General features: G+C 38.9%; 5 protein-coding genes across 11 annotated transcripts; 3 read left to right on the plus strand and 2 right to left on the minus strand.

The window, feature by feature from the left end:
• Positions 1–16,039: 16,039 nt before the first annotated feature.
• LOC110883992 (serine/threonine-protein kinase tricorner) lies at positions 16,040–22,883 on the minus strand. Of its 2 annotated transcripts, none has more exons than XM_022131664.2 (15): positions 22,750–22,883; positions 22,568–22,659; positions 21,435–21,745; positions 21,146–21,320; positions 20,319–20,402; positions 19,997–20,238; positions 19,723–19,924; positions 18,853–18,932; positions 18,686–18,770; positions 18,471–18,602; positions 18,262–18,375; positions 18,122–18,169; positions 17,455–17,539; positions 16,524–16,580; positions 16,040–16,414 (listed from the first exon to the last, which is right to left on the minus strand). In XM_022131664.2, exons 3-15 carry the CDS (start codon positions 21,644–21,646, stop codon positions 16,332–16,334), a joined length of 1,599 nt encoding a protein of 532 aa, XP_021987356.1. In that variant the 5' UTR covers positions 21,647–21,745; positions 22,568–22,659; positions 22,750–22,883; the 3' UTR covers positions 16,040–16,331. The 2 variants fall into 2 exon arrangements, with proteins under 2 accessions (XP_021987356.1, XP_021987355.1); XM_022131663.2 differs by having other exon boundaries at positions 22,553–22,659.
• Positions 22,884–28,905: 6,022 nt separating this feature from the next.
• LOC110883991 (protein CHROMATIN REMODELING 8) lies at positions 28,906–38,080 on the plus strand. Of its 5 annotated transcripts, XR_004870537.1 has the most exons (11): positions 28,906–29,228; positions 30,903–31,050; positions 31,192–31,707; positions 31,781–32,177; positions 32,857–33,718; positions 34,405–35,014; positions 35,139–35,585; positions 36,056–36,745; positions 37,091–37,580; positions 37,663–37,832; positions 37,966–38,080. XR_004870537.1 is itself a non-coding variant. In XM_022131660.2 (9 exons), the coding sequence occupies exons 2-8, from the start codon at positions 30,958–30,960 to the stop codon at positions 36,707–36,709; spliced, it is 3,579 nt and encodes a 1,192-aa protein (XP_021987352.1). In that variant the 5' UTR covers positions 28,906–29,228; positions 30,903–30,957; the 3' UTR covers positions 36,710–36,745; positions 37,091–38,080. The 5 variants fall into 5 exon arrangements, 3 of the variants coding, with proteins under 3 accessions (XP_021987352.1, XP_021987351.1, XP_021987353.1); XR_002560834.2 differs by having other exon boundaries at positions 37,663–38,080; XM_022131660.2 differs by having other exon boundaries at positions 37,091–38,080.
• Positions 38,081–40,376: 2,296 nt separating this feature from the next.
• Positions 40,377–44,245, minus strand: LOC110883990 (uncharacterized protein At1g03900). The gene is made up of 3 exons (XM_022131658.2): positions 43,536–44,245; positions 41,858–42,187; positions 40,377–40,900 (listed from the first exon to the last, which is right to left on the minus strand). The coding sequence occupies exons 1-3, from the start codon at positions 44,025–44,027 to the stop codon at positions 40,826–40,828; spliced, it is 897 nt and encodes a 298-aa protein (XP_021987350.1). The 5' UTR covers positions 44,028–44,245; the 3' UTR covers positions 40,377–40,825.
• A 1,376-nt stretch (positions 44,246–45,621) lies between these two features.
• Positions 45,622–48,456, plus strand: LOC110883989 (H/ACA ribonucleoprotein complex subunit 3-like protein). Its single transcript, XM_022131657.2, has 4 exons — positions 45,622–45,769; positions 46,121–46,188; positions 48,072–48,114; positions 48,211–48,456. Exons 2-4 carry the CDS (start codon positions 46,135–46,137, stop codon positions 48,306–48,308), a joined length of 195 nt encoding a protein of 64 aa, XP_021987349.1. The 5' UTR covers positions 45,622–45,769; positions 46,121–46,134; the 3' UTR covers positions 48,309–48,456.
• Positions 48,457–49,965: 1,509 nt separating this feature from the next.
• Positions 49,966–54,415, plus strand: LOC110883988 (pentatricopeptide repeat-containing protein At2g36980, mitochondrial). 2 transcript variants are annotated; one of them, XM_022131656.2, is made up of 4 exons: positions 49,966–52,544; positions 52,618–52,987; positions 53,644–53,806; positions 53,929–54,415. In XM_022131656.2, the coding sequence occupies exon 1, from the start codon at positions 50,144–50,146 to the stop codon at positions 51,992–51,994; it is 1,851 nt and encodes a 616-aa protein (XP_021987348.1). In that variant the 5' UTR covers positions 49,966–50,143; the 3' UTR covers positions 51,995–52,544; positions 52,618–52,987; positions 53,644–53,806; positions 53,929–54,415. The 2 variants fall into 2 exon arrangements, with proteins under 2 accessions (XP_021987348.1, XP_021987347.1); XM_022131655.2 differs by lacking the exon at positions 53,644–53,806.
• Positions 54,416–71,160: the final 16,745 nt, after the last annotated feature.

The following is a 71,160-nucleotide window of genomic DNA, read 5'->3' on the forward strand; positions in this document are numbered from 1 at the left end:
GATGAGGATAATCACTCCTCTAACCACAACAGTGTGACAACTCGAGTTTCCAAGATTCCATCTTTGCACTATTGCATGTTAATTGTTAGATTGTTTGTTTCACAACTGTACACGTTATAATATGTTAAATCGTACTGTGGTTGATATGTTATATATGTGGTGTGCATTATATTTGAAGTGTAGGTAAATGTTGTATTTAGAATTAATACTTTTGTTGTTTAATTAAATCATGCCAAACACCCCACTCCCGAAATCACCCCAACCCAAATGCCCCACCCCGAAAACACCCTGTGGCAAAAACACTTTGGTGTTTTCGTTCACTGTTAACAGCCGAAAACAACAAATGGGCTTTGGCCCAGTAGCGATTAGATATAAGGTCTTGTTCTTAACCTTTACGCGAATTCGGGAACTGGCAACCCTAAATCATCTCTCGCACTCTCTCTCTCGCTACCCTTGAACCTGACGGCAAACTTGTTGTTGACTCGACTCATCGCGGTTAGTGTTAACCTTTAACCGATTGTTTGATTTAAAGCAATTGTATGAACGATTTCTTGTTTATTATCATAACTATGATTGTGTTGTGAACGTAAGACTGGATTATCGTTATGTGTGTGTATATATGTTCACAAACTGTTATATATATTGGATGGTATGATCGACCGTGTGTGCCTGTCATCGATGATCTGAATGATATTAACGTGATATGTTTGTTGTGAACTGATTAACTTAGGTGATTGCATGAATAGATCAGATTGATCAAAAGGCTGTTATTATCGATGTAAATGTTAGGCGGTGTTAGGGTTGTTGTAGTTTGTAACTGTTGTTTGATGTTGATGCCATGACCACGAAGACACAGACATCACGAAAACACAAGGGTCAGACGAAATCCCCTTTGTGTTTTCGTCACACCTCAAATTCAGCGAAAACCCCAGAGATTTCGCCAAACAGTTTTCGTTCAAAAGTGTTTTCGGCCCAACTGGTTTCTGTTTTGAAGGATAGGTTTCTGTTTTCTGACTACCTCAGTGATTAAGTGCCTAGGTTATGTGCTTCTGTGCTTACGTGTATTTGTGGTTATGTGATTATGTGTTTATGTGATACGTGTTTCGACGTGATTCTAAGCTTTAGATAGTAGTAGACGTGTGAGGTGAGATTCGATTTCGTTGTGTTGAGTCTCGTGACGATGTCTGTTGCAGACCATGTCGTCGTCTGGATCCCGACACCGAACCCCACTCGCCAAGAAAAGAGAGACCGACGCCTCGCTGCTATCATCTCCAAAACCATAGCGAAAGCTGTGAGTGAGGTGTATGAAAACGCTAGCAAGTCGTCTGAAGAATCCCGAGCTGAGAACCCTAAGGATTCAAGCAAGGCTGCTTTCAGCTTCAAGCAGTTCAAGGCATGCGGACCAAAAGAGTTCACTGGCGAAGATGGCCCTATGGCTATGTTTCACTGGTTCGACTCGGTCGAAGTCACTCTGCGCCAGAGCGGATGTCCCAAGCATCTCCGCACTCTCAATGCTACAGGCGTCTTCCAGTCCCGTGCTTTAGACTGGTGGACGGCCGAACGAAACAAGCGCGGAAATGATGCAGCTTACGGGCTAACATGGAAGGAGTTGAAGGCAATCATGATCGAAGAATTCTGCCCTCCTCATGAACGCCAAAAGCTGGAGGACGAGTTCTGGGGAATCAAGCAGAAGGATGGAGACAACGCTGCTCTCACTGCTCGCTTCAAGCAGCTTAGCATTATCTGTCCTGATCAAGTCAAGACCTCAGATCAAGCCATCAAGAAGTACATTCGAGCCCTACCTGACTGTGTAGCCGACTTTGTTCACACCGCCAAGCCAGCCACTATCGAGGAAACCTACCTACTCGCCGCTGAGATCAATGATAAGCGAGTAAAGTCTGGCTTCTAGGATAAGCAAACCAAGTCTCTGCACCAAGCCACTGCAACACCCACTGACTCATCTACTCAATCCTCCAAGTCATCGAGAAGGAAGAAGAAAAACAACAACAACTCCAGCAACAAGAGCTGTGCTGCCGCGACAAACGCCACTCCTCTACAAGCTGTACCAGCTCAGCAGCACCAGCGCTCAGCTCCAGTGATCAATGCACCGCCAGCAAAGCGTGCATACACAGGCCCTCACCCACTCTGCCCGACATGTTCGTATCATCATCCAGTGGGTCTAGCTTGTCGTTTTTGCGCTCACTGCAACCTGTACGGTCATTTCACTGCGAACTGCCGCTATGGTCCCCGTCAAGCCCCAGTTCAAGCCACTGTCAACCAAGCTCTACTCCCTGCCCCTCAAGGCCAACCAGCAGCTCAAGCACCAGCAGTCAATGCTCGAGTCTGCTTTGCATGTGGTGACCCTAACCACTTTGCCAACAGATGCCCGAACAGGGTGGTTAAGCAAGAACCCCAGCAGCAACAACAGCAGCAGCAGCAACAGCAGCCTCAGCAACAGCAGCAAGCAGCCCATGCCCGAACCTTCAACATCAATGCCCGCCAGGCTCAGGCGGATAACAACGTGGTTAATGGTACGTTCCTTGTGAATGGTATTTATGCATCATGTTTGTTTGATACTGGAGCCGATAACTGCTTTGTGTCATTTGAATTCGAGAAGCTCCTTAGTCGTAAGCGTTCCTATCTATCCTCGTCATTCGAAGTCGAAGTTGCTACAGGAAGAACTATTGCCGTTAATTCAGTACTCCGTGATTGTACTCTCGAACTCAACAATCACATCTTCCCAAATGACCTTATTCCGATGCAACTCGGAAGCTTCGACGTCATAATAGGCATGGACTTTCTTCGTGAAAACCATGCTGAAGTTGTGTGCTTCGAAAAGATGATTCGGTTCTCGCTAGCAAATGGTGATCTCCTATGTGTATACGGTGAAACAGCGTCGAAAGGTCTCAAGCTCATGTCGTGTATTCAAGCCAGCAAGTATCTCCGCAAGGAATACCGAGCCTTCCTGGCCAACATTGTAGTAGCGGAGAAGGGAAAGAAAAAGAAAGTTGAAGTCAAAGATGTGCCAGTAGTTCGTGAATTTCCTCATGTGTTCCCTGATGATCTTCCCGGACTACCACCAAGTCGTGATATCGACTTTCGTATCGACCTCATTCCTGGAGCTAACCCCGTTGCCAAAGCCCCTTATCGACTCGCTCCATCCGAAATGCGAGAACTCTCGAACCAACTCCAGGAACTACTCGAAAAAGGCTTCATTCGCCCAAGCACCTCTCCTTGGGGCGCGCCAGTCCTTTTCGTCAAAAAGAAGGACGGGTCGTTTCGGATGTGCATCGACTATCAGGAATTGAATAAGCTAACCATCAAGAACCAATACCCCTTGCCCCGAATTGACGATTTGTTTGATCAGCTACAAGGTGCAGCATGCTTCTCTAAGATCGATCTACATTCAGGATATCATCAACTACGGATACAGGAGGAAGACATTCCTAAAACCGCTTTTCGAACCCGTTATGGCCATTACGAATTTGTTGTTATGCCCTTTGGTTTAACCAATGCACCCGCGGTCTTTATGGACTTGATGAATCGCGTGTGTAAGCCTTACCTTGACCGTTTCGTCATCGTATTCATCGACGATGTCTTGATTTATTCCAAAACGAAAGCCGAACACGCGCAGCATCTACGTTTGGTTCTCGAGTTACTCCAGGGGAACCAACTCTACGCCAAGTTCTCCAAGTGCGAATTCTGGTTGGAGGAGGTTCAGTTTCTAGGTCACATAGTGAATAGTCAGGGTATCCATGTCGATCCTGCGAAGATTGAAACTGTCAAAAGCTGAATTACGCCTAAGAACCCGTCTGAAGTTCGTTCTTTCCTCGGACTAGAGGGCTATTATCGATGATTCATTGAAGGATTCTCCAAGATCGTTGTGCCGCTTACCGCTCTTACTCATAAAGATAAGCCTTTTGTGTGGGGAAACGCACAAGAGACTGCCTTTCAAACCCTCAAGCATATGCTGTGCAACGCTCCAATTCTTACGCTGCCCGACGGAAGCGACAACTTCATTGTCTACTGTGATGCTTCTAACCTTGGTCTCGGCTGTGTTCTCATGCAGCGAGACAAGGTTATAGCCTACGCATCTCGTCAGCTCAAGATCCACGAGAAGAACTATACAACCCATGACCTCGAGCTAGGCGCAGTTGTCTTTGCATTGAAGATTTGGCGACACTACCTGTATGGCACTAAGTGTACGATCTACACTGATCACAGGAGTTTACAACACATCTTTAATCAGAGAGAGCTTAATATGCGTCAACGCCGATGGGTAGAACTTCTCAACGATTACGACTGTGAGATTCGTTATCACCCAGGCAAGGCGAATGTGGTTGCTGACGCGCTCAGCAGAATGAGTTACGTGCTCAGTACCCGAAACATCCAAGCCTAGCACAATCTTGAAACCCTTATCCGCGAAGCCCAACATGCTTGCTTTAACGAGCGTACATTGAAGAAGGAAAGGATCTATCACGATGGAGCTCAGTTGGTAAGCAAATCAGATGGGATATTCTACTATCTGGACCGAACTTGGATCCCGAAGTGGACCGATTTGCGAAAGATTATTATGAACGAAGCCCACAAATCCCGGTATTCTATTCATCCCGGCGCAGACAAGATGTACCAGGACCTGCGTTATAAGTACTGGTGGCCGGGTATGAAACGGGATATCGCTCTTTACGTTGGAAACTGTTTAACTTGCGCAAGAGTCAAGGCTGAACATCAAAGACCTTCTGGCTTACTCGAACAACCGCCGATACCTATATGGAAGTGGGAGAGCATAGCCATGGATTTCATAACAAAACTCCCGCCCACGCCATCAGGACACGACAGTATTTGGGTTATAGTTGATTGTCTAACGAAATCAGCCCACTTTTTGCCGATACGAGAAGACTACAAGGTGGAACGACTAGCCCAAATCTACACCGACGAGATCATTCGTAATCTTGGTACGCCTCATGACATCATTTCAGATCGTGACGCTCGGTTCACTTCGCGATTGTGGGAAACGTTTCAAGCGGCCCTTGGTACGTCGCTTAATCTGAGTACTGCATTCCATCCACAAACCGACGGACAGACTGAAAGAACGATCCGTACTCTTGAAGACATGCTCCGAGCATGTGTCATAGATTTTGGTGGTAGTTGGAACAAACACCTGCCCTTGGTGGAATTCTCGTACAATAATAGCTATCATGCCAGCATCCAAATGACACCTTTCGAGGCTTTGTATGGTAGAAGATGTCGATCGCCTATTGTGTGGCACGAGATCGGTCACTCACAACTAACCGGTCCCGAGATTCTACAAGAAACGACTGACAAAATCCACCAGATTCGAGACAACTTGGTGAAAGCTCGGAACAGACAGAAAAGTTACGCCGATAAAAGACGCAAGCCCCTTGAATTTGAAGTTGGTGACTACGTACTCCTAAAGGTATCGCCTTGGAAGGGTGTAGTCCGATTCGGCAAGAAAGGGAAACTCGCGCCTCGATATGTTGGACCTTTTAGGATTCTGGAAAGAATCGGAAAAGTCACCTACAGACTCGAATTACTGGAGGAACTCAGTAACGTCCACCCGACTTTCCACGTCTCTAACCTCCGAAAATGCCTTGCTGACCATGATCTAATCGTACCACTCGACGATCTTCAGGTCAACGAGATGTTACACTTCGTGGAAAAGCCTGTCGAAATCATGGATCGCCAAACCAAGCAACTCAGGCGCTCTCGCATCCCGATCGTGAAGGTCCGATGGAAAGGACAGCTTCAAATCCTTCATTGAATCTCAGGATGCACGCATGTGGATATGTATTGAAGATGGGTACATAAACCCAGTACATGATTTTGAGGGCAGACCACGTAGAACAGACTACGTGAACATGAAAGAGACTGATAAGAAAGTGTATGAAGCTGAAAAGAGAGCCTTAGCTGCTATCAGGATGTCCTTACCTGATGGCATCAAGCATACTTTTAATAAGTACACTAATTCAAAGGATATGTGGGATGCGTTACAAAGGCGATATCAGGGAAATAAGAGTGCTGCTCAGGCATTCATGGCTGAGATAGTACCAGTTGATGAGGCTGAAACTACTGTGAGTGATGCTGAATCTGAAGTGAAAAATGCTGAAGCAAAAGTGGATGCTGAAGTAGAGAAGGAAAGTGAAGCTGAAAAGGTTGTTGCTAATGAAACTACAGAAGTTCATGAGGAAGAGGTACAATCTAATTCTGTATGTTTAAGATGTCGTGAATTACAGGGTGAGGTTGACAGGTTGAGAACACAAAACCAAAGTTTGGTAAGCGAGATGTCGAGCATAAAGGAGTCAAACTTTTTTGCAAAAAGAAACGAATCTTTATACTTGAAGAAGATAAAGGGCTATGAAAGTGAAATTGAAGCTTTAACATGCAAGTTAAATGAAAAACTTCAAGTAATAGATTTAGCTCACGACATGATGGCTGCGAAAACAAAAGAGATTTCTGAAAAAAACAAAGAGTTGTCAGATGCACAACTCCAAATTGTTGAACTTGAAAAGAAATTAAGTCAATTCAGAGATTCATCTTTTGTAATGAAACACATGATGGGTGGGTTAAAGAAGAGTAATGACAAGACCACTGTGGGCTTCCAGGGCTTTAATGAAGTCCCACCTCCTCTTAGTCATGACTATTCTTTCCTGCCTGATGAAGATGAGCTAGCAGACTTTATGTCAACCGCACCAAGTAGTCTCGCATCCACATCAAGTCAAGGTGAGGTGTAACACCCCGTGTTTTCGAATGTCAAAGTCAAAGTCCAAGTCAACTTTGACTTTCTTTGACTATAGATAGTCTATTTTATGTTTTAGTTGTATTATGTGGAGTAAGTGTTGTAATCAGCAAGAATCGAAGTAATCGAATGTTTAATCAACGCGAACCGATCTACGACTGTGAATGATAGGAAGTAACAATGCGATAAAGTTAACTAATCAACAATCAAACCGATCTAACAATTATCGAACTCGAGACTCGAATTATGCGAATTGTGTTATTTCTATACGTGTGTGTGTGCCTTATGTGTTACTTGTGCGTGTTTATTTTATGTTTGGTGTGGTATTCAAGCAAATCAATCGAAAATCAAATCGAAACTCGAAAAGCAATCGAACTCAAACGAAACCGACATCGAAACGTGACTTATAGAAGATTGTATGTTAGATATAGTGATTGGGACTGAAAGTAATTTGACTAGGAACCCTATCGTATCCGTATCATCGTCCATCGAAATCGAAACGTCGAAAATCGTCACGAAATACTCAAAGTGTGTCGTGGATCGAACAGGAGGCATCCTGATCGAACAGGCCAGTCGATCGGCTAGCATCTTGCCAACCGATCGAGCAGCCCACTCGATCGGAGCTCCTGGCCGATCGGCTGCCACTTTCCTCTTTTGGAAGCCTATAAATAGGGTTGTCCTTGTCTTCATTTCCACTTTTGGAAAGTTCTGACCGGCCAGCTCTTGTTCTTCATCTTTTCTCAGATTTCTCTCAATCCCGGTAAGTTTTCACTCTAACTCTTGTACGTTTTTTATCATTACTTGATTCTACACCTTTCTATCTTTCAAAACTTGGATTCTAACAGTGAAATCACCAAGATCTAAGTGTTCTTGGGTGATGTCATCATGGTGTTCTTGAAGAACATCATGTTTTGGCCTCATTCAACTATGATTAGCTTAGATCTAACCGATTTCCACATAAACAAGCTAAGATCTACCAAAGATCTAAACATACACAAGTTGTGAAGGATTGAAAGAAGGAATCCCAACTTTCTTTCAACTCTTTTACACTCGATGTCTTCAAAACGATAGAAACGGAGCTTGAACCGGCTAGCTAATCATTCAAACAGTTAAAAGGTTCAAGATTCGGGATCTATGAACAAGGTTCATCGATTTCGGGTTAAACTCTAAACCGACATTCCGAACCGTTCACCGGCCGGACTTGGGTGATTCCTGTTCGAGCCAAGGAAACAAGTAGGAACGGAGGTTATCATAGTTCAACACGTTGTCAAGATACCTTGAAAGAATGACAAATAAACAAACAGCCAAGTGTTAGACGAAAGGCCGACCAGGTCAGAAATGCTGGCCGAACGGCTAGGCTGTTCGAACAGCCCAGCCGATCGGACATGACAGCCGATCGACCGGGCCAGCCGATCGGCTAGCACATGGTCCCACACTTTTAAAATTTCATGAAGCATAGATTGAGGAAGAGATGTTCGATCGAACTGTGTTTGGTGAACATTACTCTTCGGATCATGAGATACTACTCTTCAACACATAATCGTTTTCACAACTCGTTTGTAGTAGGGAATGCCAGCCGATCGAACAGACTGTTCGATCGAGTGACATTCAGTTGAGGACTAATTCTGAAGTTCCTAGCCGATCGAGTGAGCTAGCCGATCGAACGAACCGTTCGATCGATCGACTTGAAAGGTAGGAACACTTCAGTGTTCTCAAATGCTACAACGAAAACTTCAAAAGTTCAAATCCTCAAACACAAACACACCAGAGGAAGAAACAATCCACTCGAATGGTCCAGCCGATCGAGCCTACCGGCCGATCGAACGGGACTGTCCAATCGGATATACCAGCCGATCGAACAGGCCGTTCGATCGAACCTGTCGTTCGATCAACCAGCCTATTCGATCCATTCCCACTTGTTTACCTTCCACGTTACTCATTGTTGTGCTATCGAACTATTCAGGCTAACCCTACTCTCAGCGCTCCCTTCAATCCATAATCAATCACTGTGAGTATACTCGAACCCTTTTTGCTTTAGCACTTTTGGGTGTTACATACGTTACTTATCAAAATCACAATCGAACACACTATTCAAACTATTTGAACGCTAACCGATTGCATGTATTACGTGATTAAATGTATGCTTGTTGTTATGTTTACACGTGGAAAGCTGTCTACCTGCCTTAGCAACGTAGTACTATAGTTTGGACTCAGCACCCGTTCACACGGGGGTTGTTAAGGACAATCTACTTGCATGATTTACGGTGGTGATCATGTATTGCGAACTATCTCGGACAGTCAACCCGCAGTCATTGGTATTGATAGGTCCATGTCGATAATTTACATGCATCATTGCCCTCTGTGTACGTGCTGGTTATGCGTAAGCTATTCGAACTCTATATGCTATTATCAAACTTGTATGCTCACCTTTACATTATATGTATTGACTTTATTTTAACGTATGTGATAGGTGTTTAAGCCGCTAGGATGCTTAGGTGCATGGTGATGAAATCAAGGCTAGGGAGTCTAGAAATAATAAACAATTGTCTGTAATAATAGCTGAATCTGAGTTGTCGGGACGGAATTATTTGCCTAGTTGCTTTCTATGATAACTTGTTATTTATTTGGGACACGGTATGGGATGTGTCATTTAAACTGAATTTATATAATAGTTGTTGTGGAAACTTCTGGACAATCTGTTTCGCTCAGTGCCGCGCCCCGATGATTCCGCCATCGGTTGGGGTGTGACATGAGGGGTCTGAGAGTGATGATGCTAAGAAGAACAATAACATGGAACCTTTGAAAAAGAAAAATTCACCTACTAAGAGCAAAAATCAAACTTTTGTTAAAAAGATTAATTTTGTTCAAGGTAGTGATATGAAAAGCGAAAACACTGTTATTGAAAATGAATCAAATGTAGAGTTTGCTAAAAATAAAAACAAAGGACTATCTGAATCCAAGCAAACTGAACAAAATTCTTCGAAGGCATCATCACCATCTGATAAGGGATCTACCTCAGAGACTCCAGCAAAGAAGTCTTTGAAAAGGAGATCGTGCTTCAGGTGTCACATAAAGGGACATGTAGCTAGCTGCTGTCCTAACAAAAATAGTGAAGCACAAATGAGTGACAAACAGAGAGGGAAATTACCAGAGAAGAGTGGTGATAGTGAGGAGAAAGGTTCAAATTCTCCAAAGAAATCTGCTCCTAAGCAACCACAAAATGTTGCTGTTGGTGTAGATAAGGCTGGAACAGGAACTCCATAGGTTCCACGTTTTCAAAGAAATCAACCTAGATTTCAGCCTAGATCTCCACCAGGCAGATATCAGAGACCTAGAAGCAGTTCACCTAGAATGAACAATTATAATTCAATTAATTTCAGAAGACAAGGTCAATATCAAAATCGATACCAAAATAATGGTGGTCGAACTTTTTATAACAATGGCTTTAGAAATTACAACAATAATGCTTCTTGGAATCAAAATTCAAGGTTTCAAAATCAAAGTTTCCAAAGGTCAAATAGTCCAAATGTATATAGGAACCCTCAGGACCAGAGACCTTATGGAAATCAAAATCAAATTCCATCAACAGGTCTGAGATCCAAGACTCCAGTTAGGAGTAATGGATATTGGATGGATGTTCCAGTAGTTGGTGAATTTGGACGACCCAAGACCATTAAGGCTTGGGTCCCCCAATCTAACTAATTTCTTAAGTTAGTGTGTGCAGGAGCTGCTAAGGAGGATTATCAACTTATGTTGATAGTGGCTGCTTCAGGCACAGGACGGGGGATGTGAGATTGTTGATATATATGTATATTCAATGATTTAAATTGAAGTTCCAAGTGCTGAGTCGACACAGAAGATAACCTGGCAGATCTTTATACTAAAGCATTTGACAGGGCTCGCTTTGAACATTTAGTCGAACTCAACGGGATGAGGAATCCTGAATAACTGGTTTTTCATAAGAATTTTGTAAATAGTTTACTGTTTTTCTTAAAAATCAAAAATACAAAAAAAAATTGAAAAATCAAAAACATAAAAAAAAATAGAAAATCAAAAATGAGATATCACTGTGTGAAAAAGAAGAAATGATAGTACATCAGCAAATTAGACTGTCACACTGAAATTGAACCTAATTTGCTTAAGTGTGATAGCAACTTCATCATACGATGTACCAGTAGGCAAAAGCATGAAATAATCAACTTACCAATGTGATATAAACCTAAATGAACTAAATATGGTGGGGAACACATCAGTGGTGTATGGTTTAATGACCTTAAATCTTGCGTTGATAGATTGCCAAAATCTGAGGTTTTGGGTCTTTATACTGTTATATCATCCGGGGATATCAGGGGTGTCCTTCTGCTGCATCCAGATACATGCTGACCTAGACACACCCAGGATATCTTAAAAGAGCTAAAAATGCCAAAACCTTGAAAATGAAGAAGCTCTCATAGAGAGTCATTCAAAAAGTGCAAAAAGCATAAATCGTACCAAAAAATGGTATTTGTCTTAGCCCTCGATAAGATATTTTGGTCTCTCTGTTGTACGGAAGTACTGACCTGTTCACCAATTATCTATCGTTGAAAAATAAAACGGATGCATTCAGTATACTCACCTACTACGATGAATCTTTGTGCATACCTTGATCGCAGGGGTATATCCTGATGTGGGACACGCTAATATTTCAGTAAATAAAATTACCTTAACGTATCATACGGTGTTTAAGTGGACAAACATACTGGTAATCGTCTTGGACTGCTTTTCATGAAAAATTAAATAAAGAATTATCTAATTGTGTGAAACAGTTTGATTGTGCAGATATGATCTTCTTACCAGTGATTCTCACAAAAATAGAGTGTTTATTGCTTTTGTATTTACTTGCTTTCAGAAAAATATAAAAATCCAAAAATAGTGTCTTTTTCTGTTTAAAATTCTTAACGTACGGAAAACTGTTACTCGTGGAGGAATTGTTACTGATAGGGGGAGACGGTGTTAGAAAGTGAGTTCAAATTTTTAAATCATGCAGGTTCTTGTGTCTTGAACAAAAAGTTTAGCGTGTTGGTGATGAAATTGAAAATGCTTAATCTGTGATACAGTTTAACTATCTCTTGAAAAATAATAATTTATTTAACTATGTTGAAAAATTCTTATGGTTTCTCGAGATGTTTGTTTTATAGTATACAGATTGAAGCGGTTTGTTGCTGAGAAGTTGCTGTGAGGTGTGAAGATGAGAGTTTGATTGGATGCATGGTAGAACCTCCTTTCTACATTGCAGACAAAGTTGAAGAGTTTGAAGATTGCTATTCAAATGCTAAACTGGAGTTTACTCAAGTGCTAACGTTTTGAAGATTTGGTGATTGGATGCATCAGCTTAGGGGGAGTCTGTTGCTAACAGAAGCTATTGAAGCTGAAGCTATCCAAAGACCAAAGACAGTGCAAGATTACTTGAAGATTGCAAGAAGACTAAAGACAAAGTTTTGACTGAAGACAAAGTTTTTATGAAGCTATTGTCAAGGGGGAGTTTGTTGGTGCATATTTTGTGACAACAGCTTAGATTTGGTCTTTGGATATCTTGTAATTAGTTAAACGATAAACAGTTAGCGGGTTTAGCTTTGTAATAGTGAAATAATAGAGTTTGGGCTAAACTAAACCCACATTGGGTCATAGGGGACGAATTGGGCTTGCCCATGTAGTAAACCCTAGCCTAATGTTGCAACCTTGTGTTATATAAACAAGGTTAGGCTTTAGGGTTTAGGTTAATCAGCCAAAACAGTTTGTGAGAGAGCAATTTCGTGAGAGTATTAGTGCTTCGACGAAATTGTGAGTGGTTAGGGTTTGATTGATTGTAATTCAGCTTGATTGATAATCAATAGAAACCCAGTTTGAAAGTGATTTCTGTTTCTACTCATTCTGCTATATTCTGATCAAGAGGATTCCGCACTCTTGATCGGATTGACAATTATGTGAAGATCCATACACATCAAGGGGACCTACATAATCAATTTTATTAACCAATCGGTTATTGGTTCGTGTCTTTTTCCTTTTTTTTTTGTTAAATTGTTGTTCGGTTCGGTTCATTTGCTTTTGGTTAATAACCAAACCAAACTTGGGTTAAAAAATTTCCTTAGAATTACATAAAAATGAGGTATAAATACATGAAATGAATGTATATATATACATGAAACTAGGTTATCACCCGGGATTGTTTCCCGGACTCGAGAAAGTTATTTATATTAATACATAATTAAATCATACAAAAAGTATGACATATTAAATGTCTTTGCGATAGAAGAATTATAAACTTTTCATAAACTTAAACACGGGTTGTGAATGTGTAATAAAAGTTGCAAACTTATTGATGGTTATGTTTGTTGTTTATAAATTACTTTGTATGAAAAATGACTTAAAAAACAATAGGTTATTCTACGTGAACTTTACGGGTTGGACCATTTAAATGACGTAAACAACGGTTGAATAATGTACACGGGTTAGACCATTTATTTTTTTCAATACTCTTAAGTATATAAAACAACGGTTGAATAATGTACACGGGTTGGACCACTTATTTTTTTCAATACTCTTAAGTATATAAATGTTACACGGGTTCAAACAACGTAAAATATATAAATGGAGACAAATGAAAATTGCATTGACATCATCAACAAAGCATCGATAAAGCGTTTTTTGATACTAAAGAAGGATGAAGAGTGTGCGAGACTAAGATGAAGAGTGTGCGAGACTGATGTTTCTATCTCGCTTGAATCTGAAGAGAGAACTTGAACTCGATTCACACACTACAGATCCACTTGATTCCTTTACAGATCTACGTCGTTTATTTGAGGTGGGCGGTAGTGGGTTTTGATTTGCGGATGCTGGTGGCGGTGGGTTTTGATTACTTTGTGATGGTGGTGGGGGTGAACGGCGGTGATAGTGGTGGTGGAGCGTTGGTGGTGATGGGTTTTGATCAGGTAAACGGTGAGGATGGTGGTGGCGTTAATGAGATTTTTGGGGGAGGATCTTTGAATTAAAGGGTTTACAACGGGGATGGTGGGGATTTGAAGATGGATAAACCGATTTGGTTAGAGGGAAAGTGATGGTGGCCTGAAAAGGTTGTTGGTGAGTAGCGGTGTACAATGTTGGGTCCAGTAGAGGAGATGGCGGCGCAAATGGTGGGGATGATGATTGATGGCAGAGATGAGTTGGGTGGTTGCTGGTAGTGGTGGTTGCCGGAGACAACTACAAATGGCGTTTGTTGGAGATGAACTGCAATGGTGTTTGAATATATTATGTTATAATATTAATTATCATCATCATCATCATCATCATTATTATTATTATTATTATTATTATTGTTATTATTATTATTATTAAAGAAAAATAGTAATATGTAAAGATGGATGAAAATGACAAAAAAAAAAAAGAAAAACGAAGTATGTAAGGTGACCAAAATGCCTATGACTTAACTGAGACTTTTAGACGAAGTTAAGGTGTTGGATCAAAATGGTAAAAAATGGGAAAACTAAGAGACCCGGAGGAAAAAAAAACTATTTAGACTAAAGTGGTAATTTAAGTCAAAGCTCATAGGCTAAAATGGCAATTTACTCAATAAGGAGATGCCAAATAATCAGGATAATTTTAATTCAAGTGGTGTTAAGCAAGTAGAAGATAATCCCATTAATTGCTAGAATAATTTTGCAAATAATCATACACGAGAAGGTGGGCCGCCATTTAAGTTGGATTTGCGAACTGTGACGTCTGTTGCTTCGGTAGTGGAGGCCCAAGACACTTCATTTGTTGGGCTTGCAAGTAATTTGATTAAAGCATTTAAAGATCCAACAAGGGGCCAGGCCGCCAGGGTATTTATTTTGAAGTGAAGAATGGAATTGGGGATTGATTTAATTCGTGAAATTAGCAATGATTCTTCTTCAAAATTTTAGCCAATTAGTGAACTTCTTTGTAAAAAAACAATTGAATAATATTCTTGATAAGTATGAAAAAGGTGCATTAATTGTTGATGGCTTCCATGCAACTCACGGGGTGAAGTATCAAGATGGTGGTGAAATGGTGTTGGGGAGGGTGGCGGAGTTTGACCAAAAGTTTCATGGGGACGGAAAATGGGATTTTAGACAAAATAATTGGCGGGGGCGGATCTATATAATTTTAAAATTTTCGAACGAAAATCGGAAGTATTACACTTCTAACTGAAACATTGGTGGGGCTGGTGCACGCGAAACTACATCACACCAAGTCTAAACCGAAGGGTTAATCCTCGTGGGAATGGTCTCGTCAAGATGGGTTAATCCCTTATCTTTCCTCGGGTTCTAATCAGAGTATGATCTGCAAAAGAAAAAAACGTGAGACTCGTTACAAGGAGAAGAGGTGGGGGTTCTCCTTGTAACCACTCTCCGGCGTAAGAATAAGTATCGTTTAAGAAGAGGAACAAATGTGTGTTGAGAGTGAGAGCCGACACCTCAACCTTTGGAGAAGGCTTGTATTTATAGCCGGAGGTGGGAGGAGGATTGTGGGCTGATGGGCTTTGGTACAATTGTCGTCGTGGAGGAATATCCCTTTGGTCCCTTCCAACAAGACAAGTAGAATTTGCAGGGTTGGGGGTGACGTGGCACAAAGTAATTGGCCACTCGTCATGACCCGGGTGTACCTTTTGTCAGCCTTGGCACCAACCGTTAGTGGAGACCTTGTGGTAGCACCTAACAACGGCTAATAGGCACCACGTGTTGTCCTTTTGTAATTGTTGTCCCCTCATAATTCCTTTATTATGGAAGAAGCATTAGTCAGGTCTGTCATAGCCTGATTGGTTGCATGGGGCTGCCCGGTGTACTACCTGTCTCTTCCATGGGCAGTTGTTATGTGTATGCGCGAGTGCCCTCATACGGAAACACTCTCATGTTTACCGAGTTTTTTAGCTACTTCTTTGGTCCCATGTGTACATGGTTGTACGCAACCTTCTGGACCATACCCCTCCATAAATTAATACTTGTACTGTAGTATAATAATTCTCTTCTATTATCTTTTTTGATATGTTTATATGTTTTATACATAAATTGCTTTATCTCAACAGTTTAGTTAAATTCTTTTGTTATTATGATTTTTAATTAATAATCTGTGTGATTAAAGAAAGACATGGAAATATTTAAGCATTTGTGAGGATGAATGAACCCCAGAAACATTGCCAAACAACTATGTTTGTGTGAAATAAATCAAACCAAAAAAAAAAAAAAAAAAAAAAAAAAAAAAAAAACTATACTTGTGAGATAAAAAGAGTTGTTTTTAAACACCATTAATATCACTGTATTTCATCTTCATGACCACTTGTTACCATCCTTAACAACAAAATGTCCTTTCATAAAGGAACATGTGAAGTAAACTATAAAGATTATGACATCGACTTAAACTAAAAAAAAAAAAAAAAAAAAAAAAAACCCTCACAGTTTCGATGCTGGTTTGATCAGTTGAGATTTGTGTCTTCATTACGATACTTGCCCAAATAAACTTGTCTTTAAAAAGTACCCGAAACGACTTATTGTGATTCATTCTACTTCCTCTTTTCAAAATCTTATACTTTTGGTGGCAAACGATTCGAAAACGACCCGTTAGCTGGCGGCTCTGATGTCTCTGTGTCGGTTTCTGGTCCTTCCTCTGTAAATGAATTATATCATATAAATATCAAATTTTAAATCCAAATTTTCTTTTGAATTTGTAAAGGAAAAACTATTATCTATGTGTTAAAGGAAAGATAGAAAGATACCGAATAGAGACTTGATAGTTGGTCTCTTTGGTTTGTTACTTTTCTTTTTGAGTTCAGCTGCAACAATGAATATAAAATTGAATATACCTTTAAAACTTACAAATAAGTTCTTTAGTGTATTTTTAATGCATATGACATCATAAACAACCTGACTTGATTTTTTTCTTATTATTGCTAACATAGTTTTTATAGAGACTGGTTAGCGTACAAAACCACCTTATCGTGCGATGCATACATCTTATCTAATCTAGGCTTTCAATTGAACACGGTGGCACAATAGTAATTAACCTTGCATAATTACGCACGTTATTTGCATAATTACGCATGGGTTGGGTTAAACCCTTATTATGCACGGGTTAGGCTAACCCTAATTACGCACATTATATTGGCGGTCGCGTACCGTCGAGCCTTTTGTATTTAAACTTTTCATAGTTTTTAGAGTTAAATGACATTTTAGTCCCTGTGGTTTGGGCCATTTTGCCAGTTTAGTCCAAAGGTTTCATTTTTAACCTGTGGGTCCAAAAAGGTTTCACAGTTGCCATTTTAGTCCACTTGGTTAACTTCATCCATTTTTTCTGTTAACGAGAAGGCCAATTTGGTCATTTTGTATGTAATTCTGTTAACTAAAAGGGCAATTCAGCCATATAAAATGACCGAATTGGCCTTCTCGTTAACCGAAAAAATGGATGAAGTTAACCCAGTGGACTAAAATGGCAACTATGAAACCTTTTTGGACCCACAGGTTAAAAATGAAACCTTTGGACTAAAGTGGCAAAATGACCCAAACCACAGGGACTAAAATGGCATTTAACTCTAGTTTTTATAATCATATTCAACGAGAAAAGAAGTGTTTGTGGGCCAGGCCAGGCCAAGGCTGCCCTATAACATAGCTGCTTATGTGTCTGTTCATGAGAAGGTAAAAGAGAGAGACCCATTCCCGGGACTTGATAGTCATTAACAATCTCAAAGTTCTTGTATGTGTAACCAACAAAGTTGATATCTTTGGATGAAAGCATCTGCAAATGATTTAAACAAACCATTATTGGTTGAGGAAAGCAATAAGAACATAAGAGTAAAATGTCATTTTCGTCCCTGAGGTTCGGCCAATTTTGTGGCTTTCGTCCAAAGGTTTGTTTTTCCGCATCTGGATCCAAAAGGTTTGAAATCTTGCCATTTTCATCCGGCTCGTTAACTCCATCCATTTTTCTCCGTTAAGTCAGGGGTATTTTCGTCTTTTTTGTTAACTCAAAGGGCAATTTAGTCTTTTTCAGGGGTATTCGGTCTTTTTACATAAAGTGAAAAGGACCAAATTGCCCTTTGAGTTAACAAAAATGACGGAAATACCCCTGACTTAACGGAGACAAATGGATGGAGTTAACGAGCCGGATGAAAATGGCAAGATTTCAAACCTTTTGGATCCAGATGCGGAAAAACAAACCTTTGGACGAGAGTCACAAAACCGACCAAACCTCAGGGACCGAAAATGGCATTTTATTCAAAACATAATGTAAACCTAACCATTTACATATACGTGTGTATGCGTGCGCGTGTGTGGTACTATATTATTAGAAACAAACCCATGAGATTATAAACGTTACCCTTCTCCATGGTCCAGATCTTGATGAGCTATGACTTTGGTGTTCCGACTGAAACATGAACACAACAAAAAATAAAAATATAAATTAATATATAAGAGAAGGGTCATTTACATATAATAATTAATAGAGGTTTTACATACCTCTTCGAACTTTTCAAAGTTTTGAGTATCCAATTCATCGTTAACTTCAGGAATGAATGCGGCTTCCATCTGATAAATCCTATCCCAATCGATGCCTCTAAACCAAATATGAGCCTGATATAATGAACACATTAAAGTGAGTCAATGTAATTAAAAACTGATACTCGAAACAGTTCCAAGAAGCTAGAATAGGACACACCATACAACACCTTTATTTCATCTGCGCCTTTCGATCCTAGCCGTTGGTTGACATTACAAAGCAGTTTGCTAATTAGATCTTTTGCCTCTAACGAAAGCCTTGCTTCTTCGGGGAACTTTAAATGCATCTTCCAGTTTACTATCTGCAGGTTCAAGAACATTAGTACCAGTCATACGTATGAAACAAAAAATCAGTGTCGAATAACGAAAGTACGAAATAAGCTACCTTCCTACAAGTTGACATTGGATCATCAGAGTAGAAAGGTGGATAGCCCACAAGCATTTCAAACATAATAGCACCAAGAGACCACCTAAAGAACAAAAGAAGCATCACATAATCGTCGTAAAGCACGTAATCAAGATTCAAAATAAGCATGCTAGTATGCTACATACCAATCACATTCCAGTGCATAACCCTTTTTCAGCAGAACCTCTGGAGCTATATAATCAGGAGTTCCGACAGTAGAATAAGCCTGCAATGTCACAAGAGGTCAAGAATTGCATCAGGTTAAGGTACTTTATGATTTCTTCAGAAATTGAGTAGATAAAAGTAGGCCTGTAAACGAACCAAACGATCATGAACTGTTCGTGAACTTGTTCAGTGGGAAGTTCGTTTATGTTCGTTTATTTAATAAACGATCGAACATGAACACAGGGGTATGTTCATTTAATTAAACGAACGAACATGAACACACGTTTTGTTCGTTCATTTATGTTCGTGAACATCCATTTATGTCCGTTCATTTGTGTTCGTTTGTTTACATTTGTTTATGTTCGTTCGTTTAAGTTTGTTAGTTTATGTTCTTTCAATTTAAGTACATAAGTAGTTATATTTATATATAAATATTAACATAAAACGACTTTTCTAACTACTTATAAAGATAAAATTAATTGGTAGTTGGGCTTTCTAGTAATAACAACGGGTTTTCCAATGGAGTTTATCATGATTAATCACTAATTTATATAAAAAATTATTTTACGTCGGTTTATGTGTAGTAAATTGTTTGTTAAATTAGGTTTGTTTAAGTTTGTTTGTTTGTTTATGTTCGTTTACGTTCATGAACTGTTCGTTTAGGTTTTAAAACGAACGAACACGAACACGAACATGCCTATTTGCTTACGAACATGAACAAAAAAATGTGTTCAATTATATGTTCATGTTCGTGTTCGTGTTCGGTTAAAGTTAAATGAACAAACACGAACATGCCTCTGTTCGTGTTCTTTCAGTTCATTTACAGGCCTAGATAAAAGTAAGATTGTTACGAGTGTCCTCCTATTTTTCTGCCAGTGTTGCAGTTGTTCTTGTTGTGTTCGTCTTTCGCCTGTTGAGCTTCCACTAGCATTATCCCCAGTTGAAAAATCAGTTTCTTCAAGAGTACTGCAATCTAACGGTTTACACAGTCCAAAATCTGATAATCTCAAATGACCGAATTTATCAAGTAACAAATTATCTGGCTTGATGTCTCTGTCACAAAAAAAAACATATAAGAAGTTAAATATACTCTAATTTAGTTTGCAAAACATAATTAAGGCATACCTATGTACATAATTATGTTTGTGGATGGATTCAATGGCTAAAACTGTTTCGGCAACGTAAAATCTAGCTTCATCTTCGTTTAACGTATCTTTTCGCATAAGCAACGTCATCATGTCACCCCCAGGTAGATATTCCATGATGAGATATAGAAATTCGTCATCTTGGAAAGAACAATACAGTTTAACAATGCAATTACTGTCCACCTCAGCAAGCAGATTCCTTTCGGCTCTCACATGTTCAACCTAATAAATGGAGTTCGTAAACTAAATACTAGCATATAAGATTAACAAAACAAAAACATGTAAATCACGAAATTACATACCTGGCCTCTGCGAAGCATTTCTGATTTCTTAAGCTTTTTCATGGCATATACATTGCCTGTTGTTTTTTCCCTGCAGATTCTCACCTAAACCACACAAAGACCATAAAAATATAAAGCCTATAAGAGAAAATATAAAACAAGAAAAATAATTAAATGAGTAAATTGTCATATTAGTCTCTGAGGTTTGACCAAAATTGCCACTTTAGTCCAAATAGTTTTTTTCTTGCCATTTTAGTCCAAATAGTTTTGTTTTCTGCCATTTTAGTCCCTGACTTTTGTCATTTTTTGCCATTTTCATCCAACCCACTAACTCCATTCAAAAAATTTAGTTAACTTAGGTGAATTTTGGTCAAACCACATTTTTCTTCCTTTTTTTTTGCAGATGCGATGGTATGGGGATAGTGTTGTGCCGGTTTACAGTGAAGACGATGGTGGTGGTTGTTGGTTTTACGATGATGGCGGTGGTGTTGGCTGATGTTGGTGGTGGCGGAAAAGTGGCCGGTGGTGGTGGAAATGGTGGGTGGTGATGGTGGTGGGGTGGGTGGGTGGTGACGGTGCAGGCAGGTGATGGCGATGATAGAAGGTTGTGCTGGGGTGGGTGGTGGGAGGTGGACCAGGTGGTGGTGGTGATCGATGAAAATGACAAAAAATGACAAAAGTCAGGGACTAAAATGGCAGAAAACAAAACTATTTGGACTAAAATGGCAGGAAAAAAACTATTTGGACTAAAGTGGCAATTTTGGTCAAACCTCAGGGACTAAAATGGCAATTTACTCTAAATGAGTAAAAAATACTAATCGTAACGATTTAAGATTTGAATTGCATACCTCACCAAAAGCACCCTTTCCTATCATGGTGAGTAGCTCAAAATCATCAACTCCCATTTTGTGCCTTTGAAGGCGCATATATTCGGTTTCTTTTTTCTCTAGAAATTTAATTAAGTTGTTTTGATCTTCCTCTGACACGTCAGCATCAGCCAATTTCTTCTCGAGTAAAATACGCCTGCTCAACAAAATTCAAGTGTTACTTTTCTTCTAACTTTAGGTGTTTACTGGCGTAATGACACTAACTTTCACCGTATTTTGTTATGTTAATCTAAGATTTCTTTCTTACTACCTTTCTCTCCTCTCTTGCAAATTCTTCATCTGCTCCTTGTAATGGTTCTCAATATACTTTTTAGCAGCAGCAACCTTTTGCTTTGTCATATTCGACGCCTCTTCTTCCGAAATCAAGTCATCTTCAGTGCCTTCCATTGAATCCCTCCTGGTATTCGGCCTCAATCGATCTCTCGGTTGGAACTTGTGTAGCCAACTCCTAGCAGAATCCATCAATTTCCCTCACCCCAACGAATTCATCACCAACCACAAACCAATACCTCAGAAACACATAATAAATCACTGACAAATTTTCCACTCCACAACAGATTTCTGCAATCACATTTCATCCAAAATCAATGAAAACAAATCTTCCAGATCACACGATTCAACACAATTATCAAACATTTTGTTTCAAATACAATTAGCCAGCTGCACATAGTTCCTAATAAAAATGCAAAACAACAGACATTACACAAACTTAACACTCCTTTTCGAGATCCGATAGCTTTACATCAACGCTAACAAACCTCCATACGCCTCATAAACACACAAATCACTAAGAATTTTCCACTACACAACAGATTTCTGCAATCACATTCATCCAAAATCAATGAAAACAATCTTCCATATCACACGATTCAACACAATTATCAAACATTTTGTTTCAAATAGAATTAGCCAATTGCACATAGTTCCTAATACAAATGCAAAACAACAAACATTACACAAACTTCACACGCCTTTTCGAGATCCAATAGCTTTACACTAATGCTAACAAACTTCAAGTCATAGACCGAATTCGCACAACAGATTTCTACAATAACATTCATCCGAAAATCGATGAAAACAACCTACCAGATCACGATTCAACACAATTATCAAACACTTTGTTTCAAATAACCTTATGAACCAGCTAATTCCACATACTTCCAAAAACAAACAATATTACACAATTACACAAACTCAACACGCCTTTTCGAGATCCAATAGCTTTAAATCAACGCTAACAAATCTCCAGATTCGCAAACTTCGAAACATACACCAAATTTTAACAAAATAAAGCTCGATACGCAATAAAAAGCTATCAATTCAAAGCACTTTATAAAAAAATGTGCCGCAAACATAAATTCAACTTACTGTAACGAAATAAACCTGATCTGAATCACGAAAACTGAATGAATCTGATTGTATTGATGCAGAATCGGTCGTCAGTTAGAAAAAATAAAAGTATTGATGAATTGTTCCTGTGTTGGAGATATTAAAATGCAAAATTATTATGTTGATAGATGCAGAAAGTTTTGTGTGTGTGGATTAATGGATATAGATATACATACAGAGAAAGAATTGTTCCGCCATTTTCGTTCAAGCTTTCTCTCTCTTAAAGGTGTTGCATCTTTGGTGATGCCCACACGCCCCTTTTTGGTTTTTATATATACCTTCTTCGGTCAAGTTTTCTGTTACCTCTTTTTGTTTTTTTGTTTGTGATTTTTTTAAAATTTTAATATTTTCTCTCTCAACTCCTTTTATTTCTATGTGAATAGAAAATTGTGGAGTGAAGGCATTATGATTGATGAAGATTTGGTTTGATATCATAATTGAATAATAACTAGTGTTATGATCGGTCCATATTGCGGGCACTGCGTCAAATATCTCTCCATCAATTAAAATGAAACACTATCATAGTTTTGTTGGAAAAAAAAAACTAAAACGATGATAATACTGTAATTTTGAGTTGGGAGCAAAATTGTAATTTGTTAGGACCAATGAGCGAGGGCTAGCGAATAAAAATTATATCCAGTGAACCGATTAAAACAAAACAATATCATAGGTTTGCTAAAAAATAAAACGATGGCAAGACTGTAATTTTGAACTGGGGGAAATCGTAATTTGACTGAGGGTAAAATCGTAATTTGTAGGGCTGGCAAATCGTGTCTTAGTAGGTTTAACAGGTATCTGCTAACGCGAACAACAAAAATTTTAAACATGAATACGACTCGTTTAACTACTTTATATCCAATGTCTATAAGACAGGTGTATATTTTATGCACCTAGAAGAAGAAATAATGGATCCTAACTTTTAAATTTTGATTATTTTTAAAAACGTAAAAAATCACATGGTGTACTTTTCTGTTATGGTGTCTTAGCAGGTTACCTACAGGTTACCTATTGCCAGCCCTAGTAATTTGTTAAAAGCTACAACGATGAACTGTGGGCAAAATCACAATTTTGACTGGGGTAAAATCATAATTTGTCAATAGCTACAACGATGTTAAGACTGTAATTTTCAATTAGGACAAAATCATAAATCTGAGCTGGGAGCAAAATCGTAATTATGAACTTGGGGTAAAATCGTAATTTGTAAGGGCAAATACAGTTGCCTGACACTATTCTCTGACATGCTTTTTAAATATACAGGTAATGATTTGATTTTTTTTTTAAATTTGTATATAAATAGATGTAGAAACAAGTTAGTTAGTTTAGTTGTCATGTGTCTTAAGTGTTTTAGGGGCTGTTTGGCAACTTTTGAATGGTTAAGTGCTGAACTAGTAAGAAGAGTTCTAAACCATTAAGTGTTGAACCAGTAAGAGGTCTGAACCATTAAGAGCCAATATAATGTTTAACCGTTCAGAGACAAATGTCTGATCAATTCAGATTAGAGGTCTTAATCATTTAGACTCAGTATAATAGTTAACCATTCAGAGGCAAATGTCTAAACCATTCAGACATCTGCTCGCGAAAAAAACAGTTTGAACCATTAAGTGCTGAATCAGTAAGATGTCTGAACCATTAAGAGTCTCATTAAGAGGTAAACAAACAGCCCCTTAGTCGTTTTAGCAGAGATCTCGTGTTTGAATCTATTTTCTATCTGTATGATCTCTTTAAGCTCATTTGAAGGTTATATGTCCATCTAAAGTTATGTTTTATATGGAATCGTTGCTTAGTGGGTATTAATGGGGTCCTATGAGTTTTTTGACGACATGTCTCGATAACGTTATTCATAAGAAAATGTGCATTATTTTAAGTTATGAGCTTTTGATTTTTATTCGTAAGATTTGTCGTCTAGAAGTAATTCAGTTTTTTTTTTTAACATCAATGTAATCCTACCCTTAATCTATATCATTGACTCATTACATATCAAACAACTTAAACCCTCGATCTCATTGGAAGTGACATCGTTACACACACCATTGATATCGCTACGTTTTTACACACCATGTAAGTAATTAAGTAACATTTAGATAAAAAAAATGTGTTTTTTTCTTAGCAAGTCATATTTTTTCCTTATATATAATTACTTTCCTTTATTTTTTGTTTTTCCTTAGACTAGAGGGTATGGTGAGGCTCATCCTTATGAGGATGGGCCGCCACGTAGGCGCCACATCACCGGCTCATGGGGGATGAGCCTCCTTCACTTTTGAGGGGGTGGAGGATGGGGCCCCACATAATTTATAAAAACAATTAAAATTTTAATTTATTTGATTATTTAAGAGAGAGAGAGACAGAGAGGAGAGAGAAAGAGAGGGAGAGGACAGAGAAGGAAGAGAGAGAGAAAGCCGGGCCGTCGACTTCGGCTGTGGGTTGCTGGATTCGCCGGAACGGATGGGAGGGGGCGGTGTGGAAGACCGGCGCCAGTCCTAGTCGGGCCTCAGCCGGCCCCCATACCTTTTAGTCTTAGCAAGTCATATTTTTTCTTTATATATATTACTTTACTTTATTTTTGGGAATGGCATATAATTACTTTACTTAAAGGTTAAAAAGCTAAGCTACTTATGTAAAAAAATAAAAAAAAAAACTAAAAACAACATAAAAAGAATACTGTCTGATTTGAAATTATTATATATTTTTTAAATAAATCACAATAATTTGCATGCTATGTGACTATGTCTGATCAAATTTGACCATGAGCGACGTGCCTCCACATGGACGTGCATGTTCTTCTGCTTTTGTGTCACATGCCATTGTTTTTCCAAACAAAATTCTTGACACTCGTTCAATGGACAATGAATGCACCATATTCTATTTTTAAATTATTAACTTATTTAATTATTTAACCAATTCTTATTCAATTTAAATCAATCAATCGTTCAGTTAATTAGCTAAATAATAATTGTTTATCAAACAACTTATTTAAATGAATTTATTTTATTGTCGGGTTATCCGGCAAAGAGTACTAGCAGTGGGATGCCATTGCCAACAATTGCCCACACCAACTTTTCTATAATAAATTTTGATGATTTGAAATTGATTTGAAATTTAGAAATTTCAGACAAATAATAAATGAGATAGTTATAATGCTATGGGACCATCATAAAAACTTGGCCACCAAATTTGGGCATTGGGCTTTATAGTTTATACACTTGTTATAGAAGATATCAACCAATTGTGTTTGCTTCTAAGGCTTGAAAAAATCAAGTGATGGGTGAAAGTAGGTGACTAAATTGACAACCAAATCCATGATTGGATGATTGTTGAGACATTTTTTTTCATGAATAAGGTCCACAAATGGCACTAAAATAGTCAATTATTCCACACAATGTACTTAGAACAATATTCAAGCTCAATCTTTTGTTCAAATATGTTTGTGTGTCCAATGACAGGTTGTATGTATATTTGCACTCCACATAACGTATTGTAGCTCAATCAGTTACTCTTTACATGTTATCGAAAATGCCAAGGAGATATCTTGTGGACACAAAAATACCATGTAGAAAATAGTATTAGATAGAATGTCATTTAAAATTCCTTGCCTAGTAGTATCAGATTGGATAGATAGCGGTGCACAAAAAAACCAGGTATGGATCCCTACTTGATCAAAAAAACCGGAACCGGTTTTTTATACCTAGTTATACCATACTTGACCCTTCGTATAGACTATAGAGTAGCATTAAACAGTTCCATACCATATAATATATAACCGGTTTCATACTAGGTGATACCCGACTGGTTATTGCAATACCCAGGTTTTTTGCCCTCTTGACCACAGAACTATTTCATAACTAGAACCGGTTTGAAAATAAAAATCCCGGTTTGTGCACCTCCATGACTATATGGTGCGTGAGTTATTTACCTATATATTAAAAAACCAAATGAATGAACAGTAATCAGTAATAAATAAGTATAAATGTTAAAAAGAGAAATTAATTAATGAAGAAAAATAGAAATGAATGAATAGTATCGGGTACCGGTATCAAATTTATCAAATTGAGTGTATTTTCGGTATCCGTTCGGCACCGGTATTCATCGGGGTTTACCCTCAAATACCGGTGCCGTACCAGTACCGATTGTATCAAGCCGTACTGTACCGGGTATATTCGGTACCAGTACCCACTTTTGGGGATTTCGGTAACGGTATTTTCGGTACCGGTTGGTACCGAGCTCATCAAATCCTGTAGCAACGTAACAATGCAAGTAATTGCACAGTTTGGATTACTTTTCATACACACAGTAAGTAAACTGTATTTCGTTTGAATGAGATTTTATATAAACAACAACTTATTTTGCTTTATTTTTTGTCTTTTTACGTAATGAATGAATTGTAGCATGTAAAATTAATTTGGATATTTAGATTATTGATGAGCAAATCGTATCAAATTCTGTAATCAAACCGGTATCATATCGGTACCAAATTTATTATATCAAATCATTTTCGGTACCAATTTGGTACCCACCTTTTGGCGTTTTCATAATCGTTACTTTCGGTTCGACGCCGGTCTAGCACCATACCTATATTTATTTATTTTTACCTTCAAATACCATACCGTATTGTAGCGAGCATTTTCGGTGCCGGTACCTAATTTGGATGATTTTCCGGATCGGTACTTCTGGTGCCGTTACCGGTACCGAGCTCATCCATATCTTAACGTGTGAGCACCGTAATAACTAAACTGAAAATAACCGAATTTCCAACGTGTAGGACGTGTGGGTCCTATTATTATATATTAGGTTATTTAAAATCGATTTTTTAACGGATTGACTATCCTTTTCACGGCATTTTTATTTATGTTTTGATATTCGGTATCTGCTTGCCGTTACTGACACGCGTTTTGCAGTCATTGGGTTCCCGCCGCAACGCGCGGACGAAAATTTAACTAGTAAAATTAAAATTTGATGTATACGTATATTATGAGACAGGTCCAATGGACTCAGGCCCATTAATAGTAGACCGATAGTGGCATAGACCCCCATTCTAAAGGGATATTTTCCTCAACTTCAGCCCATTCGTAGAAGGCCTTACTCAACTTCAGCCAAGTAGTGTTATATTTTATAAAACACTAGACCAACCAAGATTGGGCCCTTTAGATTTTAATGTAGGCCCATCTAGAGATGGGCATAATAACCGGTTCCAAACCTGACCCGATAGATCTGATCTGGAACCGGTTCCAGTTCCTATCCGCTTTATTGAAGAACCGGTTCAGGGTTAAAAAACCCGTAGGTTCTTAACCGGTTCCACTTTTTATAAAAAAAATTGGTCCATACCCGGTTCCTACTCGGAACCGGTTCCTCCGTAACCAATTCCTACCCGGTGCATTACATGATATTCAACCAAACTTTTCATACAACAACACTAAGTTTTTCATACAACAGCACTAAGTTTTTATTAAAACGGGTTACATTACATGATAACACTAAACATTTATTTAACATAAAACACACTAAATCCTACAAATCCCACATTACATGACACACTAAACATTCGAAGAACCGGTTCCGGATGCTTCACCGGCTTCATTTTTCTTCGCCTTTGTAACCGGACAATGACGATCGGTGTGTTTTTTTAACGTGGAGTTGGCCGTAGCCTTCATGAACTTGTTGCAAGCTTTGCATCGTGCCATCTTGTGTCTTTCGCTCATTAAACACAAATCAAAGTGCTTCCAAACTTGGGGGTTTCTCTTGGTTTCCAAAACCATAACAACCTCATCGTTGCATGCCATAACGAGCTTTGAAGATATAGATTAGAAGGTTTAAGTTAAGTATTTTTGGAGTAGGTGTAAGCTATGTTTGAAGGTGTAAGTTATATATATAGTTGAAACCGGTTTTCATGGCAATTAATCGATTTCTAACGGCATTATAGCCATTGGATTCAATTCCAACAGGTGTTGCAGCTTTTTCGGAGAATTACCCGAAGGAACCGGTTCTTCCGAGGAACCGGTTACAACTCTACCCTGAATCGGTTCCTATCGGTTCCAGTATTCATGGTCTAAAACCGGGTAGGAACTTGAACCGGTTCCGACAGGAAGCGGTTCCATTCATACTCCTTTAAGAGGGTATATAAAAAAAACCCGATATGCCAAAGCCTAGGCCCATCTAGCAAGCCAATTTCATTCCTCCATGTCTTGATCACAGGTTCAGCAAAAATCGAAATCATGTTTTGAACTCGCACATTCAAAACAGTCATTGGTTTTCTTATATTCTTTTTAGCTCGAGCATTTTTTTACACGAGTTTAAAAAAATGTCAAATAATAACTACTGGATGGAACCTCTAATAAATTAATGAACTAGTGGATGGAAGGCGCGAAGCGTAACGAGTCTTCCGTGTCAGACCGACCCAAAGCGGTACCCATCTTCAAATACGACGTCGTCGCGCGTGGCTTCTTCTCCTTCCCTAATAACCCAACCCAAATCGAGTTAGGGTTAGGTTTTTACGAAATCAGAAAACACAAATCACTTCACAATTTACTCTCCATTAATCACTATAATTCGATTAATCCTCTAAACGATCTATATCTCCTCTTTAATTCCTCAATTTCTTCATTCGATTTCATCACCAGCAGATAGAACACGCTTCATCTTCTATATCACAACAATCGTTCAGGTTACACTCACAAAATCCAATTAATCCTGTATTCCTTCTATAATTTTCTTATTTTTTCTTATAATTGTTCTATAGAGACTGTCGATCATTAGAAAACTCGTTGTTAGACTGACAGAATGCCTGTTTGAATTTTGATTACTTGTGTAGTTAGTGTTTGAACAATTTAGGTCTGAAATTGACTGTTGAATGTTATGTTGTAGAAAACAAATTTTGAATTAGATGAAGAACCCATGACACTTAGAGGATGTTAGTTGTATAGTTGTTAAAAGCCATCGCCTCTTGCGCCTAGGCCCATTTTTCAGGCGAGGCGAGGCAGTTGCGCTTTAAGTCGAGGAAATTGCGCTTTAACTCTCCAGATGATGGTTCATGCGCACATTCCGGCAAGATTCCTAGATTCCGGAGAGTTTCCGGCTAAATTCCGACAAGATTCTAGCCAAATTTCTACTTTTAATCAAGGAAAACTACTTTTCTACACTAATAAACTAATATTTTGGTACTAATTAGATGATATTAAGTCATAATAGACTTTGTTTATTTTATTTGAAGAATAGTATTCTTTTTCTAATACATAATATATATATTTTTTTTTTATTTTTTCATTATGCGCTTTATTTTTCTCAGGCCCTCGCTTTTTTTTTGTGCTTTGTGCCCTTGGTTTTAAATTGCGTGATGCGCTCCGATGCGTTTAGTCCAAAAATCTGATGCGCAATGCGTGATGCGAGCGCATCACGTATGTGATGCGTTCTTTATAAAAAAAATAGTTAAAAATTATTTATACATAAAAACTTATAAAAACATACTTAAAGTAAAACAACTGACGTAATTAGAAGGTAAGAGTTGTGTTTTTTGGTTCAAATCAAGCATACTAAGATGTTAATTATGGAAAAAACCGAACACAGTTCATAAAATCTGGAAAAAAGCATAAAAAACAATGTTGCGCGCATCAGAGCGCATTATGCGATGAGCGCATTATGCGAAATGCGCGCAATATTCTCGCATCACGTAAACGCATCGCATCAGCTGTTGCGATGCGCTCTCATTAGCGCATCGGGCGCATCACGCATTATGCGCGCATTTTAAAACCAAGTTTGTGCCTAGGCCCCAGGCGAGGCCTATGCGCCTTGAGTGCGCCTAGTGCCTTTAATAACTATGGTTAGTTGTTAATTTAGTGAGAGAATGATCATATGTGTGTTGGATTGGTGTAGGCGATGAGAAGCTGGATAATGTTAATATATTATACACAAGCTTTGTTGATTACTTGTGTAGCTACTATCTGATCAATTTAGCACTCATAGTTGTATGTTTGTGGCCTAGCCGCCTAGGTATTGTTGTAGAAAGAAAATTTTGATTTAGATGAAGAATACATGAGATTTAGAGGATATTAGTGGTTAATTTAGTGAGATAATGAGTGAAAATGTGTTGAATTGCTGCGAGAAATTGTTAACATTGTGAAATTACTAGACATAGTTTTTGAGTTTTGAGTATCATGCAAGTTATAGCATTTTGTAAGGAATGAGAAGATGGATAATGCTATACGCAAGCTTAGTTATAGTTTTCACTTGCATGCGCCTCAGTTTTAAAATATTGCCTGATTCAAAGTTATATGATTTTGGTGTTACATTAGTTTGTTTTGCTAGTTAGTGATAGGGAGTAACGAATTTGTGGTTGTGGCAGTGGCAGTGGCGGTGGTTCATTGGGATCTTGGTGCTTGTGAATTAGCTGATTCAGAATGAAAGAAGAGGAAGAAGATAGAGCTCTGTTAAGTAGTCTTGGAGTTACATCAGCAAACCCGGACGAACTTGAACATGATATATTAGAACAGGTGTTAATTTCATCTGTTTTATTCATGCATTTTTTACTTATAAGTTGGCGTAACCAAAGAACTATGATTTGAAGCTTTACACATTAACTTGCTGCCAATGTTTAACTGGTTTCTGTAACAATAGTTTTCATCTATTGATAGGCAAGAAACCATGCTGAACAGGGCAGCCAAGTGGGAGTTACCAATGAACCATCATCTGCCAGCCAAACAGATGTTCTCAATAGATTAAGAGCTGTAAACGTTGAAATAGATGCTGTTGCATCCACAATCGAAGATGTGAAAAACATTTCAAGAACCGAAGAACGAGGAAACGATAACGATGATGAGAGTGAACCGTTAGATGGAAAAGAAAGCATTCTGCAGGCTTCTAATGATCTAACCCTTCAACATGCTCTAGCAACCGACCGATTGGAAAGCCTAAAGAGGACAAAGGCTCAACTCGAGAAACAAGTTGCAAGTCTCGGAAATGGATCTAAAGTTGGTAAACAGGAAAGCATCTTGAAATATCTTGTTAAAGAAGAACCAACTCACAAGCGGAAGCAGAAAGAAGTTCCAAAAACAGGTAAGAAATCGAAGCGACATAAAACAGTAGCCTTTAGTGACGATGGTGATTTCGATGCTGTTTTAAACGCAGCCTCTGCTGGATTCGTTGAAACAGTGAGTCCTCCACATTGGTATTATATTTACTTTACTAAACACGAAAAGTAGTTTATTTCGACTTTTTGTTCAGGAAAGAGATGAGTTGGTTAGGAAAGGAATTCTAACTCCGTTTCATAACCTAAAAGGATATGAACGTCGAATTACGGAACCAGGCCCATCTAATGCAACTGAAGAAGTCAATAAAGTCAATGATTTTTCGTCTGCCAGCATATCAAGAACTGCTAAGTTAATATCAGAGGCTGCAAAGGCTCGTCCTACAACAAAGCTATTAGATCCAGATTCCTTACCAAGACTTGAAGCGCCAACACGTCCTTTTCAAAGACTTAGAACCCCTTATAAAAATCCGCAGTCTCAGAAAAACAATGGAGAAAAGTCTAAAGATTCAAATAGGAAAAAAGGGCGGCCTTTGCCTGAGAAGAGATGGATGAAACGAGCATCTCGTGAGCAGAATCTTTCTGAAGAAACGGGTATGTCGTTATGGGTCAGTTGAAAATAGAGGTCCCAATATCGATCCATTTACTTATAAATGGGTTGATTCGGGCTACGATTTATCTCTACGGGTCAAACCTGCAAAACTTAAAAAAAAGTAGCGTTTGTTTTCTGCAAAAAATGTCCTAAATCAGTTAATTAAAAAGTTTTAGAGTAAAATGCCATTTTCGTCCCTGAGGTTTGGCCAGTTTTGAGACTTTTGTCCAAAGGTTTGTTTCTCCGCATCTGGATCCAAAAGGTTTGAAATCTTATCATTTTCATCCGGCTCGTTAACTCCATCCATTTTTCTTCGTTAAGACATGGGTATTTCTGTCTTTTTTGTTAATTTAAAGGGCAATTCAGTCTTTTTCACTTTATGTACAAGCATTTAGCATAATGTATATACAGTGAAAAAGACCGAATATGTACATAAAGTGAAAAAGACCAAATTGCCCTTTAAGTTAACAAAAAGACAGAAATACCCATGACTCAACGAAGAAAAATGGATGGAGTTAATGAGCTGGATGAAAATGGCAAGATTTCAAACCTTTTGGATCTAGATGTGAAAAAACAAACCTTTGGACGAAAGTCGCAAAACTGGCCAAACCTCAAGGACGAAAATGGTATTTTACTCAACAGTTTATTATTGAAAAAACATAACTTTTATCTTGAATGCAGATGACACAAGAGGCTCTAGTATCGAAGATGATAATCAAGAAATCGATGAAGAAGCAGAAGAAGGTGATGAAGCTAGTTTTGTGAAACTAGAAGGTGGATTAAACATTCCAGATTCTATTTTCAGTCAACTATTTGACTATCAAAAGGTTGGTGTACAGTGGTTATGGGAGCTTCATTGTCAAAGAGCCGGTGGAATAATAGGAGACGAAATGGGCCTCGGAAAAACCATTCAAGTTTTATCATTTCTCGGCGCTCTACATTTCAGTAAAATGTATAAACCGAGTATAATCATATGTCCCGTCACACTTTTACGGCAATGGAAACGAGAAGCAAAAAAATGGTATCCAAACTTTCATGTGGAAATACTGCATGATTCCGCTCAAGATTCCTCGTATAAGAAGAAACAAGCAAAATCAGATGAGAGTGATTACGAAACCACCGAGAGTGAAGAAGAAGAAGAAGAAAAAAAAATATATTCAAAAAGCAAGAAATGGGATTCGTTAATAAACCGTGTTTTGAGAAACGAAGCTGGTTTGTTGATTACCACGTATGAGCAGTTACGGATTCTTGGAGAAAAACTGCTTGATATTGAATGGGGATATGCGGTATTAGATGAAGGACATAGAATAAGAAACCCTAATGCGGAAGTTACGTTGGTTTGCAAACAGTTGCAAACCGTTCATCGTATTATAATGACGGGTGCACCTATTCAGAACAAGTTAAGTGAACTTTGGTCGTTGTTTGATTTTGTATTTCCTGGAAAATTGGGTGTTCTGCCCATATTTGAAGCCGAATTTGCGGTTCCGATTTCTGTTGGTGGTTACGCTAATGCGTCACCTTTGCAAGTATCCACTGCTTACAGGTAAGCATGCTTTTTTTACAAGTAATAAATGAGGTGGCACTTTCAAGTTTCAACCTATTTTTGGCTGTTTAACACCTAAAATTCTTTATTAACTCATTTTTATTCCAAAAGTTGAGATTATTTTTAGAGTTAAATGTCATTTTCGTCCCTGAGGTTTGGTCAGTTTTGCGACTTTCGTCCAAAGGTTTGTTTTTCCGCATCTGGATCCAAAAGATTTGAAATCTTGCCATTTTCATCCGGCTCGTTAACTCCATCCATTTTTCCTCGTTAAGTCATGGGTATTTCTGTCTTTTTTGTTAACTTAAAGGGCAATCAGGGGTATTTGGTCTTTTTTATTAACTCTCTGATTGCCCTTTAAGTTAACAAAAAAGATGGAAATATCCATGACTTAATGGAGAAAAATGGATGGGGTTAACGAGCTGGATGAAAATGGCAAGATTTCAAACATTTTGGATCCAGATGCGGAAAAACAAATCGTTGGACGAAGTCGCATAATTGGTCAAACATCAAGGACAAAAATGGCATTTTACTCTTATATATAAAAAGAATAAACATAAAGTGGTCAACCAAATAAAAGACAACCGTTTTGACCCGTTACCCTACCTGCTTGACCCACCCATGTAGCCACCTCTAGTCCTTATATCTATTGTTATAGGTTTATACTTCTGATTCAATAATTTATACAGATGTGCAGTTGTTCTACGTGACTTAATATTGCCGTATCTTCTTAGAAGAATGAAAGCAGATGTAAACGCACAACTTCCATCAAAAACCGAACACGTATTGTTTTGCAGTCTTACATCAGATCAACGATCTCTGTACCAATCATTCCTTGCCAGCTCAGAAGTCGAACAAATTTTCAACGGAGAAAGAAACTCACTTTACGGAATCGACGTAATGCGTAAAATTTGCAATCATCCCGATTTACTTGAAAGAGAACACGCAGCCCAAAATCCAGATTACGGAAACGAAGAACGAAGCGGGAAAATGAAAGTTGTTAAACAGGTACTCAAGGTTTGGAAAGAACAGGGTCATAGGGTTCTTCTTTTTGCACAGACGCAACAGATGCTTGATATTCTTGAGAACTTTTTGATCGGTGAGTGTTATACGTATAGACGGATGGATGGGTTGACACCGGTGAAACAGAGGATGGCTTTGATGGACGAATTTAATAATTCTGATGAGATTTTTATATTTATTTTGACGACTAAAGTTGGTGGGCTCGGGACGAATTTGACCGGTGCCAATAGAGTCATCATCTTTGACCCTGATTGGAATCCGTCCACTGACATGCAGGTTTGACGCTTTGACTCTTGTTTTCTTCTATATTTACCTCGACAACCACTTGTTGGTTTGGATTAAATCCTAAACCATCTGAGCTTGAATGATTTCTTATTATACACTGCATTGTTAATCGCAGGCGAGAGAGCGTGCATGGCGTATTGGTCAAACAAAAGACGTAACAGTTTATAGACTAATAACCCGTGGAACAATAGAGGAAAAAGTGTATCATCGACAAATATACAAACATTTTTTAACCAACAAAATCTTAAAAAATCCACAACAGAAAAGATTCTTCAAGGCCCGAGACATGAAAGATCTCTTCAGATTAAGTGATGATAGAGATAACGGCAGTACCGAAACATCTAATCTTTTCAGTCAGTTATCTGAAGATGTGAATATTGTTGCTTCTAATGCAAGTACTCAAACGTTAAATGGAGCAGCAATTGTCAACAACGAGAATCCTGCAACAGACACTAGTAAGTCATCCCGGAAGAAAGAAAAAGAAAAAATCGATGATTGCAACGAAGGGGCCGGCGAGGAAACAAATATTTTGAAAAGTCTTTTTGATGCTCAGGGGATTCATGTAAGTATTTGCCTTTTAATCAGTTATTGGATGATTTAAAGATAACAGTTCGTTTTTTTACCGTTATTTAGAGTAAAAGTACACGGAGGATGGTCCCTGTGGTTTACCAAAATTTTGGATTTGTTCCCTAACTTTCCAAAAGTACACGGATGGTCCCTGTGGTTTGCACTTTATAACGCATTTAGTCCCTAACTTTTGCGAAAAAATACATGGATGGTCCCTGTGGTTTGCACTTTGTAACGCATTTAGTCCCTAACTGGACATGCTAAAACCCTTAGATTTGTTGGTTGGGGACTAAATGCGTTACAAAGTGCAAACCACACGGACCATCCGTGTACTTTTGGAAAGCTAGGGACCAAATCCTACATTTTGGTAAACCATAGGGACCATCTGTGTACTTTACTCCTGTTATTTTTTTGGGTCTGATTATTTTGAAAAAAAGGTTATATTTTATTTTTGATAATTTTCAGAGTGCGGTGAACCATGATTTAATTATGAATGCTAATGATGAGGAAAAGGTGAGGCTTGACGAACAAGCTTCTCAAATTGCACACCGAGCAGCCGAAGCGTTACGTCAGTCAAGAATGATTAGAAGCCGAGAAAGTATTTCAGTCCCGACATGGACCGGTAAATCTGGAACCGCAGGCGCACCTGGACCGTCTGTAACCAGGAAATTTGGGTCAACCGTGAACACCAAATTGATTACCAGAACCCGAACCGATGAAGGGTCGTCGTCCAACAACAAACGGTTTGTTGCCGGTGCGTCGGGTGGTAAAGCACTATCGTCATCTGAATTACTTGCTAAGATTAGAGGAACCCACGAGCAAGCGGTTGGTGATGCACTTGACCAGCAATTGTGTGCGGGTGCGAGTTCGAGTTCCAATGGTCGGACCCGGTCAACTCGTAACTTGGGCGGGGTGCAACCCGAGGTTTTGATCCGTCAAATTTGTACTTTTTTACAGCAACGAGATGGAATCAGTGATTCTGCTAGTATAGTGAAGCATTTTAAAGAGAGGATTCCAACCGAAGATTTGCCTCTATTTAAGTCTCTTTTGAAAGAGATTGCTACTTTAGAGAAAAACCCGAATGGGTCATCCTGGATATTAAAACCTGAGTATCGTTAACACTGATTAACGATTCCCAACGTTTAATTTTTGGAGGTAACTACTACCATGATTAACGATTTTTACCACGGATTAGGAAAAACTTTGTGAGATTTGTGTTTCTTCTGAATAGGTTAGTGTACATTATATTTTGAAACTTGTTCACGTTACAATCGTTTTATCGATAAAAAATATGAAACCCTGGTAAATATTATAAACAGTAAAACAATGTTAATAAAATATATAAAAAATACAATTTGCTTAGAAATCATAAATGTATTACTTGTAAATAACCTGAAACAAGTGAACTTCGTTTTGTTAAAACGTGTTCTGATAAAAATGAGTTTAGGCAAAAAATGGTTGTTTTTTTTGAGGATATCAATTTGGTTTTGGTCAAAACAGGTACCGGCCAAAATGGGTTTGCCGTTTGCCTTGTATGGGTCGCTTTAGAGAAAAAAGTGAGTGCACCTGCAAGATCGCTTTTACGGTGACTGGTTGCGACAATGGTGGTGTCGGTGACGATGGATATGATAGGCGGCTAGTAGCGATAATGGTGGTATCGGTGACGATGGATATGATTGTGGTGGCGATGGTTATAGAGATGATGAATATGGCCGGGGTGACGATGGTGGAAAATGGGTTACGGGGGACAATGGTATGTGGAGGTGGGGGTTGTGGAGGCGATGTGGTGACAATTAAAGGGGCAATGGCGGTGGGATGGCCGTGGAAGAGGTGGCGGCGGCAAGATGCGATGGTGGTCGTGACAAAATTTCTTTTACCAGATCAACTCACTTAGAAAGAAAAAAAAGCCCAAGTTGAAAGAGTCATAGGCGAAACTCACTTAGAAAGAAAAAAAAGCCCAAGTTGAAAGAGTCATAGGCGAACGAATAAGGTAATTGTCGAACGAATATATTAGCTATTCTTTCCATTAGGAGTCGATACTCTTGACAACAATGATTTAGTTTTGATTTTAGGTTATGGAAACTCTTACTGGCATGCTATTGTCTTTTATAAATGATTATCCGTTGTGGTGGGTTTGGGTTTTGGCGGTGGGTCTTGGTCGCCGGAAGAGAAGAGGAAATGAGACGAGAGGGAAAGAGGAGGTAATTGTGGGGACTCAAAGAAAGAAGAAGAAAATTACAGGGTAAGGTTGTTAATCTTACTAAGAAATTGTACAAAGACTCTTTTGTCCTCATAGAATTGTGAAATTATCGTTTATCCCCCCAATTTGTTATCTTTTAACTAGAAAAGTCAACTGAGTTAGTGTTGCTTTTTAGACAAGGGGAACACAAGCTTCCAAAATCTCACAGGGGGACTTAAGAGGACACCGCCTGATTAGGTCAGGGACGCAAATTTCAGTTTACTCAATAATTTATATCAATTTTTGTTCTCTTTTTCTGGATTATAGTGCGTATCATTCCTTTATTTTTGGAGTGTTAACTAGAAGTCTAAAACTCAAGTGATTGATAAATGTGAATGTGAATATGAACTAGAAATCTAAAACTCAAGTGATCGACAAATGTGAATATATGCATCAAACTTGAATAAGTAAACGCATAGCATATTCTGTTTGATGCATCATTGTAAACATCAGCATCGAAAGCCATTAAAATATTGAATCAAACATGTAAGTTGTACAGGTCATCATGCATATGCACATCAACAAATGTGTTACATGTTAACCTTGTGTTTTACCCGATTCCTTTTCCGTTTTACACACTTATCCTTTATAAATGTTTCAAACAGTCAAGTCTATTAAGTGTTCTACGCGCTGACCTTTAATAAATTCTCAAAACTTGTGGCCGTCGTTGAATAGTTTCGACACAAATACGCATCAAAACCTATTAAAACAACGCCTCAGACTTGCAAACTGCGACTCTCATAATGTTCTCAATACACCCGTTACAAACATGTGAATTGCAAATCATTTGCCACCCATTTGACCCATACGTTTTAATGCGAACACACAATTATCAATGATTTGACGCAGCCTTGTACTAATCAAACGTGCATGAAACGCTACTAAAATCAGGGGCGGATATATATAGGGAGAAGGGGTAGCCTCCGCTACCGCTTGGTCGGAAAATTTTTGACGTTTTTAGTGTAAATTTTTGAAAAATTTGACGTTTTTTCGATTTCGTTACCGCCTATTTATAAAACGTTCCCGCTTGGTCAAAATCCTAGATCCGCCACTGACTAAAATTCCACCTTCTACTGTAACTTTTGTAAACCGAAGTAAATTTAAAATATCGAGGTTAAAATGTTCGATGGAACTTGTTTATAGATTTGATGCACTTGTTTATAATGGTTCAAAAACCTACATTACGACACATGAAAATACACATTATGATGCAGCGTTGTTATGTTGGTTGATTCACATATCTACAAAAGATCAAGAGTAAAATGCACGGATAGTCCCTGTGGTTTGGTAAAATAACACCTATAGTCCCCAACTTTTGGAAATTACACCGGTGGGCCCTGTGGTTTGATAGTTTGTTACTCGGATAGTCCCTGGAGCGGATGTCCGTTAGTTTTCACCGTTAACACCATGTAAAATGACCAAAATGCCCTCGGCATTAAATTAAAACACATTAAAAGACTATTGTTAAATAACAAAACAAATAAATCAATTGACCAAACCAGCCAGCAACCACCAACAGCTACCATTGGAACCACCACAGTCACCACAGCCACCATCTGAACCACCACCATCATCATCTTTCTCCGCCGTCAACGCACCTATCGATGCCACCACCTTCATCAATAACCATCATCAAAACCCAACCAATAAAACCCTAAATCGGTTCTAAATCTACAAATTCAACTCAAAACTCAAAACCCTAAGAGGCGATATGTACCTTAATCGACTGATGTTGATGGAGGAGGGAGTTGCAGTGGCGGAGTTGCAGTGGTGGTGAGTGAGTTACAGTGGCGGAGATGGAGGAGTTGCAGTGGCGGAGTCAAGTGGTGGTCAGTGACCTTTTCTGGGACCATTTCTCTCTCTCTCTCTCTCTCTCTCTCTCTCTCTCTGATCGACCTTTTCTGGGATGGAGGAAGGAGTTACAGTGGCGGAGATGTTGATGCCGGTGGAGGTGGTGAGGGTAAGAGTGGTGGATTGGATGGTGGCGTTGCCGTAGAGGGAGATGGAGGTGGAGTTGAAGGAGTTGAGGAGGAAGGCGACGGCGGAGGACAGTGGGGATAGGAGGAGGTGGTGGTGGTTGATCATGGTGGAGATGCGGTGGTGAACATGAAGGTGGAAATGGTGGATTGGTTGACTTGTAAATGAAGGGTGTAGATTGTTCTGGAGTTGCTTATAAAACATGCTGATGATTATAGTATGCTTACTTGTACGGATATGCACTCCAGTCATTTTTTAGTGTTTTAATTTAATATATTAAGGGTATTTTGGTCATTTTACATGGAGTTAACGGTAAAAACTAAGGGACATCCACTTCAGGGACTATCCGAGTAACAAACTGTCAAACCACAGGGACCACCGGTGTAATTTCCAAAAGTTGGGGACTATAGGCGTTATTTTACCAAACCACAGGGACTATCCATGCATTTTACTCAAAGATCAAAATGGGTAGCTTTAAGACGATTAGGTCAAGAAGATTGTTTGTGTTAGAACAAGTGAGAGATAGACTAGGTGATGTGAGTTGTTGGGTATTTATATAAAAGAAAAGCAGAAGCGTAATTCTCGTCAACTCGAATACAATTTATCAGTGCACAGAAGGCATCTTGATGATACCAAGTCAATACCAACACATACATCTCAAGTTACATCTGTTACATTGTGTATCTATAAATCCACTTACAGAAATGCAAGGCCAGGATGCGTACATCAGACCCAAGTTGGCGCAACACCCACAGGTGCACATTGTATAGATAGTCGTTACACAAATAGCATGATGCTAGTTTGATGTAACGAAACGAGATTGAATTTTTTTGATTTACCCACGACTCTAAGATCTCTTTAACATACATTCCATATTCTACATTTCACGTTTCAGGTCATCAACGCATATGATAAACACATGAACTTGTGAGCATTCCCTTTGTAGTCTGATAGTAATATTATTATTATGGAGACAGAAGAAAAGATTACCGAGTATCATCACACCTGACCCGAGACAGTCAAAATGCTGCCCATCCAGCTGCGGTAGTTTTACTTTGGCTTGATCCTGAACCACTTTTGGAAGGAAGATCCCTCTGCAATAAACGTAGCACGTGTCAAAAACCCTATGAATTTGTTCGCTTCTAACACATAATAACTCAAGATTGGCTCGTTAAAAGCTCAAATCAAGCAAAGTATTAACTTTAAACGAGCTTGAACCTAAATTGAAGCTCTTAATTAATGGGCCAAAGCCCAAGCTTCATATTCAGAGCTTCACTAGGCTTGCAAGCCTGAACGAGTTTAAAATTTACACAAATATAATAGTTTTTATTTAATATAATAAACATAGAATTACATAAAAAAATATTTTTATATATAATTATGATAAAAATTAACTAACAAATATATGTTATGCTATATATAAAACTATAAATATAGATAACTAATCATATAGATATATACGGACAATAATAATTAATAAACGAGTTGAGCCTGAACCGAGCTCGAGCAATATAGAGCTCAAAAACTAGAGTTGTCCAAAAAGCTCGTGGCTCGCTCAAAAACAGCTCGCACGTAATCACCTCTTTATAAACGAGCCGAGCTTGCTCGGTTCAAAAACGACTCGAGCTCGGGCCAAGGTAAGCTCACTCGCTGTCTCGTTTAAGTTAAACCCAAATTTTAATGTTCAAAAATTATAACCCAATTCCATTCATAAATAATCCCACATAATACGGTCATGAGCAAACTAGAAATTAACCTAATATTAGTTTTTACTTAAATATTAAATACTAATTTAATTTAAACAAGCTAGTTCGAGCTTTTTACTGCTTGAGCTCAAATTTCAGCTCGTTAAGAATAGACGAGATGAGCCTAGCTGGCTCGTTTAACTTCGAGCTCGAGCTCGAGCCAGAAACAGAGTTTTAGTTGTATACCTGAAAAATAGATTTTCAGGGACTTTCAAACGATAAAAGATGAAATGTGCGTACAAGTGACACCAAAGCTGAAATTAAGGTTTAAATAACATAGGACAGAAGATTAAAAGATAAAGATACCTCAAGCTGAGAGAGATCACTAAAAGCATCTGTAGAATTCCTTGAAGTTTCCTTATGATTTGCAGCAGTCATCCGAACAGCAGCAGGATCATTGGGAGGTGGTGGGATAAGAGACCTAATCTTTCCGGTGGTGGCAGGTGGAGGAGCAAGGCTTAGCGGCTTAACTTTATCGGCTCCAGAAGGTCTAGTTTTAGCGGGTGGAGGAGCGAGGCTTAATGGCTTGACCTTCTCGGTTCCAGAAGCACCGCCACCAGACAATCCGGCAGTCGAAAGCATCCCAGCTCCACTAGTAGGTTTGTTTTTTACAGTAATCCTAATTGTTTCACCTTCCTATAATTAGTAACACTTAAAATTAGCCATTTATGACATAAGAATAACAAAGCATTATGTGAATTAAACTCAAATCATTGCCCATGTGATCTCAAGAACCTAATTTCTGTAGTGCCACCAAACAGTTATTATCCAACTTCCAGCAAAATTAAGATCAACCACAGATCAGTTATTAACCTCCAACAATGCTCAGCAATCAGCATGGTCAATCAAATCTAAGTGGACCTAATCACTATAACAGAGTAACAGACTATATAATATTCATGCCATACGATTAACTAATCACGATTGCTTAATATTTTGCGTTAAATGAGCTCTGAATCCATTTCAATTGTCACTTTCTGATGTACACTAAATACTACTTCTAAGGCATCAGCAAAATCATCATCATCATCACCATACTCTCAGTAAATCCAACCAATAGCAAAGCTAAAATAGGGTCTGAGGAGGGTAAGATGTAGACAGCCTTACCCCTACCCCGTTGGAATAGAGAGGCTGCTTCCAGTGAGACCCCCAACTCGATAGTAGGTTTGCATCAAGCCTTGGACATAAGGCACATGACACTCAGCAACCGGAACAAAGGCCGATTAGTGCATGTATCACTATGTCTTCCGGCTATCAATGCCACCACATGATGCATGATTAACCGTCCGCCGCTTTTAGAGTGTGTTCCCGAATTAACTTAAAGAGAGAAAAGAAAAGATTCTCTCATTTTCTTTTCTTTTCTTTCAGTTTCTTTCCAAATTGGAAAGCTTAATTTTAGACAAAAAAATCTCTCATTTTCTCTTCTTTTCTCTCCTTTAATGAAACTTTGGAACACAACTAAAAATTATTTCCTTCCAAATCTTTTCTTTTCTCTCATTTAATGAAACTCAGGAACATAGCGTTAACGTTATATTCACAAAATTAGTAAAAAATAACGATAAAATTAGTGCAATTTCACTTTTGCCCTCCGAGCGCCCACACATATACACATCATATACGCACACCGCAAAGGCATCAACAAAGTGCAGTCACTAATTTTAAAAACCTCAACTAGTCAACCTAACGTGCATACAGCGAAAATACTGTAAGCATGATGACTCTCATCGCTCGATTCACCATGATCCTTCTCAATCTCTCTCTTCAATCAAAATCTAAGTGGACCTCTAATCACTATATCAAACTATATAACTTTCATCTATTCAAATAATCACAATTGCTTAACATTTCGACTTAAATGCGCTCTAAATCCATTTCAATTATCACTTTCTAACCTACACTAAACACTACTTTAAGGCATCAGCAAATTATAATCACTAACTTAAAATCTGAGCTAGATAATCTAATGTACTGTAAGCAACAATACCTTCAATCTATGATTAACAGCAGGATGAATATTAATGCAACTCTCATCACTAGCTCCACTATCATCCTTCTCACTCTCTCGTTTCACATACTTCTCATGATCCGACAACGCAACATTGAAATCAAACGCCTCATTCCGTTCCGTAAACCCTAGCCCTACGAACGCGTGTTTTCCGGTTCCATCTTCGATCTTCAACACAAAATATCTGGACGAATCAAGCACCGGTTCAACCGCGGTCTCTCTCTGGCCAGGATTAACGAAACAAGCAGCGAACAAATCGCCGGAATTCGGATCTTCTAACCGGATCTCGCAACGGTTGTTGCAGGAAATGACGCGGAGCCTGCCGGACCAGATCTTGTCCGATTGGAGCCACTCGCCGCACTTGTAACCGCCGCTGGTGGATCGCGGTGGTATTTTGAAGACGGAGACTTCGCGGACTACTAGTAGCGTGTGCTCGAAGGAATCTTCTTCTTCTTCTAGCTCGAATGACATTGTTGTGGTGGTGGTGGTGGTGTGAGTGATTGATGAATGTGATATGGAAATCAAGTAGCCGATTTCTTGAGATTGAAGTGATTGTGATTGATTATGGAGTTGAATCTGTAACTGCAACAGCGTAGGGTTGAAGAATGGGATGGTATGTAATGATCAGTGCGAGTGGGGGAGACGTGGGTTTCAAGTGTCAACTGCGTGTGGTTTTAGTTGGATAAGAATAACCGGCAAGACGAGGCGTTTTTTATTATTATTAATTTTTTTTGGCCCGTGACCTGTTTGGAACAAGGATATAGGGTGTGGTCATAACCCTTGTGACTAGAGCTGTAAATGAGTTGAGTTGAGCTAAACCCAGCTCGAGGTCGGCTCGATCTTAAATTTCAAATCGAGCTAAGATTTGAGGTTCGAGCTCGACTTAATTAGAATTCGAGCTAGCTCGGCTCGGCTCGATCTAGCTGGAACTAACAAGAAAACCGCAATATTTACTACTTAAAAAAATTTCTTGATAGGCTAAGGGCCATAATTGTCATTTAATTTAACCATATGACTAAATATGCAAGTATAAATAGTTAAATCACTTTGTACATTATCTTTACCTTCTTTTATAGAGGAAATACTCTCTTAGTTTTGGTTTTCTAAGCGATGTGAGACAAAAAAAATGATGAATATAAACCTTATCGAGCCAGCTCACGAGCCGAGTCAGACCAAGCTCAAGATCGGCTCGTTAACAACCGAGCCAATTTCGAGCCGAGCTTTCTTCGAACTTTTTTTGAGCGAGTTTGGAACGAGCTGCGAGCCACGAGTTTTTTGAACACCCCTACTCGTGACCCTTATGATCCTCCACGTTAGTGTCACGTCACCCACCTCTAATCCACCATAAAAAACCAGTACCCTAAAGGTGTGGTCATGACCCAAACCACTAGCTCCTTATATATTTTAAGACTTAAATGTCATTTTAGTCCATGTGGTTTGGGTCATTTTGTCGTTTAGTGCAAAAGTTTCATTTTTTGCATGTGGGTCCAAAAAAGTTTCATCGTTGCCATTTTAGTCCACTGGGTTAACTTCATCCATTTTTTCTGTTAATGAGAAGAGCAGTTCGGTCATTTTATATGTAATTCTGTTAACTAGAAGGGTAATTCCGCCATATAAAATGACCGAATTGCCCTTCCCATTAACAAAAATAATGGATGAAGTTAACTCATTGAACTAAAATGGTAATGGTGAAACCTTTTTGGACCCATATTCGAAAAATAAAACATTTAGACTAAACTGGAAAAATGACCCAAACCACAGAGACTAAAATGATAACTCATGTTTTAATTTATCTTTATCTAAAGACAAAGTAAATGATTTTTTGAAAAATGAAAAAGAGGATCATGATTGTCATGGTTTAATCCATGTAAATCATGATGGATCAAACAAGAATGTGACGAATTATGTCCCAACCATAACCCCCAAACCCATTAACCTAATTAAGGGTAATACCATAAAAAAACCATTATAATTTATAACTACTTTATATCAAAAAGTTACGCTTCATCGATATTTTCTAAAGTCCAGGGAACGATAATGCAATTAATACAAACTTTAGGACCCATTGTGCACACAAATATATTATCACATTCTTGCTGCAATTGGATACTATAAAGCCCTAAAACCCTAAAACAAAACCCTAGAATATTATTTGCCGTCTACAACCGGAACCTATTTCTCAGGCTTGTATCCATCTCCTCCGGCCAATCAAGGTTCATTCTCATTCTTTTGATTAAATTTTGCTAGCATTTAACGGCTTGTATTGCTATTTATTAAGTTTTGATTCAGCTTTTCAGTACATAGAGTTGTTTATTTCTAACATAGATGAAAAACCAACAGTTTCTGCATACTCGGTTAAAAAATTTACTCAAATTGGTGTTAAAGTAAGATTCTTGATGTTAACTGTACAAAAGTTAGAAGTTTGGGGCCTTTTCTAGTTTAAAATTGATAAGATTTTTACAGTTTTTGGGGGTTGGGGAGGAATTTGTTGTATTAACTTTTGGGTTTTGTTTGTTTGGATGAAATTTATTGATGTTTTTATTATATGTTTGTGGGTTTTGCAGGAAACTGAACAAAGATGTATCTTCAGTTTTACATAAATGAAAATGGTGACAAGGTTTACACCACCAAGGTTAGTTTTTTAAGGTGTTTTTGTAGATAAAATGTTGCTAATTAACTGATTGCATGTAATAGTTTGTTCTATGTATTGCATTCTTATGCTTCTCATTTAAAGTTGTTATTTTTTGGCTAGAGTTTGGTGGTGATTATAGGATCTTGTTTTATTATTTGGTGACCCTTGTGATTATGCATTTAAACATTGTCTTTCTGTTGATCTGAATCAGTATATGCATCCTTAAACCATACTTGATGGTTCAGACCTCTTACCGGTAGGGCTGCAAACGAACCGAACGAACACGAACAAGGCCTTGTTCGTGTTCGTTTGTTAAGAAATATATGTGTTCGTGAACCGTTCACATAGTTGTTAATTGCGACCATAGCGGTCGCTATAGCGCGGTTTATAGCGACGCGACCTACTGTCGCTATTTGGTTCATAGCGATGACTATCGAATTTAGCGACAGTTATTATTTTTTTTTTAAATTTTTTTAATTTTTTTTAATGTTATAAAGGGTTATAGCTATAAAATAGCTAGATTTATAGGTTTTTGTTAAATATACATGTAAAATAGCATATATACAAGGGTATTTTGATGTAATATACATATAAAAATTTTCAAAATTATTTTTCTAGTGTAATCGCTATTTATAAAATAGCCGTCGCTATTTGTCGCTATTCGCTACGTAGCCTAGCCATGCCTTGTCGCTATTTGTCGCTATTCGCTATCGACAGCTATGACTGTTCACGAACACTTATCGAACGAGATTTTATGTTCGTGTTTGTTTGTTAAGGAAATGAAATTGTTCGTGTTCGTTTGTGTTTGTTTGTTAATTTTAGGCAACGAACAGAAAACGAAAGTTGATGAACACCAATGAGCACAAACTAATGTTCATGAACACAAATGGAAACAAACGAACACAAACAATCGTTCATGATTAGAATATATAATACACTGACACTTATTAGATATTTAATTTGTCGGAATTTTGAAGTATTTAAATAGATATAAAAACTGAAAACACTAATGAACTATTGAACACAAACGAACACGTTACCGAACGTTCACGAACATAAACGAACGAACACGACCTTTGTTCATGTTTGTTCATTAAACTAAATGAACGAAATTTATTGTTTGTGTTCGTTTGTTTGATAAACGAACAGACACAAACGAACTTCCCGCCGAACAGTTCACGAACTGTTCACCGAACGTTTGGTTCGTTTGCAGCCCTACTTACCGGGGCTCTTAATGGTTCAGACCTCTTACTGGTTCAACACTTAATGGTTCAGAATGTTTGTTGCGCGAGCAGATGTCTGAATGATTCAGACATTTGCCTCTGAACGGTTAAGCATTATACTGACTCTTAATGGTGCAGACCTTTTACTGGTTCATCACTTAATGGTTCAGACCTCTTACTGGTTCAGCACTTAACCATTCAGAAGTTGCCAAACAACCCCTTAGTTTAAAAAAACGTGCCTGAGGCGCTCAGGAAAATGCAAAAAAGCCAGGTTTCATGTTGTTTTGGGTCAAATAAGCCAATGTAGGGTTTGTAGGAGGTTTTATGTGAAAACAACCAAATGGAAGAAACCATTATGAAAGTTTTACTTGATAAATAGGTCGATACGTAAAACAGAATAGTAACATCTGATTGTTTTTAAAGCTTGTTTGGTTGTAAATAGACGTGTGAGACGCACACCTTGCGCCTCAGTTTTTGGAACCATAACGCCTTGGAGTGCCTTACACTTTATTAAACCAAAGTCTTCTTGTTTGTACTTTTATATGTCATGTATATTAAAGCCTTGTCACTTTTAGAGACAGCTGTTATTGATCCATGTTTGATTCATAACAGTGATCTAAGCAGTTAATCGATAATATTGTTTACTTTATTGGTGTGCAGAAAGAATCACCACTTGGATTGGCCACACAGTCTGCTCATCCTGGTACGTGTGCATTAAAATACACGTACAACTTTTGATTCGTTTGACACGTTTTCCTTCTAGCTTTTTTTGATTTTGACGTGTTTTGTTATTTTGCAGCTCGTTTTTCACCAGATGATAAGTTCTCGAGGCAAAGAGTTTTGTTGAAGAAGCGTTTCGGCTTACTGCCAACCCAAAAACCGGGTCCTAAATACTGAATTGCTTGTCCTTTGCCTATAGTTTGTGTGTCAGTACGGGTGGTTGATATTAAATGGTTATTTGTGTACCAAGTATTGTGAACTTAGTTTAAATGAGAATGGTTTGTTATCTATCTTTTTCTATTTTATGAACAGTCATTTGTGTTTGTTTGTGCCTAATGATGAATTAATTAGGAAAAATGATAATTTATTTTTATTAATACAATGATGAATCAATGAGCTCTTACAATGCAATATTCAAACTAAAAGTTTAGGCAAAATATAATAATATAGATAAACAAACCAAGTGTCTGATTCGGTATGGATTTAGTTTTTTTAATTAGATGACAACGTTTACTCCTACTTTGTTACACTAATAGTTTTATATTATTGAGATATTTGAAGGTTTATGTTTTATAATCTTCTAAAATTTTGATTCAACCACCGGTCGCTAGTTTAACGTCTAACATCTTGGTGTCATATCCGGCCAGTCTAAACGCTGGTCTAGTTTACTAATTCAACAAGTTATGTAATCAATTGTGTGGATGATATCTAGTTATGAGAAAAGTAGTCACTTGTATAAAATCAATTGTGTGGATGATCTGGTTATGAGAAAAGTAGTCACTTGTATAAAGTTTTATATTGATCAATCAAGTTTGTTTGTTTAGCTTTCATTAAAGATTATTTTAACAATTAATATTTCTGATATATTCTTATATATCATCCTTCTCACTCTCGTTTCACATACTTGTCATGATCCGACAACGCAACATTAAAATCAAACGCCTCATTCCGTTCTGTAAACCCTAGCTCTACAAACATGTGCTTTGTATACCTTTAAGTTTCGTATGTCAACATATGCTAAAAACATTTGGGTTCTAATAATTTTCCTATGTAGCAATTTCCAAATTAGCCAATGTAACATTTTAGAAAATCTCAGATTTATTAGGTTTCCTTTTGAATAGGTGTATAGACATTATTGTCAAGTGGAGATCGATATAATCAGATTGTATACTACATAACCTCACATACATACAAACCTACACTAAATACTAGTACACTACTTCAAGTAGGGCTGTAAACGAACCGAATGAACACAAACAAGGCCTTCTTTGTTAAGGAAATAAATGTGTTCACGAACGGTTCATGAATACTTAACGAACGAGATTTTATGTTCATTAAGGAATTAAGCATGTTCACGAACGGTTCACGAACACAAAGGAACACAAATAAATTTGGCGAACACAACGTGGCTAAAGGTGGATGGCCCAGATAGTAGCACTAGAACTTGAAGCCCTAATTGTGGAACGGATGTCGATCGTATTCGTCGATGTAAATAATGAAAAAGGAAAGGAGGATAGTGCATAAACGAGGTGAAAATAAGGTTTCCTAGTTTAACAGTTAGGGTAATAAAATTAATAAAAAATATAAAAAGTATGGATAAAACATATAAAAGTACAAAAATCTTTAATTAAAACACAAACTAACATAAACAAACGCAAATGAACGAATGTTCACGAACACGTTACTAAACGTTCACGAACACAATTGAACGAACAAGACTCCGTATTCGTTCATTTAACTAATTGAACAGAATTTTCTGTTAATGTTCGTTTGTTCAACGAACATAAACGAACTTTCCGTCAAACGACTAAAGTTTTGGTTCTTTTAAAACCCTAACTTCACTTCAAGGCATCAGCAAATTGAACTCACTCAATTCAAAAATCTCAACGACATAACCTAACATACGCACGAACCGAAAAACCCAAAGCAACAGTACCTTCAATCTATGATTCACATTCAAGATTACATGGGATGTTAATGGGTCTTGATCGATCTTGTAGCATATTTATTACATGGGATCATATTTGGTACATACAACATCCAAGATTGCAGCGCTTGCAAAATCAGGGAGAGTTACACATGCCCGGAAACTGTTCGATGAAATGCCCCACAGAGACACAGTTGTTTGGAACACAATGCTCACTTGTTATACCCATCTAGATCTTTACCAAGATGCTCTGTTACTGTTTCACGAAATGACAGGAGTTAGCAACACCAAACCTGATCATTACTCATTTACCGCAACTTTAAGTGCGTGCGCAGGCTCGTGTAAGCTCCGTTATGGACAAAGTATCCATGCTTTGGTTGTTTCTGCGGGTTACTGCTCTTCAGTTCCGGTGAATAATGCACTGATTGATATGTATGCCAAGTGTTTCAGCCCTTGTAGTGCTCATAAAGTGTTTGAAGAGATTGAGTTCAGAAACCACGTCTCGTGGTGTTCGTTGTTGTTTGCGTATGTTCACACTAATGAGTTTCAGGTTGCGCAAACGGTTTTTGATTCCATGCCAAATAAGGTGAACATTGCGTGGAATACTATGATTGCCGGTCATGCTCGACATGGTAACGTTGATACTTGTGTTGATTTGTTCAAGAAGATGATGGCAGAATCGTGTGACCAAGATCAGTGGACGTACAGTGCACTCATGAACGCTTCTGCTGAATCACAACAATATTGTGTCGGTTGCATGGTTCACGCTTGCATTGTTAAGAACGGCTGGAGTTCTGCAGTTGAGGCTAGCAACTCGATTCTAAGCTTCTATGCACAAATCGGTAGTCCTGCTGATGCAGTGAAGATGTTTGAGTCGATGAAGACGCTAACCCAAGTTTCTTGGAATGCGATAATCGATGCTCAAATGAAAATCGGAGATACCCACAAAGCAGTTATCGCGTTTCAGCAAGCCCCTGAAAAGAATGTTGTTTCATGGACTTCAATGATGACAGGCTATGTTAGAAATGGAAATGCTGAGGAAGCAGTAGGTTATTTTGTAAATATGTCAAAAAGCAGCCTCCGGCCGGATGATTTTTCACTTGGAACAGTTTTACATGCGTGTTCGGTCATGGCAACACTAGGGCATGGTAAGATGATCCACAGTCTTGCAATAGTCCACGGTTTTCATGGTTATGCTTATGTAGGAAACGGGTTGGTTAACATGTACGCAAAATGTGGAGACGTTCGCGGTTCAAAGCAAGCGTTCGATGACATTAGTGAGAAAGATTTGGTTTCATGGAACACGATGTTGATTGCCTACGGTCTTCATGGTTGGGGCGAAAAAGCCCTAAAGATTTATGAAGAAATGTTAGCGTCGGGTTTGAAAGCGGATAAAGTGACCTTTATAAGCCTGCTAATGACTTGTAGCCATTTAGGGCTTATCGACAAAGGCTGGACGCTTTTCAAATCAATGAGTCGGGTTCACGGGATTGTTCCGGAAACAGACCATGTGGCATGCGTGGTGGATATGCTTGCTCGAGGAGGGTACTTGGAAGAAGCGCGGGAGATGGCTAATAGATATAGGACACATGGCATGATTGGGCGGTCGAGTGAAGCTGTTTTTGGAGCGTGTTATGCACATGGTGACGTATTGATGGGGACCGAGTTGGTGGGTGAGTTGAGTATGTTGGAACCTGAATGTGAAATGAGTTATGTGGTTCTTTCAAATTTGTATTGTGCGAGTGAAAAGTGGAAAGAAGCGGAGTTGGTTAGAAAACAGATGGCTGATTATGGGGTGAAGAAGACGCCTGGTTGTAGCTGGATCGAAGTTAAAAACAAGGTGTCGGCTTTTGTTGCTGGTAGTAGTCTATGTGAATACAAGGAAGAAATCTCTTCTATTATATACTTGCTTGAATACCAATTGAAGAATCCATGATCACAGCGCTACAGACTTTTAGGTCCCAAAAGCGAGCTGCGTCTCTACATATCGACCTTTTTATCGTTAAGCCATTGAACCGTCATCCGCCAGCCCAACAGATGTTCTTAATAGATTAAGAGCTGTAAACGTTGAAAGAGATGCTGTTGCATCTACAATCGAAGAAGACGTGAAAAACATTTCAAGAACCGAAGAACGAGCACACAATAACAATGATGAAAGTGAACCGTCAGATGGAAAAGAAAGCATTCTGCAGGCTTCTAATGACTTAACTCTTCAACATGCTCTAGCAACCGACCGATTGGAAAGCCTAAAGAGGACAAAGGCTCAACTCGAGAAACAAGTTGCAAGTCACGGAAATGGATCGAAAGTTGGTAAACAGGAAAGCATCTTGAAGTATCTTGTTAAAGAAGAACCAAATCACAAGCGGAAGCAGAAAGAAGTTCCAAAAACAGGTAAGAAATCGAAGCGACATAAAACAGTAGCCTTTAGTGACGATGGTGATTTCGATGCTGTTTTAAACGCAGCCTCTGCTGGATTCGTTGAAACAGTGAGTCCTCCACATTGGTATTATATTTACTTTAGTAAACACGAAAAGTAGTTTATTTCGACTTTTTGTTCAGGAAAGAGATGAGTTGGTTAGGAAAGGAATTCTAACTCCGTTTCATAACCTAAAGGATATGAACGTCGCATTGAGGAAGCGGGCCCATCTAATGCAACTGAAGAAGTCAATAAAGTCAATGATTTTTCTTCTGCTAAGTTAATATCGGAGGCTGCAAAAGCTCGTCCTACAACAAAGCTGTTAGATCCAGATTCCTAACCAAGACTTGAAGCACCAACACGTCCTTTATAAAGACTTAGAACCCACCGCAGTCTTAGAAAACGACGACGGAGAAAAATCTAAAGATTCAAATAGGAAAAAAAGACGACCTTTTCCTGAGAAGAGATGGATGAAACAAGCATCTCGTGAGCAGAATCTTTCTGAAGAAACTGGTATGTCATTATGGGTCAGTTGAATATAGAGGTCCCGATATCGATTCATTTACTTATAAATGGGTCGATCCGGGTTACTTACGATTTATCTCTAACGGGTCAAACGTGCAAAATTTTTTAAAAAATAGCGTTTGTTTTCTGCATAAAATGTCCTAAATCAGTTTATTAAAAAAGTTTAGAATAAATGCCATTTTTCGTCCCGAGTTTTGGTCAGCTTTGCGACTTTTGTCTAAAGGTTTGTTTTTCCGCATCTGAATCCAAAATGTTTGAAATCTTGCCATTTTCATCCGGCTCGTTAACTCCATCCATTTTTCTCCGTTAAGTCGGGTATTTCCGTCTTTTTTGTTAACTTAAAGGGCAATTCGGTCTCCACTTTATGTACAAGTATCATAATGTACAAAGTATTCAAAAGATCGAATTGCCCTTTAAGTTAACAAAAAAGACAGAACTACCCCTGACTTAACGAAGATTGTTTCTTATGTTTTTTTTTTCCAGATTTTATGAACTGGGCTCGTTTTTTTCAATAATAATATCTTAGTATGCTTGATTTGAACCAATAAGCACAATGCATATCTTCTTGTTACGTCATTTGTTTTACTTTAAGTTTGTTTTTATAAGTTTTTATGTACAATTAATTTTTTATTTTTTTTATAAAGCGCGCATCGCGCATCAGATTTTTGGACCAAACCATCAGAGCGCATCGCGCAATTTAAAAACAAGACAGTAACTGCTCAGTCCCATTTGGACTTACACTTCATGTAGCGTTTTCTAATTACCGTTTTAACCCAAATTGCAAAGATTGTCAATGGGTCGAATTTGGTAAGTTGTATCCCACTTTTCTTTCAGCCTTTTTCTGATGTTTACTTGTTTTACTTCTAAATACAACATATAAAAGAATACTAAATCTATCAAATGTCCACACGACATTATTTGTTTTGCAGCACGTTTTTCGTCGGATGATAAGTTCTGCAAGGCAAAGGGTTTTGTTGAAGAAGCGTTTCGGCTTACTACCAACCCAAAACCCGGCTCCTAAATACTGAACCGTTTGCCTGTTGCCTAGTTTGTGTGTTTTGGTATGGGTGGTTGATACCAAATGGTTAGTTGGCTGAAAAAAAGTACCCTTAAATGAGACAATAGAATTAAATATTTTTGAAGTTCTGGTTCAACCACCGGTTGCTAGTGTAACATGTTGGGGTCATATCCCGCCAACTTAAACGAATAGTTCCAACCACTGGTCTCGTCAAGTTATGTGATCGTCTAGTCCGTCCTCTAGTTATGAGAAAAGTGGTTACAAGTCATCGCTTGTATAGAATTATGTATTGAACTAGTTGGATGTACGCGGGGTGCTAAGCCGAATATTTCTTAGTTTCATAACATGTATACATGTATTTTAGTTACTTGTATATACTATTTATAACACGATCTCAACAAAAAATACACCGAGTCAACCAATTAAACCAAAACACTATCATAGTTTTGCTAAAAAAAAAACTAAAATGATGGCAAACCTATAATTTTGAGTTGGTGGTAAAATAGTAATTTGTCAGAACCAATGAGCGAGTGCTAGACACCTGCTTTACACAAAAGTTAAACTGAGTCAATCAAGTAAAATAAAAACTACTATAGTTTTGCAAAAAAAGAAAAACAAAAATAAAAATAAAATGATGGCAAGACTACAAATTTTGAGTGGGGGCAAAATTGTAATTTTTAAGTGAGGGCAAATTCCTAATTTTAAACTGAGGGTAAATTCGTAATTTTAAGTAGGGGGGTAAAAGCATAATTTTATTTTGAACTGAGGGCAAAAGCGTAATTTTAAACTCAGGACGAAATCGTAATAATATTATACCTTTTCTATTCTCTAAATGGTATGTTCGAATACGCAAATTTTTCAAAACAGATATAAATTATGTTTCCATCCTTATATTCTACAACTTTCACAATATAAAAAGATGGGTTAACTGCTCCATTTTCAGCTATTGTTATATTATATTATATTATAATATAATATATATTATGCAAAATTTATCAAAAGCATAAACAATCACAGATAAAACTAGCTGTGATATGCATGGTAACAAAACAAAAATAAAAAGTGGTTTGGAGTTAACTTCAATATTCCTTACAGAATAAGTTTTTAAAAAATGGGCTTAAGAGATAAACATGGCCTTGGGCTTTTGATTGGTTTGCACAACACAAAAAAGAATAGGGTCAAGTGCGTTGAGTTAATGGGTTCGTGTAGTTATAGACTTTCTGTTACTTCAGGCCCAAGTGCTTGCTAAAAACATTCTCACTCTCTGATTTCTGCAACTTGGTTTATACCTTTAAGTTGGGTATGTTATCATATTCTTTAATTATTACTCTTTTGATCTTTTATTTGGGCTTTAATAGTTTTTCTATGGCGATTTCCAAATTAGCCGATGTAACACCTAGACAAATCCTATATTGATCATAGACAAGATCAGGGCCGTTCCAACGTTTTTGGAGGCCTTAAACGAACTACAAAGTCGGGCCCCTATTGAATTGGTATAAAGAAAATCATCAACTAAGATTGAGATTTGAGACATTGAATAACCATAGCGATGATTTTTCCTAATTTCGGCCTAATTTCGCGCAATCCGCAATCAGTTTCACATTGGCTATTTAAAAGGCGTCGCAAGTAAGAGGTTTGGTGTGTTGTGGCGCTGCTTTTGGATTCAGGAATGAAGCGTGCGAGGACATTGTGGATAAATTAAAATATATTTAAATAAAATAAAATCTGGAGGCCCTTGTTTTGGGTGACCCTAGGCCTTAGCTTAGATTGATAAACATAACGGGCTGGCCCTGGACAAGATAGATGTTTAAGAAATGTCACGTCTCAAAAACCACCAACGTATTTTCGGCACATAGTTTGTGGATGAGGGATAATTCCACAAAGGGTTATTAGATTTTAATAATCCTAAGTTTCATCAGTTGGACGATAATAATCCCAACTTTAAAAATTCCCTTCAATAATCCCAACTTGTAAAAGTTTGGCCGCCATTGATCCTTTTCAAACATATAAGAATTTGGTCTCCTCAATAGATTCAATTACACCTAGAGACCCCTTAATTGATTTAAGTGCACCTATGTTAGAAAAGGATCAATGGCGGCCAAACTTTTACAAGTTGGAATTATTGGAGGAAATTTTTAAAGTTGGGATTATTATCGGCCAACTGGTGAAACTTAGGATTATTAAAATCCAATAACCCTTCCACAAATAAGCATTCTCGGGTGGGCATAATCCAAGGATGGGTGACCTCATGGTAAGTCTCCAACTGAGTAACAAAAAAAACAAAGCCGTAAGCTTCTAGTGGTCAAAACAGACAATATTGGTTAGTATAAGAGGCCTGATGTTACATCCAACATGTTCAACCTGCAATGTATTGTACTATAACCTCAGTTTGGGTACATTCATCTTCAAGTTTGGTTATTTTCTTTTCTGATGGTTACATATCCAGATTGGCCAACCTATTTTTTATGTACTGGTTTCAGTTTCAGATACTTGTATGCTGTACAAAAGCCACATGCACATGCATATATCATGGCTTTCAGTCTTACTCTTTGAATTGATAACAACTAGCTGCACATGCATGACATTATAACTTTATACAATGGACTCTTGTGATCATCTTTTACTTGAATAAATTTTCTACTTTTAACTGTCTAAATTTGTATTTTAGCAACTTATTCATATGTTTCTATTGCCTTGAATTGTACATTTATCTATGTTTGTATGCATTATTTGTGCAGTGGCATGTGCTGTCAGTAATATACTAATCTTATGCTTCATTTCAGGAGTTAGTTCAATTTGGGTAATTGGTCATCTTTTGAGGGAAGATAGAGGCTCTTGTCTATATTAAACTTAAAAAAAAAACGACTAGATCAAGCGGGCCCCACTCGTGAAGAAACGTCTACTTCTATTGCCCTCGAATGCGAGATTTCATCACCATGATATATATCCACACGCCACGTGGCATTAGTCGATCGAGCCACAACTCTATTCTTTATCTTTATACGCAATGTATATAGCGTGTCGTTTTAACTAAGGCTTTGTAACAAACGTACACGGTTTTGATGATACATTTTGCTATAATTCGTAATTTTCCCGGTTAGATTAATTTGTTACAATTATAGTTTCATGAGTAAAATGCCAAAATGGTCCCTGAGTTTAGGCAAATTTTGCTACTTCAGTTCAAAAACGAAACGTTTTGCATCTGGGTCTCTGAGGTTTCATTTTTGTTGCCATTTTAATCCAATTGACAAACTGGGTTAGAATTTTCCGTTAACTACTCCCCTTTTTTCGGTTTCCTCATTTAAATGAAGGGATCATTTTATACCATAATATATTTTAATTAAATAAGAAAAACGACAAAAAAAGGAGAAGTTAATAGAAAATTCTAACCCAGTTTGCCAATTGGATGAAAATGACAACAAAAATGAAACCTCAGGGGAACCAGATACAAAAAGTTTTATTTTTGGACTGAAGTGACAAAAATAACCAAACTCAAGGATCATTTTGGCATTTTACTCTACTTTCATTATTAAGGTCATTTAACTGTTGGGTAGGCGTGGGAGGCTATTTGAGTATTCTTGAAGGATTTAATTTGTCAATCATGGAATCCTGACAATTAGATGTCTAAACTTACATTTCACTATTTCAGTATTTTCACCATCCATATAGCTTTCAATTCAATTAACACTTTCACATGTTATCTTCTAACTTCTTTATCTCATCTTTGTCATGTTTTTCAGTAGACCTTTACATTTATATAAACTCAATATAAGTATTTAACTCATGTGTGAGTGACAAATATGAAACACAAAAAAATGGGACGACATATCAAAACTCTTGTATCGATCAAAGATGCATGAGAAAATAATAAATCGCATGAGTCTTTTTTATAAGCTTGGCCGGCTTTGGGCAAGCTCAGGAGGTGCGACCACACACGACCCATTACCACAGGGATGGGTAGGGAATTTTTAACTTTTTTATATATTTTATTTATATAATTATTTTTAAACAAAACCTATAAAATTTATAACACAACCATATTCTACAACCCAATAACTTTTTTAAACTTAATATCTAAAAAAAAACAACAAAATTAAACAAACCTAATGAAGGTTTTAATTTTAGGGGCCTTTTTATTCGTATAGAACATTTGAATTCTTGGGACGGACGGGCGATTATGTTTATTAACTTATGAGTAAAATGTCAAGATCGTTCCTGAGATTTTGGCACTTTTGGCTGTTACATCCAAGCTACAATTTTTTATTTTTATTTTTATTTTTTTGTAACTTGATCTCTAACGTTTCATTTTTGTTGCTTTTTTCATCCAAATAACTAACTCAGAAAACATGTATCGTGAACCTAGGGACGATCCTGGCAATTTCATTAACTCAGAGACGATTTTGACAATTTACCAATTTATTTATCAGTTTTTAATTTTTTATTTCTCTTTTTTATATTAAATGAAAAACAATAAAAATAAGAGTAAATTACGATTTTGGTCCATGTGGTTATATCACTTTTACCCTTTTAGCCAAAAAAAAAAAAAGAATTTTTTAACATCTGAGCCCCTAACGTCTTTTTTTTTCTAACCCTTTTGGCCCCTAACACTAACCCCATCCATTAAATGTTAGGGGCCAAAAGGGTTAGGAAAAAAGACGTTAGGGGCCAAAAGAGTTAGAAAAAAAGACGTTAGGGGCTCAGATGTTAAAAAATTATTTTTTAAGCTAAAAGGATAAAAGTGATATAACCACAGGGGCCAAAATCTTAATTAACTCTAAAAATATTTATAAATATAATGAGTAAATTACGTTTTCGGCCCCTGTGGTTATATTACTTTTACTATATTAGCCCAAAATAAGATTTTTTAACATATGTGCCCTCATGGTCTCTATAACTAACTATTTTGGCCCTTGAGTCTAACTCAACCCCAAACCCTGTTTAATTATTAGTCACATGACATGCACATGATGGGTAAATTGGTAATTTCCTCTCCCCTTTACTTTTACTGACTTTATAAAAAATAAAACAATAATTATCATCAAACCCAGATCTTCAAACCCAAATCTTCAAGAACACATTATCATCTTCAACAACACATCAACTTCAAACCCTATGGGCATGTTTGGCTAAACTTTTTGAAAACAGCTTATTGACTTATTGGCTTTTTGAAAAGTCAGGATGGAGTGACTTTTTGGAAAAGTCACTTTTCCCCCTCACATACACCCTCATTGCCAAACACCATTTTAGAGCTTATAACTTTTCGAAAAGCCAATAAGTCAATAAGTTGTTTCAAAAAGCTTAGCCAAACATGCCCTAAATCATTTCAACCCACATCACTTTCTGCCTCCACTTTGCACCCTCACCAATGGCGGCTGCATCTTCTCCTTCGTTCGCTCACCCCCAAATCATTTCATTCACCAAAACCCTAAACAAATCCCCATTCACCTCCAAATCCCTAACCTCCTTCATACCCACTTTCAAACCCTTCAGCAATAAGATTAGGTGACTATGATTTTAGTGGGTTTTGCGTGTAAACCATAGTGTTCGTTGCTAGAGAGGAAATCCATGATGAACAGTCCGTTTTTCAGAAAACAACAACCATGGGTGAATTTTGATTCAAAAGATTGCTGATTTAATCTGCCTATTGCGTATCTTATCTGGGTATTTTGGGGTGAGATAAGCTATTTAAAATTAGCAGTTTTGAGTTTGCTTATTGGATTATTTCAATCTGAGTATCCTTGGGGTTCAAAATTAGAAGTTTATGTTTAGATTTTGCGTGAATGCTGTTAATAGATTTTAACCATGATGTGAAAGATCATGATAAGAACTAGTATGTATGGACTATAGGGGTAATTGTGATTGCGTATTTAAACAGCTTATGGGTATGCTTAAGAGCAAAAAAAAAAAAAAAAAAAGATAATCAGCTTACTGAAAACACCTTATTTCACCATATGTGTAAGCCTGTACTTTTGAAATAGGCAATCTCACTATGCTCGTTGAGTACAACTTATTTCATCATAAAACAAACAGGGAAGGTGGATTCAATTGCTCACCAAACCCTAGATTCAAATTCACCTAGTGAAATTGATTCTCCTGACAATGTTGGTACGAGTACATTAGATAAGTCACAGAAGCCGCAAAAGGAAACATAATAATTTTAGAGGATCTGAGGGGTGATAATGAGAAGATTATGAAGCTAATGAGTCAGATATCTGAGAGTAATGGTTTGAAAGTGGGTTTGAAGATCTGGGTTTGATGATAATTATTGTTTTATTTTTTATAAAGTCAGTAAAAGTAAAGGGGAGAGGAAATTAACAATTTACCCATCATGTGCATGTCATGTTGTCACACCCCAACCGATGGCGGAATCATCGGGGCATGGCACTGAGCGAAACAGATTGTCCAGAAGTTTCCATAACATTTATCATTACTATTCAATTTAAATAATATGTCACATACCGTATCTCAAACAGTAAAATAAATTATTACAGACAAAAATCCAGGCAAATATTCTGTTCCGACAACTCAGATTTAAATAAACAGCAATTGTTTATCTGCTTCTAGAGACCATTAATTTGACCACTACAGACAACTATTTGTTGGGCTCTAGAGCTTTATTCTAGCCTCGCTTTCCTAGCAGATAAGCATCTTAAACACCTGTCACATACGTTAAAATAAAGTCAATACATAAAATGTAAAGGTAAGCATACAAGTTTGATAATATCATAAAAGAGTTTGAAATAGTTTAAGCATAACCAGCACGTACACAAAGGAAAACGAAGCATGTTAATTATCGACATGGATCTATCGATACCAATGATTGGGGGTTGACTGCCCGAGGCAGTTCGCAATACATGATTACCACCGTAATCCATGCAAGTAATTGTCCTTAACAACCCCCGTGTGAACGGGTGCTGAGTCCAAACTATAGTACTATCGTCGTTAAGGCAGGTAGACAACATTCCACGTGTAAACCTAACAACAAGCATTCATTTAGTCACGTAATACATGCGGTATCGGTTAGCGTTTAAAATGTTGCGTAGTGTGTTCGATGTGATTTCGTATAAGTAACGTATGTAACACCCAAAAGTGCTGAAAGCAAAAAGGGATCGAGTATACTCACAGCTATTGATGGATTGAAGGGAGCGCTTGAGAGTAGGGTTAGCCTGAATAGTTTGATAGCATAACGATAAGTAACACGTAAGACGGAAAGCAAGTGTTGGAGGGTCGGACAGCTGGTCGATCAGACGGTAGTCCGTTCGGACAGCTGTCCGGTCGGTCGGAAGGCCGATCGGAGGGCTGTTCGAGTGGATTGTTTCTTCCTTAGAGTAGGATGTGTTTGTGTATGATGGCTTTTGAGGTTTTTGTTGTAGCATTTGAAAACATTAAAGTATCCTTACCTTTCAGGTCGGTCGATCGAACGGTCGTTCGATCGACTGGCAACCCATTCGGCTAGGTACCTCAGCAAAAAAAAAAAACAAGTTCTCAGCAGGGTGTCACCTGATCGGACGGCTGTTCGATCGGGTGACACTCCTAGTGCATCGAACGTGTTGAAAAATTCGATTAAGTGTTGAGATCAAGTATCTCATGACCCGAAGAGTAATCCAACCGGACAGTAGTCCGATCGAACAGCAGTTCGTTCAATACTCAACTTCAAGGAATATATTAATTAAGTGTGGGACCATGTGCTAGCCGATCGGCTGGCCAGTCGATCGGCTGACTGTCCGATCGACTGGTTGTCCGTTCGGACAACAGTCCGATCGGTCAGCATCCTGACCTGATCAGCCTATTCGTCTAACACTTGGTTGTTCTGATTGTTTGTCGTTTTATTGAGGTATTTTGACAATGAGTCGAACCATAGAACCCTTGTTCTTGCTTGTTTCCCCTGGTCGGACAGGAATCACCAAAATCCGGCCGGTGAACTGTTCGGAACGGAGTTCAACGTTTAACCCGAAATCGGTGAACCTCGTGGGTAGAATCCGGATCTTAAGCCATGCAACCACCGGAATGATTTGCAAGTCGGCACAAGCTCCGTTTCTATCGGTTTGAAGGCATTGAGTGTAAAAGAGTTGAAAGAAAGTTGGAGAAACCATCTTTCAATCCTTTTCATCGTGTATATATTTAGATCTATGAAAGATCTTTGTTTGTTTATGTGGAAATCGGCTAGATCCAAGTTATTCTTGGTGGATTGAGGCCAAAACATGAAGTTCTTCAAGAACCCATGATGACATCATCCTAGAACACTTGAATCTCAATGATTTCACGGTTAAAAGTTAAGATTTGAAAGATAGAAAGGTGTAGGAGTGCGTGTAGATCAAGAAAGTACAAGATTTAGGACGAAATCTTACCGGAATTGAGAGAAATCTGAGGAAAAGGATGAGCTAAACGTGCTGGTCGGACAGAGGTTTCCAAAAGTGGAAAGGATGACAATGACAGGGGTATTTATAGGATGCCAAATAAGGAAAGTGCTGGCCGATCGGCCAGGCAACTCGATCGGACAACCTGTCTGATCGGACAGTAGTCCGATCGGCTGGTAGCCTGATCGATCAGCTGCACGATTCGAGTGCTCGGCGCGACGATTTTTTATATTTCGATTTCGATTGAGGACGATGCGAGTACGATAGAGTTTCCTATTCAAATTACTTTTAATCCCAACCATTATATCTAACATACAAGCATCTATATCTCGCACTATCTCTTCTCCACCAATTATCATGATTCGATTTCGATTAAGTTCGATTGCGTCTCGATTGCGATTCAATTGATTTCCACACATAACATAAATAAGCATGTACAAGTAACACTTAAGACACACACACACACACATACACGTATAATAACACCAAAGTTGCATAATTCGAGTTTCGAGTTCGGTGATGATTGGATTAGTTCGATTATCGGTTAATTGACTTTATCGCATTGTTACTTCCTATTATTCACAGTCGTAAAGCAGTTCGTAGCGATAAACATTCGATTACTTCGATTGCAATTAATTACTCCACATAATACAACTAATGTAAATACATAAAATAGACAATTACAATCAAAGAAGTCAAACAATAATTGAGTAAGGAGTGACAGATCGCAATTAGCGATCTTTTCTTCCTTTGACTTCAATCTTGACTTTGACTTTCACTTTCACTTTCGGAAACACGGGGTGTTACAGCCTCCCCTTGTTTAGGGAATTTCGTCCCGAAATTAGGCTGAAAACTGCACATCACCGTGAATCACGTTGGAGAACTTTCTCTCTCTAGACTTTCACTTAAATAGCTGCGGGTACTTCGCCTTCATATCACTTTCGAGTTCCCAAGTGAACTTCGCGCCTCGTTTGCCTTCCCATCGGACTTTCACAATAGGAATGCGCGAGCGTCTGAGTTGCTTGGTTTGGCGATCCATGATTTCAACAGGCTTTTCCACGAAGTGTAGCGTTTCGTTTATTTAAAGGTCATCGAGAGGTACAATTAAATCATGCTCAGCCAGGCACTTTCGGAGGTTTGACACATGGAAAGTCGGGTGGACGTTACTAAGTTCCTCCGGTAGTTCGAGTCTGTAGGCGACTTTTCCGATCCTTTCTAGAATCTTAAAAGGTCCAACATATCGAGGCGCTAGTTTCCCTTTCTTGCCGAACTGACCACACCCTTCCAAGGTGATACCTTTAGGAGTACGTAGTCGCCAACGTCAAATTCCAGGGGCTTGCGTCTTCTATCGACGTAACTTTTCTGTCTACTTCGAGCTTTCAACAAGTTGTCTCGGATCTGGAGGACTGTGTCAGTCGTTTCTTGTAGTAGCTCAGGACCGGTTAATTGCGAGTAACCGATCTCGTGCCACACAATAGGCGATCGACATCTTCTTCCATATAAAGCCTCGAATGGTGCCATTTGTATGCTGGTATGATAACTGTTATTGTACGAGAATTCGACAAGCGGCGTGTATTTATTCCAATTGCCACCGAAGTCTATGACACACGCACGGAGCATGTCTTCAAGAGTACGGATCGTTCTTTTAGTCTGTCTGTCGGTTTGAGGATGGAATGCGGTACTCAGGTTAAGCGTCGTACCAAGAGCTGCTTGAAACGTTTCCCACAATCGCGAAGTAAACCGGGCATCACGGTCAGAGATGATGTCACGAGGCGTACCATGATTACAAATAATCTCGTCGGTGTAGATTCGGGCTAATCGTTCTACCTTGTAGTCTTCCCGTATTGGAAAAAAGTGGGCTGATTTGGTCAAACGATCAACGACAACCCAGATGCTGTCGTGACCTGATGATGTGGGCGGAAGTTTGGTTATGAAGTCCATAGCTATGCTCTCCCATTTCTATATAGGGATTGGGGGTTGCTCGAGTAAGCCAGAGGGCCTCTGATATTCAGCCTTGACCCTTGCACAAGTCAGGCACTTCCTAACGTAGAGAGCGATATCCCTTTTCATGCCCGGCCACCAGTACTTGTAGCGAAGGTCCTGGTACATTTTATCGGCACCGGGATGAATAGAATACCGGGATTTGTGGGCTTCGTCCATCAAAATCTTTCGCAATTCAGTCCGCTTAGGGATCCAAATTCGGTCCAGAAAATGGAAGATCCATTCCATTTGCTTACAAGCTGAGCTCCATCGTGGTAGATTCTCTCCCTCTTCAAGGTGCGTTCATTAAAACAAGCATGTTGGGCTTCGCGGATGAGGGTTTCGAGATCGTATTGGGCTTGGGTTTTACGAATGCTGAGCAAATAACTCCGTCGGCTGAGCGCGTCGGCAACGACATTTGCTTTGCCTGGGTGATAACGAATCTCACAGTCGTAATCGTTGAGAAGTTTTACCCGTCGGCGTTGACGCATATTGAGTTCCTTCTGATCAAAGATATGTTACAGGCTCCTATGATCGGTGAAGATCGTACACTCGGTACCATATAGGTAGTGTCGCCAAATCTTTAATGCAAAAACAACCGCACCTAGCTCGAGGTCATGGGTTGTATGGTTCTTCTCGTGGATTTTAAGCTGTCGAGAAGCGTAAGCTATAACCTTGTCTTGTTGCATGAGAACACAACCGAGACCAAGGTTGGAAGCATCACAGTAGACAATATAACGTTGTTTCCATCGGGTAATGTGAGAACGGGAGCCTTGCAAAGCTTATGCTTGAGGGTTTGGAAAGCAGACTCTTGTTCAGTTCCCCAAACAAAAGACCTGTCTTTATGCGTAAGGGCGGTAAGCAGCACAGCGATCTTGGAGAATCCTTCGATAAATCGTCGACAATAGCCCGCTAATCCGAGAAAAGAACGGACTTCAGACGGGTTCTTTGGCGTAACCCAACTCTTAACTGCTTCAATCTTCGCAGGATCGACATGGATACCCTGACTATTCATGATGTGACCCAGAAACTGAACCTGTCTAGCCAGAATTCACACTTGGAGAACTTGGCATAAAGTTGATTCCCTTGAATTAGTTTGAGAACCAAACGTAGATGTTGCGCGTGTTTGGCTTTCGATTTGGAATAGATCAAGACATCGTCGATGAACACGATGACGAAACGGTCAAGATACAGTTTACACACGTGATTCATTAGATCCATGAAGACCGCGGGTGCGTTGGTTAAACCAAAAGGCATAACAACGAACTCGTAGTGGCGTAACGAGTGCGAAAGGCAGTTTTGGGTATATCTTCCTCTTGAATGCGCAGTTGATGATAGCCTGAGGCGTAGATCGATCTTCGAGAAACACGTAGCACCTTGCAGCTGGTCAAACAAATCGTCGATACGAGGTAGGGGATAACGGTTCTTGATGGTTAACTTTTCAACTCCCGATAATTGATACACATCCCGAACGACCCATCCTTCTTTTTAACGAAGAGGACTGGCGCACCCCAAGGAGTGGTGCTCGGGAGAATAAAACCCTTTTCAAGTAATTCCTGGAGTTGGTTCGAGAGTTCCCGCATTTCGGATGGCACGAGTCGATAAGGGGCTTTGGCAACGGGGTTAGCTCCAGGAATGAGGTCGATACGGAAGTCGATATCACGACTTGGCGGTAGTCCAGGAAGATCATCAGGGAATACCTGAGGAAATTCACGGACCACAGGGACGTCCTTGACTTCTGTCTTTCTTTTCTTTTCCTTCTCCGCTACTACAATGTTGGCCAAGAAAGCTCTGTATTCCTTGTGGAGATACTTGCTAGCCTGGATGCAAGACATAAGTTTGAGACCTTTCGAAGCAGTTTCGCCATACACACATAATAAATCACCATTCGCAAGCGAGAATAGAATCATTTTATCGAAGCACACAACTTCAGCATGGTTTTCGCGAAGAAAATCCATGCCTACTATGACGTCAAAACTTCCGAGTTGCGTCGGAATGAGGTCGATTGGAAATATGTGATTGTTGAGCTCGAGGGTACAATCACGAAGAACAGAATTAACGGCGACAGTTCTTCCAGTAGCGACTTCAACTTCGAATGACGAGGGAAGATAAGAGCGCTTACGACTAAGGAGCTTCTCGAATTCAAACGACACAAAGCAGTTATCGGCTCCAGTATCAAACAAACATGACGCATAAATACCATTCACAAGGAACATACCATTAACCACGTTGTTGTCAGCCTGGACTTGACGAGCATTGATGTTGAAGGTTCTGGTGCGTGCTGCTTGCTACTGCTGCTGAGGCTGCTGCTGCTGCTGCTGCTGCTGGGGCTCTTGCTTCACAACCCTGTTCGGGCACATGTTTGCAAAATGGTTAGGATCACCACATGCAAAGCAGACTCGAGCATTGATCCCGGGTTCCTGAGCTGCTTGTTGGCCTTGCGGGGCTGGGAGTAGAGCTTGATGAGTAGTGGCAGGAGCTGCGGTGTTCCGGGGACCATAGCGACAGTTGGCAGTGAAATGACCGTACAGATTGCAATGAGCACAGAAGCGACAGGCGAGACCCACCGGATGATGATATGAGCATGTCGGGCAGAGCGGGTGGGGACCTGTGTAAGCACGCTTTACTGGCGGCGCTTGAGTAACTGCAGCTGGGCGATGATGAGATTGCTGCTGAGCCGGTACGGCTTGCAGAGGGGCAACAGTGGTAGTGACCGCACAATTCTTGTTGCTGGAGCTGCTGTTGTTGTGCTTCTTCTTGCGGCGTGATGACTTGGACAGTTGAGCAGTGTCGGTTTCGGTGGTTGGTGCAGTGGTGGCTTGGTACAGAGACTTGGAGGGCTTATCCCAAAAACCAGCTTTCACTCGCTTGTCGTTGATCTTGGCGGCAAGCAAGTAAGTCTCTTCAATTGATGAGGTCTTCGCGGCATGAACAAAATCGGCAACACAATCGGGTAGAGCTCGAATGTACTTCTTGATGGCCATGTCTGACGTCTTGACTTGATCGGGACAGATAATGCTGAGCTGCTTAAAGCGAGCAGTCAGGGCACCGTTGTCTCAATCCTTCTGCTTAATGTTCCAAAACTCGTCCTCCAGCTTTTGGCGTTCATGGGGAGGGCAGAATTCGTCCATCATAATGGCTTTCAGCTCTTCTCAAGTCAGCTCATAAGCTGCATCATTCCTGCGCTTGTTTCGTTCGGCCGTCCACCAGTCTAGAGCTCGGGACTGGAAGACGCCGGTTGCGTTTAGGGTACGGAGATTTTCTGGACAGCCACTTTGGCGCAGAGTGACTTCGACGGAATCAAACCATTGAAACATAACTGTTGGGCCATCTGCTCTGGTGAATTCCTTTGGTCCGCATGCCTTGAACTGTTTGAAACTGAAAACAGTCTTGGCAGCATCTTTGGGAGCTTCAGTTCTCGACTCCTCAGATGATTTGCTGACGTTCTCATAAACCTCACTCACAGCTTTTGCTACTTGTTTGGCGATGATAGCAGCATGACGTTTGTCCCTCTTTTCTTGGCGAGTAAGTGGGGTTCGGTGTCCAGATGACGACATTGTCTGCAACGGACATCGTCGTAGGTCCCAGACACATCATAATCGCATCTCACCTCACACGTCTACTACTTAATAAAGCTTAGGAACACGTTGAAGCACGTATCACATAAACACATAAGCACATAACCACATAATCACAGAAGCACGTAAGCACGGAGAGCACAGAAGCACATAGTATCACGTAATCATAAAATCACCGAAAGCAGTCAGAATACAGAAACCTATCATTCAATACTCGCGAGTCGTTTGAATATAGCGATCGCGTATAATATATCGGATAGTATAGTAATAACGTATAGCATAATGTCGTCCAGATTGTAGCGACCTGTTAGAGTATTAAGGTAGAAGAGCAATGGGGGTTGTGTGTGTCGATCGAAGTGAGAGCAAAATCGGATAAATATCAAAATTAAACACATAAACAGTTAAACACATATAAACACATAAAATCAACGAGTCATCAGTTGCGGGCTTAGAATAAAAATCGAGAAATAGATTGTCTGCGGCTATTAGACATTGACTACCAAAAGCGATTCGACTATATTCAAGGATCTGTTGTACACATTTTGATCTTCAGGATAGGCCCCTGCCTCGATTCTTGGGCATCCGGCGCGCATCCTTTTAGCCATACTGTGAGTTCAGGTCGTTGGAGTCCGTCGAGACTTTGGTGAGAGTTTTGGTAAAATCTATGGATAAGCCGTCAAGGTTAGGGTTTCACCCCTGGCTTGACAACTTCCCCTTGATTTTAGTAATAACAGAGGAGATTATTCATCAAAATATGGATTTCACTCCTGATTTGGTATAATTCTCCCGTTGAACAAGCGTTCGTTATTAAAAAAAAGTATAATGAAGAGATCATTGATAAGTTGATAAAACAGCATTGATCAAGCAATTTAGTCGAGAGTTCGCGGTTTCCACACCTAATCTTGGCTAAATCGCTCTCTCATAATTGAAAATTCGAGTGCGGTGATAGTGTAGTGTAAGCGAGAATAACGAGATATAGCATGTATGCTTGGTCTGTTGGTTCCTAACTATAGTCTAGGTCTCTAAGACATCGACCCGGACTAGGTCGAGTCTTGCCTAATTCCCTATAGTTATGGCTCTGATACCAATCTGTCACACCCCAACCGATGGCGGAATCATCGGGGCATGGCACTGAGCGAAACAGATTGTCCAGAAGTTTCCATAACATTTATCATTACTATTCAATTTAAATAATACGTCCCATACCGTATCTCGAACAGTAAAATAAATTATTACAGAAAAAAATCCAGGCAAATATTCTGTGCCTGACCACTACAGACAACTATTTGTTGGGCTCTAGAGCTTTATTTTAGCCTCGCTTTCCTAGCAGATAAGCATCTTAAACACCTGTCACATACGTTAAAATAAAGTCAATACATAAAATGTAAAGGTGAGCATACAAGTTTGATAATAGCATAATAGAGTTCGAAATAGTTTACGCATAACCAGCACATACACAGAGGAAAACGAAGCATGTTAATTATCGACATGGATCTATCGATACCAATGACTGCGGGTTGACTGTCCGAGGCAGTTCGCAATACATGATTACCACCGTAATCCATGCAAGTAATTGTCCTTAACAACCCCCGTGTGAACGGGTGCTGAGTCCAAACTATAGTACTATCGTCGTTAAGGCAGGTAGACAACATTCCACGTGTAAACATAACAACAAGCATTCATTTAGTCACGTAATACATGCAGTATCAGTTAGCATTTAAAATGTTGCGTAGTGTGTTCGATGTGATTTCGTATAAGTAACGTATGTAACACCCAAATGTGCTGAAAGCAAAAAGGGATCGAGTATACTCACAGCGATTGATGGATTGAAGGGAGCGCTTGAGAGTAGGGTTAGCCTGAATAGTTTGATAGCATAACGATAAGTAATACGTAAGACGGAAAGCAAGTGTTGGAGGGTCGGACAACTGGTCGATCGGACGGTAGTCCGTTCGGACAGCTGTCCGATCGGTCGGAAGGCCGATCGGATGGCTGTTCGAGTGGATTGTTTTTTCCTTAGAGTAGGATGTGTTTGTGTATGATGGATTTTGAGGTTTTTGTTGTAGCATTTGAAAACATTAAAGTATCCTTACCTTTCAGGTCGGTCGATCGAATGGTCGTTCGATCGGCTGGCAACCCATTCGGCTGGGTACCTCAGCAAAAAAAAAAAAAAAACAAGTTCTCAGCAGGGTGTCACCTGATCGGACGACTGTTCGATCGGGTGGCACTCCTAGTGCATCGAACATGTTGAAAAATTCGATTAAGTGTTGAGGTCAAGTATCTCATGATCCGAAGAGTAATCCAATCGGACGGTAGTCTGATCGAACAACAGATCGTTCAATACTCAACTTCAAGGAATAAATTAATTAAGTGTGGGACCATGTGCTAGCCGATCGGCTGGCCAGTCGATCGGCTGACTGTCCGATCGGCTGGTTGTCCGTTCGGACAGCAGTCCGATCGGTCAGCATCCTGACCTGATCAGCCTATTCGTCTAACACTTGGTTGTTCTGATTGTTTGTCGTTTTATTGAGGTATTTTGACAACGAGTCGAACCATAGAACCCTTGTTCTTGCATGTTTCCCCTGGTCGGACAGGAATCACCCAAATCCGGTCGGTGTGTTCGGAACGGAGTTTAACGTTTAACCCGAAATCGGTGAACCTCATGGGTAGAATCCGGATCTTAAGCCATGCAACCACCGGAATGATTTGCAAGTCGGCACAAGCTCCGTTTCTATTGGTTTGAAGGCATTGAGTGTAAAAGAGTTGAAAGAAAGTTGGAGAAACCATCTTTCAATCCTTTTCACCGTGTATATGTTTAGATCTATGAAAGATCTTTGTTTGTTTATGTGGAAATCGGCTAGATCCAAGTTATTCTTGGTGGATTGAGGCCAAAACCTGAAGTTCTTCAAGAACCCATGATGACATCATCCTAGAACACTTGAATCTCAATGATTTCACGGTTAAAAGTTAAGATTTGAAAGATAGAAAGGTGTAGGAGTGCGTGTAGATCAAGAAAGTACAAGATTTAGGACGAAATCTTACCGGAATTGAGAGAAATCTGAGGAAAAAGATGAGCTAAGCGTGCTGGTCGGACATAGGTTTCCAAAAGTGGAAAGGATGATAATGACAGGGGTATTTATAGGATGCCAAATGAGGAAAGTGCTGGCCGATCGGCCAGGCAGCTCGATCGGACAGCCTGTCCGATCGGACAGCAGTCCGATCGGCTGGCTG

This window comes from Helianthus annuus, chromosome 10, assembly GCF_002127325.2.
Source record: "Helianthus annuus cultivar XRQ/B chromosome 10, HanXRQr2.0-SUNRISE, whole genome shotgun sequence".
NCBI classification, from domain to species: Eukaryota; Viridiplantae; Streptophyta; class Magnoliopsida; order Asterales; family Asteraceae; genus Helianthus; species Helianthus annuus.

Bases quoted from the DNA above. Each gene is read 5' to 3' on its own strand.
- LOC110883989 (XM_022131657.2), top strand. From the start codon at position 46,135: ATGTATCTTCAGTTTTACATAAATGAAAATGGTGACAAGGTTTACACC. The intron at 46,189-48,071 runs GTTAGTTTTTTA...ATTGGTGTGCAG, and splicing joins ACAAGGTTTACACCACCAAG to AAAGAATCACCACTTGGATT. The intron at 48,115-48,210 runs GTACGTGTGCAT...GTTATTTTGCAG, and splicing joins CACACAGTCTGCTCATCCTG to CTCGTTTTTCACCAGATGAT.
- LOC110883988 (XM_022131656.2), top strand. From the start codon at position 50,144: ATGGGATCATATTTGGTACATACAACATCCAAGATTGCAGCGCTTGCA.
- LOC110883992 (XM_022131664.2), bottom strand. From the start codon at position 21,646: ATGGATTCTGCTAGGAGTTGGCTACACAAGTTCCAACCGAGAGATCGA. The intron at 18,771-18,852 runs GTATGTAGCATA...TTTGTTCTTTAG, and splicing joins TATGCACTGGAATGTGATTG to GTGGTCTCTTGGTGCTATTA. The intron at 16,581-17,454 runs GTCTCTCTCTTT...TCATTGTTGCAG, and splicing joins CTATCAAGTCCCGGGAATGG to CTGAACTCAAAAAGAAAAGT.
- LOC110883991 (XM_022131660.2), top strand. From the start codon at position 30,958: ATGAAAGAAGAGGAAGAAGATAGAGCTCTGTTAAGTAGTCTTGGAGTT. The intron at 31,708-31,780 runs GTGAGTCCTCCA...CTTTTTGTTCAG, and splicing joins CTGCTGGATTCGTTGAAACA to GAAAGAGATGAGTTGGTTAG. The intron at 35,015-35,138 runs GTTTGACGCTTT...TGTTAATCGCAG, and splicing joins ATCCGTCCACTGACATGCAG to GCGAGAGAGCGTGCATGGCG.
- LOC110883990 (XM_022131658.2), bottom strand. From the start codon at position 44,027: ATGTCATTCGAGCTAGAAGAAGAAGAAGATTCCTTCGAGCACACGCTA. The intron at 42,188-43,535 runs GTATTGTTGCTT...TACTAATTATAG, and splicing joins CTGTTAATCATAGATTGAAG to GAAGGTGAAACAATTAGGAT. The intron at 40,901-41,857 runs GTATCTTTATCT...CGTTTATTGCAG, and splicing joins GTGATCTCTCTCAGCTTGAG to AGGGATCTTCCTTCCAAAAG.